General features: G+C 35.6%; 7 protein-coding genes across 12 annotated transcripts in view; 4 read left to right on the top strand and 3 right to left on the bottom strand.

Annotated features, from left to right (window-relative positions):
• Positions 1-8186: 8186 nt before the first annotated feature.
• LOC132176651 (uncharacterized) lies at positions 8187-16200 on the bottom strand. 2 transcript variants are annotated; one of them, XM_059588916.1, is made up of 8 exons: positions 15722-16200; positions 14480-14539; positions 12047-12295; positions 11811-11887; positions 9646-9722; positions 9211-9343; positions 8916-9122; positions 8187-8817 (listed from the first exon to the last, which is right to left on the bottom strand). In XM_059588916.1, exons 1-7 carry the CDS (start codon positions 16155-16157, stop codon positions 8967-8969), a joined length of 1188 nt encoding a protein of 395 aa, XP_059444899.1. In that variant the 5' UTR covers positions 16158-16200; the 3' UTR covers positions 8187-8817; positions 8916-8966. The 2 variants fall into 2 exon arrangements, with proteins under 2 accessions (XP_059444899.1, XP_059444900.1); XM_059588917.1 differs by having other exon boundaries at positions 8187-8812.
• A 3794-nt stretch (positions 16201-19994) lies between these two features.
• LOC132174650 (phosphoglycerate kinase, chloroplastic) lies at positions 19995-24017 on the top strand. Its single transcript, XM_059586287.1, has 6 exons — positions 19995-20643; positions 21446-21523; positions 21648-21908; positions 22299-22616; positions 22875-23033; positions 23526-24017. Exons 1-6 carry the CDS (start codon positions 20212-20214, stop codon positions 23733-23735), a joined length of 1458 nt encoding a protein of 485 aa, XP_059442270.1. The 5' UTR covers positions 19995-20211; the 3' UTR covers positions 23736-24017.
• A 5433-nt stretch (positions 24018-29450) lies between these two features.
• On the top strand, positions 29451-34634 carry LOC132173909 (phosphoglycerate kinase 3, cytosolic). 2 transcript variants are annotated; one of them, XM_059585582.1, is made up of 7 exons: positions 29451-29622; positions 29728-29930; positions 31851-31928; positions 32087-32347; positions 32837-33154; positions 33381-33539; positions 34085-34634. In XM_059585582.1, the coding sequence occupies exons 1-7, from the start codon at positions 29517-29519 to the stop codon at positions 34277-34279; spliced, it is 1320 nt and encodes a 439-aa protein (XP_059441565.1). In that variant the 5' UTR covers positions 29451-29516; the 3' UTR covers positions 34280-34634. The 2 variants fall into 2 exon arrangements, with proteins under 2 accessions (XP_059441565.1, XP_059441566.1); XM_059585583.1 differs by having other exon boundaries at positions 29533-29622; positions 29723-29930.
• Positions 34635-38499: 3865 nt separating this feature from the next.
• Positions 38500-39369, bottom strand: LOC132174018 (uncharacterized). The gene has a single exon (XM_059585732.1). The coding sequence runs from the start codon at positions 39367-39369 to the stop codon at positions 38500-38502; it is 870 nt and encodes a 289-aa protein (XP_059441715.1).
• A 2933-nt stretch (positions 39370-42302) lies between these two features.
• On the top strand, positions 42303-43187 carry LOC132174017 (uncharacterized). The gene is made up of 2 exons (XM_059585731.1): positions 42303-42998; positions 43029-43187. The coding sequence occupies exons 1-2, from the start codon at positions 42303-42305 to the stop codon at positions 43185-43187; spliced, it is 855 nt and encodes a 284-aa protein (XP_059441714.1).
• A 6586-nt stretch (positions 43188-49773) lies between these two features.
• LOC132175348 (uncharacterized) lies at positions 49774-51717 on the top strand. The gene has a single exon (XM_059587263.1). It carries the CDS (start codon positions 50723-50725, stop codon positions 51605-51607), a length of 885 nt encoding a protein of 294 aa, XP_059443246.1. The 5' UTR covers positions 49774-50722; the 3' UTR covers positions 51608-51717.
• Positions 51718-56529: 4812 nt separating this feature from the next.
• The window catches only part of LOC132176728 (uncharacterized), a 14670-nt gene continuing 3017 nt past the window's right edge, over positions 56530-68182 (bottom strand). For 2 of the 4 annotated variants that reach the window (XM_059589011.1, XM_059589012.1), the window contains exons 4-13: positions 66447-66580; positions 66205-66321; positions 65675-65794; positions 64550-64626; positions 62629-62807; positions 62242-62295; positions 57658-57767; positions 57235-57348; positions 57011-57136; positions 56531-56934 (exon numbers count right to left, since the gene is read on the bottom strand). In XM_059589011.1, coding sequence (XP_059444994.1) covers positions 56907-56934; positions 57011-57136; positions 57235-57348; positions 57658-57767; positions 62242-62295; positions 62629-62807; positions 64550-64626; positions 65675-65794; positions 66205-66321; positions 66447-66580 — 1059 coding nt within the window. In that variant the 3' untranslated portion in view covers positions 56531-56906. Of the gene's footprint in view, positions 56935-57010; positions 57137-57234; positions 57349-57657; positions 57768-62241; positions 62296-62628; positions 62808-64549; positions 64627-65674; positions 65795-66204; positions 66322-66446; positions 66581-68182 lie in introns of all 4 variants that reach the window. The other 2 variants (XM_059589014.1, XM_059589013.1) reach the window with 2 other exon arrangements.

Raw genomic sequence — 68182 nt, 5'->3', positions numbered from 1 at the left:
GAGAAAAAATAGAAAGAAGGATCGAAAAAGAGAGAGAACAAAATATAGAAATGGAGAAAAGAGAAACGAAGATATATATATATATATATAGAGAGAGAGAGAGAGAGAGAGAGAGAAATATAAAAGAATCAGAGAGAGAACGAAATTTAATCTCACAGGTGTGGTTTTTTGTGGCAATTTACACAATTAATTTAATCTCACAGGAAATGATTAGTGGTTTAGCTAACCCTGTGTGTATGGGATTAGTAATCCCATAGAAATAGACTATTCTCAGGAATAGAGTGTTACCAAAAAAAGGACTAGCTATACCTAGTGTTAGCTAGTCCAATCCAATAGTCTATTCCGCAAACTAAACGGGGCCTAAGACTCGATTTGTATTTGTGAATTTTTTTATGAGAAACTTCAGTTTACTCCCCTAAACTTTCAGCCGATTCGACAAACCCCCCTCAACTTTCAAATCTCTCATTTTTTACTCTTGAACTTTGATTTGTTCTGACTTTGAACCCCTTCTATTAGTTTTCAACGTTAAACTCAAACAGTTTGTATTTTTATGCTCATTATACCCTCACCCAATCCACCTGAAATTTCAAAAATGCCCAAAACTACAACACCCACCCCAGCCCAGCCCAAAATGACATGTTTTGAGCATTAAAATTATAGATTTTTTATTTAAAAACAAATAAAAGAAAAAGAAAAGGCAAAATGTTAAAAAAAATAAAATAAAAAGGAAAATCGGGGTGGCCTTAAAAAAAAAAGGTGCTGAAGTTTGGGGGGCTCAAAATGGTGTAGTTTTAACGTACGGGTATAATGGGCATAAAAAGTCAAATCGTTTGAGTTTATCGTTGAAAACTAACAAAGATGTCCAAAGTAATAGAAATTGAAAGTTAAATGGTTCAAAGTGAGAGATTTAAAAGTTGAAGGAGATTTTGTCAAATCGATTGGAAGTTTGGGGGGCAAACTGAATGATGTTTGGGAAGGTAAATTAAATTGAATATTTTTAAAATAGATAAATAAAAAAGACTTCGACGAGTCTTCTTCGTCCTTGATCATAACCTTGTAATCATTCTCAATGCTAAGAAGAAAAGCTACCTTATGGCGGTTCATCCCTGTTGGTAGTGCTCCGGTCTTCAGTAACCGTATATCATCTCGTTTCATCCTTGCATACTCATAAGCCACTTGAGTCATGTGTTCTGATATCTCTTGCTTCCTTATTAACATAAGGCGAAGGTTGTGTGCTTTAGTGTATCGGCAAAAAATCCCTTACTACAGACATGTTGCAACATTTCCATTTCACTGTTGTACATAAACTGCTACGATCCTTCGTCTCAACTGCCTTTTGGATTGAGTGTGTTGGCTTAGCATGGCTAACCTTTATGGGTGACTTATCCTAGATCATCCAGTTACGACCATTCTTCATGAGCTCAAGTTAGCGAAGGTACAAAAAATGGGCTTATAACTTGGTGTGTATGGTCTGTATTACTTTGGCCAATCACATATGAATATATCGCGTCTGCACCGATTACACATCCGTGTGTAAAGCATAATCATACGTATGTAACACAGTGACAGGTAAGCTCACTCCTCCATTCCTATATGACCTATTTTTATTGCAATCAATAAGATTGTTAGTCAGCCTGCACCTTAGCAATGAAGGCATACCATTCAAACGATCCTAACTCTATCCTATGCTCCAGTTTCTTACTATTCAAACCTACTAATATCAAAACCTATTCTTAGATCATCTTATGTGGTTCGCATAACCGAATGCTCTAATACCACATTGTGCGTTCATAAAATTGAATTGATTAATTTAATTCATCTTAAAAGAGTTATTGGCAATACTTCCAGTTCAGTTAATTGGCAACTGACTCCGGGAAATCACCTATTAACATAACATAGTAAAATAAGCGGAAAGCAACAATACATGATCTAAGACTACCATAGTCATAAATATCCAATGGTATCATCAATTACATACCCAAAACTTCCAACAATATTATAAATACTAGCCACACCTAATACTATGAGACATTCGTTTGACGTCTTCATCCTAACAAATTTTCTTACTATATACGTAGACGACCTGCTAAACCGCAATTAACTACAGATGTTTGTGACTTAGGCTCCATTTACTTCGACGTAAAATGGTTTCTAGAAAATGATTTATGCATTTTAGTGTGTTTACTTCGACATAAAATAATGGTCAACGAAAAATATTTTTCTTTTAACCGAAAATTCTTCTTTAATTTTCGGAAGATGGTTTACGGTTTTCAAAACCGTAAATCATTTTCTAACTTTGAGCATCTCATTCTCAAATCGACGGACATTGCCAAGACCCGCCTAGAACTTTGCGAGAACTTGCCCGGGACTCACCTATGACTCACTCGGCACCCCACCAAAACCTCGACGGACCTTGCCATGACCCGCCCAAAACCTCGCCGATACTTGCCCAGGACCCGCTCGGGACCCCGCCAAAACCTGCCGGGACCTACCCACGACATGCCCGAGACTTGCCCAAGACTCGCCCGAGACCCGACCGGGACAGGGCCGAGACTTGCTAGGGATCCCGTCGGGACCCGCCCAGAACTTGACTGGAAGCCCATCGGGACCCACTTGAGAATTGACTAGGACTGGACTAGGACCTTGCCCGGACTTGCTCAGGACCCGCGCAGGACTTGCCCGAGACCCCGTCGGGACTTGCCTGGGACCATGCCGGGACCTGCCCAAGACTTGATCGGGACAAGTCTCGGGCAGGTTCTGGTCAAGTAATGGGCGAGTCCCAGCAGGGTCCCAAGCAGGTCCCGACGGGGTCCTGAACAATTCCTGGGCAGGTTCTGGTCAAGTCCCGGGCGGGTCCCGAGTAGGTCCCAGCAGGGACCTTATTGGAAAAAATATATATATATATATATATTTTTTTTTTGTGCGTGTAGTAAACATCATAAAATGTTTTCGGCATAAAATATTTTCAGGGAAAATGACTTTCCTGAAAATATTTTCCGATGGGTCTTCCCAGTCAAGTCTCGAGCGGGTCCTAGGCAAGTTCCGGCGAGATTTTGGGCGGGTCTTGGCAAGGTCCGTCAATTTGAGAATGTAAAGTCAGAAAATGGGGTTTTCAACCGTAAACAATTTTTTGAAAATTAAAGAAGAATTTTCGGTTAAAATAAAAATATTTTCCGTTGACCACTGACAACATAAAATGTAAAAATCTTTTTTTGGAAACAATTTTAGGCCTAAGTAAAGTTATAAACGGAGCCTTAGCATTATTCTAAATAATATGTAAACTAAGTATTTGTTTTTGTTTTTGTTTTTGTTTTTTTAACGATGTAAACGGCAGGTGGTGACCCTTTATTTGGGTACTTTTTGTTTCCAACCACTTCCTGACGACATATACGTTTTAGTCGTTTTGTTTTTTCTCGCTGCTGGTATATAAATAAGGCGACCGCGTAGATCTGTCTCATCTCATCTCATCTCACTCACACCCATCACGCGTTCTGAGCTCTCTCTTTACGTAATTCTGATCGCTCTCTTGCCGATCACGCGTTCTCAGCTCTCTCTGTAAGTCCCACCGATCACGTTCGTTCGAAGCTTTCTCTAATTTCGATCGTGATCGCCTGAAGATGAATGAGGGGGTTATTATTTCGAAGAGACGCAAGTTCTCAGATCTCTCGAATTTCGATGGCTTCGAATACATTTCTGAATCTAAGAAGATGAATGAGGAGGTTGTGTTTGGGAAGAGGCGCAAGGGTGACAACGACACCGACGTGGGAGCCAGCGCCTCGTACACGGAACTGGTGGATCAGCTTGCCGCTATCCAGGCCAGCATGTCCGCTACTAAAAGCCCAGAAGTGCTTCTCGCCCTCAAGCGTCAACTGATGGCCATCCGCGAGCGCGTCTTGTTCTTGATCAACACCGCCCCTCACTGATCATCAATTTCCTCTACCATTTTCACGGGCTTAACGCTGTGGTTCTTTCGGGGAGGTTTTGATTTGATGATTTTTTTGCTTTCTCCGAATTTCTATGATTTTTCCTCAGATGAGTGAAACCCTAGAATTTTACCCTTCTTTTATTGATTTTTTTTTTTTCATATTTCTTGATCTTGATCCCTTTTAATGATATTTTCATGTTTAATTGATTTTTTTCTCGGATGAGTGAAACCCTAGATTTTTATGGCTTGGGTCCTTTTTTTTTTTAATTGATCTTTGTCGCTTTTCTTGATTATTTTCATGTTTAATTTCTCATATTTTCTATGATTTTTTTTCTCGAGTGAAACCCTAGATTTTTTTAGGGTTTGGGTCCTTATCTCTCTCTCTTAAATTGTTTTTTGGTTGTATTTCTTGATCCTTTTCATGTTTAATTTCTCATAATTTCTTTGATTTTTTCTCGGATGAGTGAAGAGGCACTAGAATTTTAGGGTTTGTGTTCTTTTATTTTTTTATTGATATTTGTCATCTTTAACCTCACTAGTTTTTGTGCTTCCCCTGTTTACAGTTCATCCATTCGTGTTGCTGGCCATACTGACTGAGGGCATGCCTTTGGTCTATGTCGACTTCTTTGAGAGTAACATAATTTTGTTTTGTTTTTGTGTTTTTAACTACAACTTGTTCTTCAACGGCTGGTTTACAGATGCTTTTAAAACCTTGGTTTGACGACAGTACCGACTTACCAAGACTAGCCTTTTTCCTTACTTGGTTTTCAAATACTTCTTATTTGACATGCTCATTTTGCTAGACATTGCATTTGTCATGCCTGCCATGTTCAAGCACACAAGATGATGCCAAATGTATTTCATTCTGACGTCATTATATAGGCACCACACTTCACTCCTTTAACTGGGTTTGTAATATATATCTTTTATGAGTGAAGCCCATGCCTTTGGTTAATGAGGACTTCTTAGACCATAACACAATTATGTTTTCATTCCTTACAACTTGTTTCATTAACTGGTTTACAAAGGCAATTATTTTTCCTAAATTGGTTTCAAATACTTTTTTTGAATGGTTATCATGACTATGCTTGATTTACCTTACGTTGTATTTGACATGCTCTCTACGGTCAAGTACACGACCATGACAGCTCTGTTTCATGCTGAGGCCATTATATAGGCACCAGCATGCTCTCTTCTCTAGTTTAATTGGTTTTGTTATATTTTTTTTTCCAAGAGAAGGGCTGCCTTTGGTCAGTGAGGACTTCTTAGACCATAACACAACTATACTTTCTTTCCCTACAACTTGTTTTTCTTCGGCTGGTTTACAAATGCTTTAAAGAACTTAGTTTGACTACTTCACTAGTTTACCAGAACTAGTAATTTTCATTACTTGGTTTTCAAATACTTTGTAAATGCAATTACATGGCAATTCTCATTTTCATTAATAATTTCTATTTGATGTGCTTTCTATGGTCAACAGGTCAAGTACACAAGAGGATCACAACTCTATTTCAATTTAAGGCCAATTCTAGGCACCGCCACTCCTCTTTTTGAATTGGTTTTGTTATGTTTTTTTTTCTAAGCCTTTTGGCTGTGGGATGTTGCTGTGCTTGCCCTTACTAGTTTTTGAATTGGTTTTGTTATGTTTTTTTCTAAGTTTTTTGGTTGTGGGATGCTTTGCTTTGCTTGGCTTACTAGCTTTGTGCTTTCATTTCATTCTGTCTTGTTGGTGGCCAAGCTTGACTGAGGGTGGGGGAAACCTATGTTCTTGGCTGGGAATCTATTTCTTTGTGTGTGTGTGTGAGGGGATGCCTTTGGGCAATGATGATTTCATGGATAATTATTCAATTTTTTTTTTCCGCTAAAACAGGTTTTTTTTAATCGATTGATTTACAAATGCTTAGAGCATCTATGTTGTGTCATGCTTAGGAGAATTTCTATGATTTTTTCTCAGAGTGAAACTCTTGAATATTTTAGGGTTTGGGTCCTGTTTTTTTGTTTTTTGTTTTTATTATTATTGATCTTTGTCACATTTCTTGATCCTTGTCATGTTTAATTTCTCAATAATTCTATATTTTGTCATACGTGTTGTGGGTGAGTGGGGTGTTTGTTTGCTGTTGTGCTCTGTATTTTGATTTATGATACAGTCATTTGATTTATTTTTATTTTTTTGCTGAGTTCTTGGTCGGTTATATGTAAGAGTGTTGTCAATCATATGTAAGAGTGTGTACTGTGGTTAATTTAGCGTCATAGCTGTCAAAAGGTAGATTGGCCCCCTTCCCTGCATAGACTTTTCCTTCCAAGTTTGTATCTTAGAGGTCCATAACGCAATAGGCTACGACATGGATTTATAAGCACTTTTTGTAATGTCTTTTGGAGTAGATAACATGTTTGTTTGAACACTTTCTAGGAGTATCCCTAACGCGCCCTTTGCTAAACAAGGTTGTTAGAACATCTTTTACATGCTGAATGTCATATTTTGGCAAGGTATTAATGATTTTGGGTTTGGCACAAGTGTTGTTGAGTTTGAGATTGCAGCTAGATCCCAGAGTGGGAATGGTTCTGATGACGTTGATATCGCGTGATGGTCATTCAGAAGCTGATGTAGACGAGATGATGTCCCATGATTCTCAACCCATTCTGCCTTTGTTATATTTCATGTTTAGCCTTATTTAGTTTTGTATTTTTTATGATAACTTGATCAATATGCTGTGTGTTTGCCTTAGCAGTGTGCTTTTTCATTTTGATATGTATCGACAATACTTATTGTGCAAGGAAAATCAACTTGATAAAGATAAAGTCAATTGCATTCAAATGACATGGATAAGGATGTCACAGTAGATCGACCTCATTTGAACAACTCAACGACTCCTATGGATATGCTGCAACCATTCGAAGATGCTCTTGAATAGATAACATTTGTTTCATGATGTAATTTCATCTGTAATCTGAATTGTAGAAACATCATGATTATAAATAAAGCATAACCCTCGACATATTGTTGTGAGGGAAAACACATTTACCAGTATGCTCAATGTGTGCTTTGTGTTTCAGCAGTGTACTTCATTTTGATATGTATGGATTCATACGCACTTGTGATAGTTGTTGGCTTGTTGCATAAGGGATGTATGCCATATTTTCCGTTTTGTTTTAACTTCCTGCATCATTGCTATACTTGGTAATACTTGTATTATTCAGTTTGAGATGGCATTGTAGACCAAATAGGAGCAACATTCAGCTCCTCATTTTGCTTCAATGAGGAGCTGACAATATTTGCAATAAAATCCTTAGAATGAAGAAAGATGTCTTTCATTTCCTTTTGTGTCAGACCTTAGAGGGATAATTAGTTGGTGAACTGGGTTTCTATTAAAGAGGACAATTGCTAGACTTGGTGCTTTTTTTTTTTACGTCTCTTTCACAATTTTTGAGTTGTGTAAACATGCGACGGGAAAGTTAACATCATTTGTAGTTACGTAAAAATCATTTGTAATCTTAGAGAACCCCAAAATTGAACATTTAATCTAAGGATTCATGAAAAATACTTGAAAATGGTCATCAAGGCAGAGAGAACGACACACTGCGGTAGAGAAGGCCGAGCCACCGGGAGCAAAGGGAAATCAAGCCGCTGAGAGCAGATGGAGAAGGTGGCTTCAGAGAGAAGAAGAGAAATAAGGGAGGCGGTTTTGTGTGTGCGTGAAAATGAAAGTGAAGAAGAGAAATGAAGCAATCAGGCCGCTGAGAGTAGATGGAGAAGGTGGCTTGAGAGAGAAGAGACTCTAGAGAGAAGAAGAGAAATGAGGGAGGCAGTTTTGTGTGTGTGTGAAAATGAAAGTGGAGAAGAGAAATGAAGCCTAATACCTAATTTGAAACGACGTGACATAACTGATGTCGTTTCAAGTCTTCATATTATATATATATATTAAAAAAGTGGTTAACGATTTTAAAAACACCTCTAATGCTAACCACCCCTAGATCCTCCTTCCACTGTTCGTCTAAACTACTTAAGCTGCCACACATATAAATAGCCTAATGATAACAGGAAGTAATAATGAAGTATTAACTTTTTCTCATAAAGATCACTGGAAGTATTCATATTTGTTAAAATTTTTGTTTTTTGTCTGTTCTTCTCTGTTCTTGAAGCAAGTAAACCAAAAAAATAAAATTTCCAAAACACGTTAACAAACCTTTTATTTTAAAAAAGCCAATTCCTACGTGCCAAAACAATCTAAAACTGATTCACTAGAATAGAATGGGAAACTCATAAAGAAGAATTCGAGATTATAACGTACTTGATTTTCCATAATATGCCCAAAAAGACATTATTGTAAAAGATAATGGTAAACAATAAGCAGACTTTGTAGTTAACTGACCGAGCTGACTCATTGGGCCGGAAAAGTTCGACAAGCCGAGTCAACTGACTGAGTTGCAAAGCAAAAAGAAATACAGCCAAAACAAGCAACATAGGGAAGTGGGGAAGTGAAACTATTGCCTTCCGGGCTGCCGGACCAGGTGGCGGTGGCTGGGTACCAATGTGGGTTGGACCTGAGGCTGATCAGCATAGCCGAGCCAACCAAACACTTGAACAACACCATCGAAACCCAGAGGCCGCTAAAAGACTGCATCTGTCTGAAGAGTGTTCTATCCACCACCCAAAACAGGAGACTGCATTTCTTTCTTCCTCCCAGTATAGAGACCCTTCCACTGACACATGTATCCTCGTAATAATACATGGCGCCACCCAACAAAGGCGCCGGAGGGCACTTTATCATCAGCAGACCCACCCACCTCTTGATAAAAGACATTCAGCTACCAAATGATGAGAGAAGACGAAAAAAGAAAATGAGGCCTATGTCAAACCAAGTTAGTTATACTTCAGATCCCTTATGCCTGTCCTGCCAAGTTTGAGGCAAACACCATACACACATTGAGTTGATTTATTATGAATCAGCACCAATAGAACAAACGAACAAAAAAGAAATCAAAAATTTACCTAGTGAAAATATGGGATAAAAAAGAATTGTTAAGTATAAACTTCTGCAGTTCATCCATTTGAAGACATGGCTTCCTCGATGCTCCTAATCACATTGCCAAGACCAAGACCATTTTCCAAAGCTTTAACAGCAGCTCGGTGTGCATGTCTATGCCACTTGAGCAGATTGTAAGACTGAAGAACCGACCATCTTGCTTGATTTGACATCTAAACAAGGTGACGATGGTCAAAGGACCAAAATGAGAATATTATCAATTGAAGATCATCAAACCAAGTACCCAAGTTAGAGAGTAACCTCAGCTACAGATAATGGGGGTTCCAGTAGAACACTGATACTCCTAAAGAGATTTTCATCGTTCTCTCCACCCTCTGCTTCACCATAAACAAGTGCTTCCGCCGCAATGCCTGCAAAAAGCACCATGCAGTACCTAACCATTGTATCATTCCAAGAATCAGTAATCACTTGAATGACAAGCACAACAAAATAAGATAACGAAAACAGAAAGTAACCATTTCGGGTATCGAAGTTTGAAGTGCAATGGGCTGTTTGGGTTAACATATTCATATATAAGTCCTGAATTCTACGCAAACCAGCTAAAGTATAACCAATTTAAAATTCTACTCAAACCAGCTTTAATTAGGTAAAAATAGCTTCTGCAGACAAGCAAAACATAACTAGTAAGATTTAATTAATTATTCAAGCAACCTTCCCCGTTCAAGTCATACCCACCTGTCAAAAGAAGTTCCATTGAGTCTTCCTTGAGCAAGATCATTGGCCATTTTATCATCCCAAAACTGAGTTCCTGCCTATAAAATCAGACTTCAAATGAACCCTCCTTGCTGTGAAAAGAATGCAAATCCATGATACAGCTATATTTATGCGAACATAATAAATTATCAGAATATACATACAGCCATTTGAGCTTTATTACTAAATAAGTTCTTTAAAATATTTATGTAATTTTAATTTATAAACTAAATAAATTTATTAGTGAATATTTGAGGTTCGACCCACCAGCCACCAGGTATAGGAATTGTGGGGAACTATGGTATAATTGGACCAAGGGTATTTTCTTTCGTTTGTAAAAAAATAAAAATAAAAGGTTTTAAACTAATTACTAAATACTGGAATAAAATATTCTGAAAATATCATGAAATTGAACTCAGTACGGCCTAATGTTTGAAAATATATGTCAGACACAGATTGTCCTAAATTGTTAACTAACAGCATGCAAATGGGTGTGACAATAGATATTCTGAATAAGAGCAGCATTAGTGTGGAACTCAAATAGGTACTATGTTTATAATATTCTAATCCAAAAAAGAAGTGTCAAAATATTTGCTTATTGCTTCATGCAAAAACAAAACGTTGTGCCATGAAACAATCTGGGTGATATTTGATTTTTCTTTCCTTGTTTATATTAAAACCGTTTACTTTTACTACATGAGTTTGTGAGAAATTGCATTACCTATAAATAAACGGATTCCTATTTTCTAAATTTTACTTTGAATAAGAAATAAGAACTTAATGTGTATAGAGTCTATTCTAGCCTTCTATTATGTCCCTCTTAATATAATAATTATTAAGTAAAAAGAAACAAAATTCTAGAACATGAATGGTATTTCTTATGAAAATCAAGTCTAAGAGAATAAATCCAGAGTCTAAAGCCTAAATGTCTTAACAGTAAAAGTAGAAAAACCAAGAAAGGGTGCGAGAAAGTCATTCCCATGTGTGCGTGTGAAATGCCAATGAAAAAGAATTAGAGATTGTGATCTCGGTAAAATTACCAAGAAGATGAACACAGTGAACAAAGTCCATTAAAAAATGATTTTATTTATTCAATAATACCCAATGTAAAACCGCAACAGTTGCAAGTCAAATTTAGAAAACACTATAATGTAGGGACAGCCACCAGAAGGAAATTATTTATTCAAATGCAAGGACAATTTGAGTGACCCCGCATGGACTGCAAGAAGGAAATATTAAAAGAAAAAGTCAAAAGAAAATAGCGGATTGTAGAATTTATTCAAACAAGACAACGTAATTGTCTTGCTAGTTGCACTCATACATTCATTATCTTTAAGACTTTAACCACTGGGCAGAAGCCACCCCTAATCCAACCAAGAAATATCCTGCCTATAGGATGAGAATTAATATTTATTGAACTAAGAACAGTCTGTCCTATCATTCCTATCCATCAACAGGTAAAGCACATCTAACACAATGGGTGCTTCCATAAAAAGAAGCATGCCCATCAAAGAACACAGTGAGTGAAAAACAACTTCAAGGGTGGTATGAGATATAAATTTCAAATGTGAGACAGTAAAAACAAAAAAAAATAAAACATTCAATTAAAATATGGATATTGAGGAGGTAAAAGTAGTTAAAAAAATCTCTCATGTACAGATATTCCACTGCAGGGGCCAGGCATTCCATCTAAAGCCTAAACTCACACCCTCAGCCTCCCGGGGAAACACACACCGAGAAGCGTTTCTTCGTCCCTTCAATATTTTCTCACTTTTTTGTACTTTTGAGAATGTTCTAAGGGAGGAAAACATGTTTTTGGTTATTTAGACTTACATCTCAGCAGGTATTTTTATACATTTTTTAATCTCTTGGTGGAAGTGTTTCTCATTCAGGTTTTAAAGGAAAAGATAACAATAATCATGGATACACACAAGCATAAGTATTGCATATCTCAGTGACTTGACAAGTTCAACACCCCCCTTTCTTCCTGGGGCAGGCAGGCAACCCCAAGAAAAAAAACAAAAGAAAAAGATATGAAATGGTAACATCATGCATAAACAACTAAGCATGTAATAGTGTAAATACTTCAAATCTTGATTACAGGACCAGGCGAAATGCAATATGAAGCACAGAAGAGAACAAATTACCTGCCCTTGAATGCCCATTTGCATTGCAACAATTGGGTCTAAAATCACTCCACGAATTGGGCAACCCATAAGGTAAGCTGCATTTTCACCCAGACAATCCTTGTGAGATCATACATGTAGCAATGCATAATTCTTGAGGAAACAAATGTAGTCAGAAGATTAAGTTATTGGGTATTGCTATAAGGAACTTTATATCAATTTTAAAGTACCAACTATCAGATAAAAGTAGGGTTTACCTATCAGGAGATGCCCTGCTTCATGAACTAGAATCCGGCGCCTATTTGGAGGCCAGTAACTTGAGATTTGAGCTAAACAGCAGCCACCAAGGAAAATAGAGTCTATGAAGGCAAGCCCCAATATTACTGCAAGGTTAGGCCTGATATCGATCCCTTCAGAAATAAGAAAAGATACCCCACCAAGAAAAGCAACTAAAACAGCCTGGGAGCTTCCTGAAACACCCCACTTCTTTGGAGAAAGTTTAGACACTGGATATAAAAAATAAAATAAAAATAAATAAAATAAATAAAAATAAATAAGAATAAAAAAACAGAAAGAAGAACAGATCAAGACCCATTTGAGGAAGATAGCGTTAAATGCTCATTACCCCCCAATGGTTTAACTAATTTACAAACGCCCACATAGATTTCAATTTGTATCGTAGATGGTACCTTACTTAAAGCTAAAGATGGAGATGGTCCATCCATCTTTCCATCTTCGGTCAATAAAATTGACGGAAGTACACATCAATGTCCTTCAGAACATGACACCTGTCTCATGGCTTATTGATATTATTTAAATATTAAAAACTTTGGAAAAAACTTGAAAAGATTAAAAAAAAATTAAAAATTTGAAAAAGTATAAGAAAAAGGGTGGGGTGGCTTGAACCACCCAATGATCCAAGGGTGGTTCGACCATCCCCAATACCAAAGAAATCAATGAGTTTCCTTCTCTATTTTGAAATTGATTTAGGGTTTAAATATTGGCTGATTGGGTGTTTTGGGGTTCCAATTGATTTGTGATTTTCTTAGAGGGCGGACCTAGGCAGCCACTTCCCTTGGAAGAGTGTATGGCAGACCCAGGCTCCTTTGAGGGTGGCATTCTTTGGGTGGTTGGCGGCTCTAGGCAAGATCCTCACCTTGGATAATCTTAGGAGGAAGCACATCATCGTGATAGATAGATGTTGCATGTGCGAGAGTAATAAGGAGTTTGGAGATCACCTTCTTCTCCATTGTGATGTGGCATCTACCATTTGGAGTGCTTTTTCCAGTCGTTTTGGGATGTTTTGGGTTATGCCTAGATGTGTTGTAGACTAATTCAACTATTGGTGGTCCTTTGGCAAGCCAGGAGTGCTGCAGTGTGGAAATGGTGCCGATGTGCCTCTATTTGGTGTGTATGGAAGGAAATGAACGATAGATTTTTTGAGGACAAAGAGAGGATGCTAGGAGAAATTTTATCTTTGTTCTATGAAACTTTGTATCAATGGACAACAGCGTATGTGTCTCCTTTGTTGATTAGTTATAGTTGCTTCCTTGATCGTTTTGCCCTTGCGCTAGTTTGGTGGTTCCTTTTGTATACTTCCTATGTACTTAGGGTCGCCTTACACTTTGAATGAAATTGGTTTATTACTTCTCTAAAAAAAATTGATATGTGATTTTCTAAGGGTGTTGTTTTTGGTGGTGGATGTGGCCAATTTGGGTGAAATGAGAAACATGAATTCTTGATAAAGTTAAAATCAGAGAGAGGAAGAATCAATGTTGGATGCATACAAAGAAGGCTCAGATAGACGTCCTTCTTGGCGACCGTGAACAGCGCACCTCATCCACACCTACATAGCCTACGACGCTCCTGGGCAGGCTGTTTCATTACTCAAGCACCTTACTTCGTCACATTTCACTGTGTTCTAGTGGAATGCAGAGACTTGGTTGGTTTGTATAGAGGAATGCAGAGAATTGGGTGGAGGCTTGACCACTACACCTTCCCTTTTGTCCTCAAAGCTTGTGGCAAACTTCAGTCATTTCGTCGAGGCGCTTCGATCTATGCCGTGGTGTGCACAAATGGGTTGTATGGAATGTGTGGTGCATTGCATGAGGCACGCCAGGTGTTTGATGATTTGTTCGAGAGCGTGCTACGTGATGTGGTTTTGTGGAATTCAGTTGTGGTTGCTGATGTACAAGGTGGTGATGCCAAGAATGCACTCAAAATGTTTGATAGAATGACTGATAATCGTGGAATCTGCCCGGATGCTGTTAGCATTGTGAATATTCTTCTAGCTTGTGCTTCCATGGATGCATGTTTGCAGGGTAAGGAGGTTCACAGGTTTGCATTACCATTTTTTTTTTTTTTAATGTTTTCAATTTGTTTTTTTCAATTTTTAAATAATATCAATAAGCCATGGGACATGTGTCATGCTTTGAAGGACACTGATGTAGATTTCCGTCAATTTTGTGACAGAAGATGGACGAAGAGACCATCTTCGTTTTTAACTTTAAGTGAGGTACCATTTACGACGCGAATTAAAACCGAGGTAAGCGTTTGTACAGTAGTCAAACCGGTGGGGCGGGGGGGGGGGGGTTTAACGATCATTTAACCCTTAAATTTATGTACTTCACAGTAGCAAAGAGTTCTAAAAATGTAAATAACTTCAGTCAATGAGAGAATATAAAACACACCTTCTAAACCTGTTGAAGACTTCAATACAGTCGGTGTAATCTTTCTTGGTCCCTCCAACACTGCAGAAGGTAAACACATAGAAAATAAAGTGAGGTAAGCATTTAGTTAAAGGAAAAAAAAAGTTTTAACACCTCCATCAAGGCTCAAACAATGACGTAAAAAAATTATCATTTTGTAACCAAGAACTTGCTTTAAGTAATTACAGAAACTTTATTTTATACGTAAACACAGCCCATGCATTAGTATGTAGTTGAACCCATGAGTCCAAAGACTATTGGCAAATTGGCATAAGTGCAATGGTATCACCACACAGATGAAATAAGAGAATATTAGTTTCAACTACTTGTACAACCCTTTGGAAACTCTTCCAACATAATAAAAAAGGGTGACTCTTTGAACATAAGCTGGATCCTACATAACTGTTCCTAATATGCATAATTGAATGATGAGAGGAGGACCATGAATAAGAGAAAGTTGCTAGCCAATGAAATAGAATAGAAACTTCATATAAACAGTGAAAAACAAAAGGCTGTATCCGCAATAAATAACAAAGGTAGGAGGACCAGAACCAGTAACAGTACTAGTAGTAAATATTATACTCTTCCGGTCAGATACACAGAAATAGATGATTGCAGAAAAGTAATAGCTTCCCAAACTCTTTCTGACAAGTCCACCTTTGATGACATACAAACAGGTAAGCCGTAACATTGTAGATTTCCACCTATTGTGACAGGGAAGCAGTGACACCCTAATGTTGTTTCGAAGGGTATGCTCAATGTTATTACTAACCTTACACTGGTTTCCGCTAACCCCCACCATGGGCCTTGCCTTCAAAATTAGAAGACATCACAAGTCTACTTACAAGACTAAACTGCGGGCTTTACTTCAAGATTGATTAAAGAATAGCATACTTTCACACAAGTCAATAGCCTAAGCACCCAATATTGGCAACAGATATAAAAGGTCAAAACTTTCTCACTTCAAAGCAGGAATAAAAACATCATGTAGAATTAACAAATTGGTACTAAAAATTACCAAAGATTAACACTAAAACGAAGAAGAACTTCTTGCAACAAATGTTCAACCTATTACACGAATTCACAACTGGGCTGCCATCTTATCAAGTGGATACCAAAGATATTATTAAAATGGGAAGAAAAACATTCAACTTGCAATAAATTCTCAACAAATTTTAGTAAATTTGCAATACAATACATACAAATATATATAAAAAGATTTACCAATATTCCTGCATTTCCCAAAACTGGGCAAGAAACCCCTATCCTTGAGGAACACATAAGCGCTTCCTACAAGCTTCATATCATCCGCATTCAGACACGTGTCCAGGACCTCCCAGTCCCTCTCGTACCCAGCAAGGCCCAACTCGGCGAGTCGGGACCGAGCCGACTCGGCCGAGGCAGACCCATTAACGCTCTCAATTGGGTTGTTCTCGATGGATTTCAAGAACCCGAGAGCCCCAGCGAGGTCCTTGCGCTTCACTGCCTCCTCATACTCCCGCCATTCCCGAAGGGCTGCTCTCGCTCTGGTGGAGAAGAAAAAGAAGGGCTTGGTTCTTGTATTAATGCGAGGGGGTGTTTGGAGGAAAAGAAAAGAAAGTTTGGGGGAGAGAAAGTGTGGGAAAGGTTTGGGCTTTAGAGAAGTGAGACTGAGAGCCATGAGAGACCATCGAGATTGAGCTCGCTCTTGTTATCATAATTTTTGAGCTTCATAGAACATAAAAAACAAATTTTGCCACGTCATAATTTTTGAGGTTCGTAGACTATAGCATTCTCACCCAGCTGTTTTAAATTTATCTGAATTTAACTTTGAAAATGTAATTATTTTTATTTAACTTTTAAAACTACCAAATATTAAACTCTTTAAATATTTTTCTATTTTAACTAAATATTTATTTTTAATTAATAAATATAATTTTCATGAAACTCACTTACTTTTATTTCATATGAAAGATTTACCAAAATGCCAGCCCCGGTCCCAAGTTTCAACGACCAAAATAACATTAAAAAATAAATGACTTTTGCTTTTGGTGTTTTTATATTTGGAAATGAGTTATAACAAATGTTAAATTAAACTTTTGGGTTAAATACTTTATTCACCACTAATTTCTTTATTTTTTAACTTTTAGAGTTTACTTTTTATTATAGAAGGTTTTTCTAGTTTGTCTAAAAATATAGATGATCTCTCCGTCAGAATTTTGTCCAAAATTTAACGAAATGCCACGTCAATATTGATCACAGTTTGACATCTGTCCATATAATTAATTAATTAAAAATATTAAAAAATTATATTTAATTAAATTTTAAAAAATAAAATTAGGGTGGTCATAGCCGCCTTGTGGCCACTTAGGATGGCTTGCCACCCTCTTTGGCCATAAGAAGGAATCTTCTGGTCCGGCGGGGACTCATTGGCCATGAAAACCCGACCCACCAAGCTGGTCCGAGGTGCGGCTCCGCCCACGTAGGGGAGCTCTTCGAAACCAAAGGCCTCAACGATGTCGTTGAAGTCTGAGGCTGTACTCACTGGAAAGCCCCTGAGGAATAGGCGCCTGACTTGTGGAGCAGAGAGTCAAGAAATGCTTTATGAGTCGGATATTTCGTTTTAAGTAGCAAAGAAGCCGATGGTTTTGGATCCGATTTCACGCACTTGGGCACAGAAGGCACCGACTTTTGTTCTTTTGGCGCTGGATCCGGCTTGAGGGCTTTGCGGGCCATTTCTTTAAGAACAATTCCTCGAAGCTCTTTGGCCATGGCATCGTCTTCTTGCCAAAGAAGACAATGGCATTGTTGAAGAGAAGCAACAGATCACGAAAGAACTTGCTATCACCTCGGACCAGCTTGGTGGGTCGGGTTTTCACGGCCAATGAGTCCCCGCCGAACCAGAAGATTCCTTTCCATTGGCTACACCCAACTGGCCAAGGGTGGCTCCACCCCAACTTTTTTTTTTAAATTTAATTTTTAAAAACATTTAATTAATAATAATTTTTTAATATTTTAAAATTATTTTTTAATTAATTAATTATATGGACACATGTCAAACTGTAATTAGCGTTGATGTGACATTTTACCAAATTTTGGATGGAATTCTGACGGAGAGACAATCTCCATCTTTAAGCAAATTAGATGAATCTCCGGTGATAAAAAGTAAATTATAAGGGTTAAAAAATAAAGAAGTTAAACCACGTGCGCGAATAAGGTATTTAATCCTTTAACTTTAAATAAATAGTTTGATAAATAATTTTTTTTTTTATGAATTTTGTTAAAAATTTAGAGAACAATAAAAATGAAGAACTTGATGGGAATGCTCTTAGAATTCATCATAATTTTTGAAACTAAGATATTTATGCGCAGACATCAGTAAAAAAAAAAAAACTTGGACCCAATACTAGCGAGTATAGCAGTATGAAGAATTTTTGGCTGCTTAAAAAAAAAAAAAAAATATACACTTTACCCTCAAAGTTTCATTTGATTTGCAATTTGACTTCCTATGTTTAAACATTTGCAATGTAGCCTAATATATAATTAAGCCGGAGCGGTAGAGTTGCCAATACCAAACAGGTAAATCTCAAAAGTGGGAAGAAATCACATACGTAAGTAGGCTAAGAGCCGAGAGATTTAAAGAAATATGATCATAAAACACAAACAAATCAATCATTACGATGCATTTACATTCATTCATTGCCTCATTCATACATTCTCTTTAATTGAAGCCTTGGGGAGATTATGTTTGTTGGTTTGTTTTTGTGAGTGTTGGTGAGGTTGAGTGAGCTCTTTGGTTGGTGAACGTGCTTCTTTGACTTGTTGGGGTAACCTGCGCCCTTTTCATTTGAGATTCGCTTGATTCTTGTAGCTTAGTCGTTGTAAGCTTTAATTTTGGCTAGCCTTTCCTCTTGCTTAGGTTTATTCTTGCTATTTGGAAACGTTGTTTTGCTTTAGTTAAGCTTTTCTTTTAAAAACATATTTGTTGGATTAAGCCTTTGACAATTTCTTTTGAAAACCAATTGGTGTCTAGTGAGGGAAGTCAAAGCCTTTTATGCCATTTGAAATTGCACTGTACAAGGCATGTTCTAATAGCCGTCTAAGTAAGCAGAGTAGTGCATTGTTGCACCTCAACAATCCCTCCCTCAACATGACGCTCTCGTGACTTAAACCCATGACCTTGGATATGATACTATTTGTTAGATTGAGCTTTTGACCATTTCATCTGAAAACTAATCGGTGTCCAGTGAAAAAAACTAAAACATTTTATGTCATTTGAAATCGCACATTGTAAGGCATATTATAAAAGTTGTCCAAGTGAGAGAGCAACATTATTGCACCTCAACAATGTTGTAATTGATAAAGTAAACATTGTAATTATGAAAACTTTCTAAATACATTATGTAGTTGTGAGTCTACAACCTTTGGAGAACACATACATATGGTTTTTTTTTTTATAAATAACCGCAACTGCTAGGTCAGTTAGCGGTTAACTGCAACAGGCGGTTATTGAAGGCTGGTTATAAACCGATAACCGCTTTTCATAAAGAATCAAAACACTAATAAATTTTTAGCGATAAAATTGTTGCACTATTTTAGTTGTTTTTCTTGACATTTTTATGCTTGATATTTGCTAAATTTTAATGATATTTTTTTATTTTAAATAAAAAATACGTGTTCATAATTTATTACATAAAATTTTGATTTATTTGGGAAGAATTTTAAATAATTTACATGGTATATATTTAGTGGTGCTTAGTTATTGTCTGTGACTATATTTACATCAATGATGTATAATAATAATTTAATAGTTTTTTTTTTTTGGTAGGGATGACTTCTAAATATCATTAAATTATTAAAAGTATAAAAATATCGAAACATTTGGGAGATCAAGTCCCTTATCTCCACATGAACCCACCACTATGTGACTATTTGTCAAATATAAAAAACTTGAGCAAATAATATTTGATATATTAAAAAACTCATATATATATATATATATATATATATATATATATTATAAACCGGTTATCGGGTAATTATTAACAGCTTATCTCAATACTTATAACTAGTAATCGCAACAGGCATAGGTGGTTATTTGAATATAGTTATACGGTTAGCAATTATTAACGATTAATAACCATCTTGTTTATGCACTACCACTTAGCACAAGACAACGCGAACAATTCAAATTGAGGCAGCAGAAAAATATGTAGTTGAGCGATTAAAAGTTAATTGGAAAAAAATAAGGTTTTGTTTGCTAATGTTTTTAAGGAAGTAATTTTTATATTTTGTTTTAATTTTTTTAATGTGACATAAAAGTAAAAGTATTTTGAGTATTTTATGCCGAGAGTAATTTATTAATATTTTAAAAAGTCAAAATAGAGAAAAAGAAACAAAGAAAAAAAAGTGATATCCAAAAAAGCTAAAGGAGATGAAAATGCAACAGTCAAATGAGAAAGTCCAAAAGAACCCATGCTGTATGTAGAGGATGCGTTGAAGCACAATCTCAAAAGCATCGAACATCTTCAACCTCTCCCCAACGATAAGAGAAATCCACACATTGCCCAATCATTCCCGTTCCTTCTTCACGTCCACATCTCTCTCTCTCCGCTACTCTCTCTGAGCCTGTTCCCAATCAAAACCACCCCATTTCTCACATCCCCATAGGCCCCTCACTCTACCAACACACTCTCTCCCTCGCTCTCTCTGAGCCACATCACAAACACTCAGCAATGGCCTCGGCCACCGCACCCACAACCCTCTCTTTCCTGCCCACCACCACTTCCTCTTCCACCACTCTCACCCGCTCGTCCCTCCTTCACCTCTCCCCCACCTCCTCATCCTCTTCCATCTCCCTTCGCTCCTCCAGCCTGAGCCGCCTCGGCTTCTCCGCTGTCGACCCTCTCTTCGCTCTCAGAGTGGCCTCCAAAGTGCGATCATTCAATAGTAAGGCAGTGAGAGGCGTGGTGTCCATGGCCAAGAAGAGTGTTGGGGACTTGACCTCCGCGGACTTGAAGGGGAAGAAGGTGTTTGTGAGGGCTGACTTGAATGTGCCTCTGAATGACAGCCAGGTTATCACTGATGATACAAGGATTCGGGCTGCGGTACCAACAATCAAGCATTTGATTCAGAATGGGGCTAAAGTCATTCTTTCCAGCCATTTGGTATGTGGGCTTTGGAGATTTTGAGGTTTTGGTTTCTGGGTTTTAATCATATCGTGGGTTTTGATGGTTCCTTTGTGATTGCGGGTTTATCTGTATCTTTTTTCAAGTCTTTGCTGAATTGGGTTTTGATCATGTAGTGAATTTCGATGGTTCCTTATGTTGTGGGTTTGCTAGTAAGCTTTATTTTTTTAGTCTTTGCTGAATCGGGCTTTCTTCATATATGATATATTGTATTTTGTTGGTTCTTGATAATTTTGGGTTTGTGAATAACTATGTTTTAGCCTTTGCTGGATTGGGTTTTCCAAGTAGTTAATAGAGGGTTTTTGAGATTTGAGGAATGGTTTTGTGGTTTTGGATCATAGTGAATGCTGATCATTTTTTTTTTGTTGATCGTGCGTTTATGAGCATTTCTGTGTTTTAGTTATTGCCAATATATTTTGTCTCTTTGATTAACTTTTTGGAGTCATTGGAACTTAAGTTTTTTCTTTCCTAATGGTAATTGAGAATAATGCAATGTATATTCTGTTAGTGCTCTACTTCTCTGGGGGTTTTAACACTAGACTAGAAGTTTGGTATGCAATTAATTGACGACATGTACATTAATCTCTTATTGCCGATATATTTAGATACTTTATAAATTTGACATTGTTTTCATGATTTCTCACTCAAAGGTAGATAATGTTTTCGAAGTGGTTATTTGTTGAAACAAATTGGGCCCACATTCTTATCTCTGCCACTCAAGGACTGCTTAGTTCTTATAGTTTGATGAGCTAGATTAATGTTTATTTCATTGATTTTTCAGGGACGACCAAAGGGTGTTACTCCAAAATTTAGCTTGGCACCTCTTGTACCTCGGCTGTCTGAACTACTTGGCATTCAGGTAGATCCTTGCCTTCAGGAATGTAGAAGGAAAAGAAACAAATACAAAAAGGGTTGTCACTATTTGGTGGCTTGTGACCAATATCTGGGAATTCATCTGTTATTTGTTTGTGATGACTGAACAGGTTGTGAAGGCGGATGACGTTATTGGTCCAGAGGTAGAAAAGTTGGTGGCTTCACTTCCTGACGGCAGTGTTCTTCTTCTTGAAAATGTGAGATTTTACAAGGAGGAAGAAAAGAATGACCCTGAGTTTGCAAAGAAGCTTGCCTCTTTAGCAGATCTTTATGTGAATGATGCATTTGGGACTGCACATAGAGCGCATGCATCAACTGAAGGGGTTACGAAATTCTTGAAGCCATCTGTTGCTGGTTTCCTATTGCAGAAGGTGGGGTTTTCACTTTAAAAGAAGTTTGCCACGTATGACTGATTTCATATCTTTCTTGATCCTTAATTAGCTGATGGTAGCTGATCTAGAACCCATATCTGTCAGTAACTCAGTTTGCATGAATGGACGAACGCTCAAGTAACGGTGGATATCTGGAAAGAATCAATGCTTCCTTCCTGTGCATTTTGTAATATATTTGTAGTTCTTGAAAGCTATGATTGGTTTAGATGGATTATCAATCATTTCATTAGGAGGAATCGTGGAGGCTTGTTTATCAAATATGAAAGTGCTAGAGTTTTATTTTTTTCTTCAGTCTTACATGAATTTGCGATTGACTTGTACTCACAGTATGATTAAATTATTACTTACTATTATCTTTTCTCGTTTTAGGAACTTGACTATCTTGTTGGGGCAGTATCAAGCCCAAAGAGGCCATTTGCTGCCATTGTGGGTGGCTCAAAGGTTTCATCCAAGATTGGAGTTATCGAGTCACTCCTAGAAAAGGTTGATATCCTACTTCTTGGTGGAGGAATGATCTTCACATTTTACAAGGCACAGGGTATCTCAGTGGGTTCTTCCCTGGTAGAGGAAGATAAGCTAGATCTTGCTACGACACTCATTGCGAAGGCCAAGGCAAAGGGAGTTTCTCTTTTGTTACCCACCGATGTGGTAATTGCAGACAAGTTTGCTCCTGATGCTAACAGCAAGGTTTGTTTTCTAATCTCCTCTTACAAAGTTTGTTCATCAGAATTTTATTTTATTATTATTTTTTGCACATTCTGATGACTGCAATGCTAGACTGCAAGCAAAATAAACCTCGTTAACTTTGGTTCATTGAAACTAATGTCGACTTTGATCTACACAATACTTGATGTCATTATTGATGATTATTTTTCTAATTAATGATATCTCTGACTTAATGGCATTTTGTGGGTAAGGAATAAAAGATTGCCTTTGTCATTGCAGATTGTGCCAGCTTCTGGCATCCCTGATGGCTGGATGGGATTGGATATTGGACCAGATTCCATTAAGACATTCAATGATGCTTTGGAAACTACTAAAACTGTCATCTGGAATGGACCAATGGGAGTGTTCGAGTTTGAAAAGTTTGCAGTTGGAACAGAGGTATGCAAGAATTGTTGTGTGGTATTCATTTTTATAAGTTGCAGTTCTTGTTTTTTAACATTTTTTTTTTTTTTAATTACGGTATGCATACATCAGATATTTTTTGGTTAGACATAATTTGCATATAGGGATGGTAACGGGCAGTTCGACCCCTAACTTACCATATACAGACCTACACTGTCTTTGAAACTCTGTACAAAACCCAGATCTTTATCCACTTGTCTGTGGACAAACATGGCTTAACAAAGTCCATATGGCTGAGTACCCACTTAACCAGCTCTGTTGCTTGTATGTGTAAAATTACATCAGAAACAAACAGCTACCTGAAGTGGTTTACTAGGTAGCCGTTATCCGGATCTTGGCCGATTTGAAATACCCGAGCATCTTATAGGGTTGCTTAGGGACATCTGCAGATGGTTGGCCATTGCAAGTACTACCTCTTTGTTTGTAGATGAATAGATAGTGAACTGAAGTTGTACCCTGTGCTTGCAGTCTATTGCAAAGAAGCTAGCAGATCTCAGCGGGAAGGGAGTGACAACAATCATTGGAGGTGGAGATTCTGTTGCAGCAGTAGAGAAAGTAGGGGTTGCTAGTGTGATGAGCCACATTTCAACTGGTGGTGGTGCAAGTTTGGAATTGCTGGAAGGCAAAGAGCTTCCTGGTGTTCTTGCACTTGATGAAGCCACACCTGTTGCTGTGTAAGACAAATTTTTTTTTTTTTTTTGATAAGTAATAAATGTAAGACAATTTTAATTTGATTTTTTTTCCCCATCCCTGTGTTAATGTTTTTTATTTGGAGGATGTAAACGAGAAATGAAAGTGTCCTAGGAAGATATGAGTTGCTGTAAATGTTCATTTATGTTCTCTTTGATGTAAGGTCGAATTCAGTCTCTCAGGCCCTTTTTCATATTTGCCAGAACAGGTTGTAAGATTGGGCAGGGTGAGTCATACAAACAATGTAATAAATTGGTCCTTTTCCCATTACCTGTTTTTAGCATATACTCCTTTTCAGCATTATTTCTGTACAAACTTTTCAGCAAAACTTTCTGTTGGATCGGTTGGTAGCTTAACATTTGCAAAGGCACTGATTTTGGGAAAACTTCAAAAAATCTCCTTGAACTTCTACTCGTTACTTTCAGTTAAGGGTATCGAATTCTTCCGTTAGGATTTTCTGTTAAATTTGATCAAAATTCTCAAAATACTCATCTTTTTTTTTTTTTTTTTAATAAAAAAATGTTGCAAAGATGTTTTTTTATTTTTTTTTAAAAAAAGAAAAATTCATAAATCTTTACAATTTTTTATAATTAAAAAACATGGTTATTTTGAGATTTTTGACAATATTTAAAGAAAAATCATAACATAATGGGGTAATTAAAAGAAATTGAAAGTTTAATACCCTTAATTGAGAGTTTTTGAACTTCTGAGATACTTTCAAAACGCGTAAAAGTTTAAAAGGTTTTTTTTTTTTTTAGCTGTAGGTGGGTATTTGTATCCCTATCTTTTCTTTCTCTCTCGACCAGTAGTTTCACCCTAAAACTTTCAAAGATGAGAATGATAGGAAAGATGTGGAGAGCAAAGCTGTATAATCCTTGACCACAGGAATGAGAGGCCTGCGTTGTCCTTTAGACACTAACCTTTTTCTGAAAGGGATTTTTTTTTTTTTTTTTATTTCTCACCTTTCATGTACATAATAATCAAAATCTTACTTCTTCTTCTTCTTCATCTTCTTTATCATCATCGTAGTTATGGCCATTTAGAAATCATATTCAGAAGATAGTTTGGTTTTAGAAGGCTCTCGAGTTAAACTGAAGCCATTGCAGATATATTAAATTGAAGGTGATCACCTCTCAAGCGTGACATGTTTTCACGGGCTTCTTGAGGTCAGCTCCAGCACAACTATTAAACAACTCAAACCATGTATCTACTGCATTGACCTTGAGCTTATTGGGATATATATATATATATATAAGATAATTGGATGACGTGATTTGTGTGTAAAATAATCGTTGGTAACCAAATATAAGCTGCTCATTGCATGCCTGACTGACGTTCTGTTAGTTGCCGTCAGTTGCATCATTCTTTTTCTAAAGGAACCACCAAACCTCTATTAACCTATATAACAGGGGCAGTGCACGTAACATTAAATATTGCTAATAATAATAATAATAATAATATATTATTATTATGGCGCAAACCCTCTTTAAAGACATCTAATGATAATTAGGCTTGAGAATTTTCATTGTGAAAGTCACAATCTTGCTCTAGGATTTGCTCAACCACATGTGGGATTTACTTTGAGACCATTTAAAATTGTTAATCTCATCCCTACTATTACTATTCATGTTGTGATGGGGCAAGATCAAGTTATGGCTAAGAAGTAACTCAATTGATTCGAGACCACGCCTCATAAGGCGGAGATCATTAAAAAAAAAATTATGGCTCAATCACATTTAAGAACACTTGCAATTTTTACCACACATAAAGAGTATGCGTAGGTGTCAACTGCCAAGAATTTCTTCGGTCCTCGCCCGGGACTTTTCTCATCTCGTGGTGATCATAGGATTTATGCTAGCTTGTGGTATATAAAGCAACAAAAATCGACTTCTGGAATCGATGTGGGACTAAAAAACTCTTGGGCTCTCGAGTTCAACCCAATTAATCTCCGTATGATATGGGTTGATTAAGTAGGTTAAAATGCAAGGCGCTTTTTTTTTTTTTTTTTTTTAAATAATAATTTATTTGGTTTGCAAGTTGGGTAGTAAATATGATCTGAAATTCTCTATTTAAACCAAATCAACAAAAAAATAAATAAATTCGGGTCTTTAGTCTTTACCACATAAATATCTTTCTCCCTTGGGGGCCTTGACCGAGTGATCATTAACAGCGGTAAAATAAACATAAACAGCTAGAAATGTAGTTCGAAATTTGAACAACTATGAGCCAATAAAGGGTTTCAGAGTTAAGCAACAAGAAGTCACAAATTTCAATAACCAACCACAAACTTGTATGACACTTTGGACTTGTCCATTAGTAAGCTTTATCAAACTTGAAGAAGAAGAAAAAAATATATATATATATGAAAAGGAGTTTGACTATGAACAATGAATGCAGTGGTCCTTTCATCTCATAAAGTTTTCAATGAAATAGAACGATAAGAAAGACATACATATAAGCATTTTCTTATTTTTTGTGTAGTTTATTTGACTTGAAAATTTCAATAATCTTTTTGTAATTTTTACACGAGGTGATGTAATAAAGTAAAGTGAATAAGATAATAGATTTTGTCTCAATTGTTATATAGACTTACAATTATTCATTAGAGAAAATACAAAAATACTTAAAACAAGATTCAAAGAAAATACATATGTTATATACATTACATAACTTGATTTTTTTTTTTTTTAATGATACTCGGATTCATCTCATAATTGTCTATGAATGTTTATGTCGATATCATGACTACTTGATGAAATGTGGAGGAACGGCATCTCAACAATTCGAAAATAATTGTAAGACCTTGGCTACACTAACAACAATTGCATGATTATAAAAAAAAAAAAAAACAACAATTGCATAATTACCAATGCAAATGAAAATTTGGTGACACTCCATTCCACTCAAGCTAAAAGAAAGAAAATTGTTGATGTAGAAAATTAATCGGTGACCATTCACGCCTAGTCCTTGATTTGGGATCCCTACAGCGTTACCTCTAATACTTAAGTTAACAAAGTATAAAGGGGAAAACGAAAGAGATAAATGGACATTAAGGCATAAGAGCATACTTGGATCTAGTATCCTACTGACCTTATATAGGTTAAATAGACTAATATATATATAATTCTTGGTAAAACATATGTACTTTTCGAACTTGCATTTTTTTTTTACTACGCTAAAAAAGAGAAACATTCAAACCTATTTTTTTGGGAGATATATTTCAATTCTTTTTTTTCTTTTTCTTTTTTGAATTCACCTAAATATTGCCTTTTGCATTACAAACATAAAGTTTATGGGGAAAAATGCACTTTACCCTCCAAAAGTTCCACCAAACTTGTAATTTATTCTTCAATGTTTAAAAATGGATGATGTACCCCTATAAAGTATCAAAAATTTGCAATGTGACCTATCCATTATCTATTCCCGTCTAATTTTAGCACATGCAGTGCACATACAATTTTTTGTCTCTACTTTCCAAAATTGCCCCATATTTTTTGATGAAATATCAAAAACACCCCCAATTAAAAAAACCAAAATAAAAAAATGGGGTGGCTTTGGCCATTTGGGGGATGGTTTGGCCTGATTGGGGGTGGCAAGCCAGCCCACGGCCCATGGAAGTGGTTAGGCCACCCCCCAAGGGGCCAAATGGCCAAAGGGGGGTGGCCGCACCTTTTTTTTTTTTTTTTTTTTTTAATATAAGGGCAATTAGGTCTTTTCAATAATTTCCGTTATCTCTAACAAAAATTATTGACGGATGTGTCACATTGCGAATTTTTGATATTTTGTTGGGGTACATTGTCAATTTTTAAACATTAGAGACCAAATTGCAAATGTGGTGAGACTTTGGGAGTAAAATGTATTTTTCCTAAGTTTCTAACTTTATAATCTCACTGTTATAGTAGCACCAAAAGTTTTTCAACCAAAGCTTGGACCATTTCTTGATTTTATACCCATAACCACCCGTAATAGGATTCTCTTCATTCAGTTTACTCATCAATTTTAACAATCAGTTCCTTTCCATTTCAAACGAAACGGAGAAGATCCTTCTCCTAACCACCCATCCATATTAGGGCGCGCACACACCTACCAACACATCTAATAAACTCTATGAAATGACAATGCCTTTAAGAACAAATATATAAGATTTGTTTGAAAGATTTACCTATTAGGGTTTTGAATTGCAAAGAGCCCCCAAAAAAGTTTCCCATTTTTGTCCTCTCTTTTCCCATCACTTTCTCTCTCTCCTAGGTCCTTTTTTGATTTATTTATTTTTTAAGCTTTGGCCGACCAAATGGTCGCTAGGATTCTCTAAGAACCTGTTTGAGATTACGCCCTAGAAATAGAGCTTTTAAGTCAAAAATAACTTTTTTGACCCTTAAAAGCGCTTTTAATTTTTTTTACTAAACGAATATATATATTTTTTTCAAACGAACTTTTTGAGTATTAAAATGACTTTTAAACCCCTCAAACGCAATCTTAAACATGCTATAAATGTGTCTTAAATAACCTTCCATTTGCTTATGGAAGTTTTGGATTCATTCGAACTACATTTTGTTTGACCCTGGTAAATCGGTCTTGCATCGATAGATCGATCCCACCTTCCAATAATAACTAACTACCTACCAATAAAATAGTGACATTTAAGCAAACATAGGAGAGGGATATTACACTAAAACCTTCTAATTTGAGGCTCATAATTTATCTATTTTTTTTTTTTTTTTTCATTAGAAGAACCGTTAACCATCTGGCCTTGATCTCTCAAAAGGAGGAGAAATGGAGTTGGTCCCTAATATCCAAAGGTAAAAGATTTGTATTTTCAATGCTAAGTTGTTGACGTATTGCCATTGCTTTTTCTTTTAAAACAAATGACATGACAAATACAAAATTTCTACATATGTTACTAACTAAAAAATAAGAAAAGATTGAAGGCTTTTCTTTGTTTTATTTATTTATTTTTTTATTTTTCCGCTAGAAGATTGAATGCTTTTATGTCGTTTTCTAAAAGGTAAGAATCAAATTATGGCAAATATGGTAGTAAGTTTTAGTGGTTTTCCAAACAAGTCATTCTATAACATTTTTGGTCAATTCCCTAACATATGCCATAATCAGTATCAAGTCAATTACTCTTAAACCACCATCTTTAAGAGCTCTCCAGCTCTTGAGAATTTTGGTAAAGAAGACCAAGAGTGAAAGGGTGGTTTGACTATGCAAAGTCTTTGGTTGAAGAGTCATGTTACATATTATTCGTTCAACCATTTCTTTTGCAAATTTATTGGTAGATTTATGGGATCCACATATAAGTACTACAAATCCAATGATGAATTCACCTATACGGAGATGAGCAAAATAATATAAAATAATTTTTATAATTTCTCTTCGATAAAAGGAGCTTGGATGATAATTTACACATTTTCTTAAAGATTAATGCTATATTTTAAATCTATTTTATCACACTCCTTTCACACGGTTACGGTGGTATGAGCTGAATGAAAGAATGTAAACAATTTTATTTTTTTAAGTCACCATTCAACTCATGCCACGTAGGCCTTTATTAGGTAAATGGGGTAAAATGGGCGTGGAGAATTTTTATTTTTTTATTTTTGAAAAAGTGAAGAATTACATTTATTCCGTACTTAAAGAAAAGTAGAAAGCAAGAAAGCCCAAGCCCAAATCCTCCCAAAACCAGTGACTGCCGATGATTCGCCCGAACACCGTTTAGTCTCGGCCCCCACCCCGTATTACCCGGGCCAAGAATTCCCCGGATGGCATATGCTTGCTGATCACGCTCATAATCCCCATATATTCTTCTCGAGCCTCCTGTCTTTACTTGATCTTTGTAACGCTCTCAAACATTTCATTTTGTCTTTTGATCTTGGTAAGTCCTAGACCCACGAATCTAAAAGGCCACCAAACTTTTTTACGAGTTTAATTCTGATCTGGGTGTTGACGGTTTTTGTTTATTGTGTGCGTTTAAGGGAAGAGACTGATATGGCGACCAAGAGGAGCGTGAGTACACTGAAGGAAGCTGATTTGAAAGGGAAGAAGGTGTTCGTGAGGGTCGATCTAAACGTGCCTTTGGATGACAACTTCAACATCACCGATGACACTAGAATCCGTGCCGCTGTGCCCACCATCAAGTACTTGCAGGGTCATGGAGCCAAAGTCATCCTCTCCAGCCACCTCGTATGCCATTCTTCCTCTCATTTTCACTCTTCTAAGTACTGGGTCTTTTTCGTTTTGGAGATTTGAGTTCTGGGTTTGTCTTAGTCTCTTTGGTTTCGCGTGGGATTTGTTTGTGTGGATTTGTGTTTTGTCAACTGCACTTCTCGTTTTCTGGCTGTAGGGATTTTTGTTTTGTCGCTTGTTTCTTTTGGATGGGTTTCATCCAGATCTATATGGATCGCATTGATTGTGATCCATTTGGGTCTCAGTTTAATCTAATATTGACTAGTCTGAAAAAATTTGTTTTGTTTTGTTTTTTTTTTCTTTTTTCGTGGGCTTGTTTCTATTATATTTTTGCATTTTTGATGTAAAAGAGAAAAGTTCTTTAGATGAACCATTTGTTCGAGGGACGATTTTTATGGGTTGATATTTTTTATTTTTCATTTTCTTCTATTATTGTTTCGTACCGTGTATATCAAGGTTGATATATTTTGGTTTCTATTTCGTGTTAAAGCTATTTATGCTACTTACTGTATCTAGATCTGAAAAGTTAGCTCTTTCTTACCCTTGATTTCTGCTTGTGATGAGTAATCGGGTAATTACGACTAATGATGATTTCTATGATTGCTGTTTTATGTTCCTTCTTAAATAAGAGGGGTTATACTCGTGTTTTTTATTTTTTTATTTTTATTTTTTATAAATGTTAACTGATTATGATTTGTATTTTGACATCTCTCTTGCTTGTTTTTATTGTTGCTCTCCTGAGCCTGTGTGAGTTTACATGATTCACCTTGAAATACTGTATTCTGTTTCAAATATCATTCGAAGTCAATAATTTGTCGTACAATGATGCCATTGCTGTGATTGATTGTTCAGAAATGCTTGTTTCTGATCCCTTTCTTTATTTGGCTCTATTTTTCTGCTATATATATTTTTTTAAAAGAGAAAATTTGAGGCTTTAACTGTCATGAGTGTCGCATGAGGGCCCTTGGATTTTCTTGAAAATCGAGATGTTGGGGATGAGAGCTACTATTCTATAAGTGGTCCCTGTTTGTTGTAATGCAATCTTCATTGTTGGTCTCTATCATTGTTTTGCTATTTTCTGCTATGGCCTTATCTAGTTCTCATCTGTTTGTTGTTTTATGGGGTCATTGGTTTGTTGTTTTGGTTGAAGTTTTGACTTTTACCTTTTTCTTTACTGCCATGGCTTAGTTTTTGAAGTTCCGGTTGCTCATCTTGATGGGTTAATGATTTCATGAAATGGTCACCGGTAGTACACCAAAGTTGTAAAAATCTTCTTTCATTTCTTTTTTCATGTTGGTGGGAGTTATTAAATTAACCTTACATGATAATGTAGGATATCAGAACTATGAAAGGAAATTAATTGAGCTACTTTTAGTGTCCTGTTTACTGAAGACAAAGAGTAGGGGCAAATCTTAGCGCTTGGCACTAGCTAACTGTAGTAGAGTAAATTGAGATTGTTGATATCTTATTGTGGATCATGGCTGGTACTCAAGCAAATATCGGAAGGAGGGGACATCAATTAATTTTCTCTTGAAGATTGAGATAATTGATGCCCCTTTTGGTTATTTTCCCATTCATAAAAAAATATTAAGTTTCTTCTGTTCTAGTATTTGTTTAGCCTGCTAATGATAGTTTGCTGGAGTGAGTAGAATTGAAGTGTTGAAGTATGACAGTGAAAAATGTAGTGTTGCAAAGTATGCAGTGGGGTCTGGGAATAATCTAGGTCTGAACCTTTGTTCTCTTAGTTTCTATTATTCTTTTCCCTTTTTTTTTTTTTTTTGGTATCGTAGATTTTAATTATACAACTGGACTAATAAGTCATTGTGTGGATTTCTGCCTATTTTAATTTTTAATTTTTTTGTATCTTTGCAACTGGCAACTCATGAATTTGTTTGAACTTGGATTGTGGTTTTACAGGGCCGCCCAAAGGGTGTCACACCTAAGTACAGCTTGAAGCCTCTTGTTCCCAGACTGTCTGAACTTCTTGGAGCCGAGGTTTGTAACTCTTTTATATATAACTGTGTGTTGCATGTGTATGTGTTTAACTAAAATCTAAAAGCCAGTGCTTCATTTCTCACAAAGATATTTACTGCCAAGGCTTTCTTTCTCAATATTTCTTCGTTTCTCTCTTTTCTTTTTTATTTTATTTTTAGGTTAAGATGGCAAATGACTGTGTTGGTGAGGAGGTCGAGAAGTTGGTGGCTGGACTTCCAGAAGGTGGTGTTTTGCTCCTCGAGAATGTGAGGTTCCATAAGGAGGAAGAAAAGAACGACCCTGAATTTGCAAAGAAGCTAGCTTCTCTCGCAGATGTCTATGTGAATGATGCTTTTGGCACTGCCCACAGGGCCCATGCTTCCACAGAGGGAGTGGCTAAGTACTTAAAACCATCTGTTGCTGGATTCCTTATGCAGAAGGTATGTTGGTCATAACTTTCAAGGGAGTGATCAACTCGTTTATAATCTCAGCAGTTAATGGTGGGAAGCTTAACTAAGCTGAAACTTGAGTTTACTGCTGGGATTATTGGTGCACAGATTGATAAAACTTTTAATTGGCTATTAAGCTTTGTTTGGCTATCCTGGCTATTGGAATTGCCCATGTTTAAGTATGAGCCAGCCTTGTTTGAACTGAGCTTGCCCAACTTAACTGACCTGGGACATAAATGATGAAACAAATAATGAGCTAAAATTGGACCTTTTTTTTTACTTGAAGTGCACAAGTCTTGAGATAGTGGTCACTCAAATGGGCCTGCTTCATTGTTAATTGGATAATCTCATAACCACTGATGAGTAGTTGAAAATAACTGTTGTGTGAATTGCATCCTAATTGGTTATGGAAAACTTGTAGGTATTTTTTCTTTTGGTTGCATTGTTGATTTGTATCCATTACTTGTTCTGTGGTTTCAGGAACTTGACTATCTTGTTGGTGCCATAGCAAATCCCAAGAGGCCATTTGCTGCTATTGTTGGCGGTTCAAAGGTGTCATCCAAGATTGGAGTGATAGAATCCTTGTTGGAGAAGGTTAATCTTCTTTTGCTGGGCGGAGGGATGATCTTTACCTTTTACAAGGCTCTAGGTTATTCAGTTGGAACATCCCTTGTGGAGGAAGACAAGTTGGATCTTGCAAAATCGCTAATGGAGAAGGCCAAGTCAAAAGGGGTGTCTCTACTTCTTCCGACTGATGTGGTTATTGCTGACAAATTTGCTCCTGATGCTAATAGCAAGGTTAAGAGCCATTTATTTTATAAATTTTGATTCTGTCCCTTAAGGTGGAGTGTGAAATGCTTCCTAATTAGGGGAACATAATGGAGACACCAATATATTTGTTTTTTCCTTTTCATTTAGTTGACAATAACTTTTACACTGTTGCTGACACCATTTCCTATTGATTGCGAGTCTCCAAGGATTTGAATTTGCATGAGAGGTCCTAAAATCTTTTATGTATTTGCAGGTTGTTCCAGCATCTGCTATTCCAGATGGTTGGATGGGATTGGATATTGGACCTGATTCTATCAAGACATTCAGTGTAGCTCTGGATGATACCAAAACAGTAATCTGGAATGGACCTATGGGTGTGTTTGAGTTTGAGAAATTTGCAGCGGGAACTGAGGTATGGATAACATCGCATTTGCGCTGAGCTTTTATATCTATACTACAATATCATTCCTTTCTCCAACTGCATTTTTAGAAGTCTACCCAATCAACAAAGAACTCTCTTAATTGAACCATTCATGGGTTGACCATCCAAGTTTTTGGTTTTCTTCTGTTGCCTTTAGTTTGGAGGTGGTCATTTGCCCCAGAGATGCAGTAAATGACCATGGGCATAAATCTTTTGAACTGGCTTATCATCAAGTTGACTTCTTTGGATGTGAGGGACTTGTTTCCGATTCGATCTTTCCTTTGTAATGATGTTCTTTTTCTACATCACACCCCCCCTCCCCCCAAAATAAAAACCATTAGCGTTTAATGTCCTTGCAACTAACTGCCTTTGAATGTGTTTTTAAAGATCTTCTTAAATGAGAATTTCATTTTCTGTAGTAAATTGAGCACTTCAAATGTGGGAAATGGGAATGTTTTGCCAGACTAGACCTTCAGATAGACAATGTTGTTAGGTTAGGCTTCTGAGAAGTGAGGGCTATTGTTTTCTGTTTGCAGGCAATAGCGAAGAAGCTGGCTGAGCTAAGTGGCAAGGGGGTGACAACTATCATTGGAGGAGGTGACTCTGTTGCAGCCGTGGAGAAGGCTGGGCTAGCTGACAAGATGAGCCATATCTCTACTGGAGGTGGTGCCAGCTTGGAGCTTCTTGAGGGGAAATCACTCCCTGGTGTCCTTGCTCTTGACGATGCTTAAGTCATTAATCAAGTTGTGCTTATTTTCCTTGTGCACTTTTTGCTGCTGTTATAGGGTTGGTTTTCAACCAGAGTGGATCAGATCAGAATTGATCCGAGTCTTGTAGAGGCTAATAGCCTAATATAGGGTAGATTTAAATAATTGGGGCATCTTTTAGGCGTCATTAGTGATGCGTTTTGGATTGAATCCTTTTCAGAACAATGTTTTGATGATATGAATGCATGAATTTGCCCCCTAAAAACATCATCCCCCAATCCCAACTCAAGAATCAGGATTCAGGAGTTTAGAAAAACAATCAACTGGTGAATGAGATTGCATATAATGTTAAATTAAATGTCTGCATGATTATGTATGATTTCTTTTGGTCTCTTTGCAAATTAACCAAATGCCAGAAGAATGCATGTATTACAAACATTTAAGGAACATGTGGACTTTCTGATCAAGCTTTTTGCACATTCTGACCGTTGAAGAAGAAGAAAATTTACAAGGTGGCTAAGAGAGCTAGCAAATGAGATTGATGAAGACGGACCTCAAGTGAGTTGAAGAAGAAGAAAATTTACAAGGTGGCTAAGAGAGCTAGCAAATGAGATTGATGAAGACGGACCTCAAGTGAGTGGTAAACGCATTTGGCAAAGGCAAGGCAAAGACAATTCATCTCACTTTTTCATTTTTTTTAACATTTTCTTACTTTGTACACCACATCAATAACTTTTTATTACTATTCAAATAAAAAAATACTACAAAACAAATTTTTTTTTTTTTTTTTTCATATTAAACATACCTACTTTTTCACTTTTAAAAAAAAAACTCTTTATCGAACCGAAACAAAATTGTTTATCAAACGAACTGGAATCTGTTAAGATACTATTTTGGGTAGGGTTAGGTTGGAGACCTTCTTATCCTTTTCCGGTCAAGGAGTCGGTTCCTTTAAAAGGAGGGGCAAAATTGTAATTTTAATATATATATATTTTTGACAATCTTGTCCCTCCTTTTAAAGGAAGATGGATGACAAAGGGGATGAAGAATTGTATTTAAGACTAAAACGAAGGGTTCAAGTTCTTCCTATCTAGGGCAAATGGGAAAAGAGTGAGAGAAACAGAGATAGATGCACAATTCAAATACAAATCCTTGTGTTCCTAAAGGTCAAGCAGATGTACATCCAAACTTCTTCAAAGAGCATTTTCATTTAATTCTCCCTTTTCCCTTTACCTGTATTTAAAAAAAAAAAAAAATCTTCGAAGAGCATTCTAATTTGTAAATAAATAAATAAATAAAATGCTATACAACAAAGGTTATGAAATAGCTTTGGCTAAAGGCCATGATTGAATTTTTCAAAATATGAATTAATCTCCTTCTCATCATGTTAAAACACATGGCATTATAAGAATTTATATTTTGTAAGCCTAGCATTTCTCATTATATTTACTTTTCGTGCAATAGAGCTCCCATGGAGCCATTGACAACGAGAGCAGTTTACAAACATAGCATTGATATCTATACATGTCTCCAAACAGACTCCATATCTGCTTTTGCATCCTGACTTCCATATTTGCACTCGCATGAAGCTTCATTATTTCAAGAGAAATTTGCTCAATTAATTGATCAAATTGCTCCAGTGCTAGGCGTGATCTGCGCATGCCACTTCTCCATGTTCTTCCATAATGCAGGAAAATTATTAATGCTGATTGATTAGTAAACATGCACGATTTGCACATGCATGTTCTCTGGAAATGGAAGCAAATTATCAACACAATCATGCAAATCCCTGAGTCATAATAATAATAATAATAATATAGTATTTTAACACAATCCCATCTATGAAATCATATAGTTATTCAGAATCACATTATTTTCAACAACTGATAATAATGTGATGCCTTCTAGCTATCTGCTGTTCGTGCAAACTTTTTTATTTTCTTTCAATCAATGAATAAATAATTCATTCAATTACTCATTTTTCATCAGTGATGAACATGTGGTCAAGCTCATCATTCTGTCAAAACTTTTATTTTTGTCATTGCTTAAATGCTTAGCCTTCAATTTCTGTGTTATTGTCTGTATGAGCATATATGTAATAGAAGCACTTTCTCTCTTATGGGATTGTTTGTTTAGGCTGTATCTTTATCATGACAAAATTTGCAGTTTCTGAAAGGCCTCCATTTTCTGCCTTTTGTTGCTCCTTCGTCCTGGTTTACACCATACATAATTCAAGGGAAAATTTCACATAAATCCACATAACTTTTACTCATTAATTTTGACATTACTCTCAAAAGTTTAAAAACTCTCAGTTAAGATTTTCAAACTTTCAATTTCTTTCAATTATCTCATTCCTTTAGGATTTTCCGTTAAATTTTGTTAAAATTTCCAAAATACCTATGTTATTTTTTTTTATAAAAAGTAAAAAAATTGCAAATATGTATTTTTTTTTTATAAAAAAAATAAACGCTCAAATCTTTACATTTTTTTTAATAAAAAAATACAGGGGTATTTTGAAAATTTTGACAAGATTTAATGAAAAGTTCTAACGAAATAGGGTAATTGAAAGAAATTGAAAGTTTGATACTCTTAATTAAGAGTTTTTGAACTTCAAAGTACTTTCAAAACATTTGAAAGTACAAGGAGTTTTATGAAGTTTCTCCTAAATTCAATTATAGTCTGTCAAATTGTGAAGAGTGTTGTGCTAGACGGAGCATGGCAGAAGATGCATACATGAGCCCAGGAACATTGCTTAGAGCATTCACAATGGAAGAGTTAAATGTTACTCTTATCTAAAATGACTCTTCAAATCCGTAAAAAACCCATATATTGGATTAGCCAAAAAATAAAAAATAAAAAAATGCAAAATAGATATTTGATTGGAAGAGCAAAAAAGAGAGCTAAATATAGCAACACTTTTCAAGATAGTCATTTTATTTTTTATTGTTTCTCTCACATGTTTTTTCATTTTCCCAAATCTTTTCCCACTTTTCAAGGGGTGATTGGTTGTTTTTGGTTTTTTTTCTTCTTCATGGAAATGGTTTTTTGAATTAAAATTAATAAAAAATTTAAAACAAAATATTATTTTAATAGAATATATCAATATATAGATAGAAATATAGCTAATCAGATGTAGATGCATTTAACAATTTATTAGCTAAACTAGATAAAAGTGAGTTTTGAGGAGCCATTTTACATAAAAATTTGGCTCATCCATTGTGCATGCTATAAGGAATATATATTAGTAAAAAAGCTTAACAAATCAGGCTGGCTAGTGGCTACCATGTGAATCTCCTTTTGCGACAATTGGAATCTTGACAGATATGAATTTGGATTGCTGCATCAGGCTTGACTCAGAAAAAAAAAAAAAAAAAACAGAGTTAACATTTTGGTTTGCACCAGAAGTTGTCCTCATTATTCAAATGGTTCATTTTTTTTGGGTTAAGTTCTTTCATCCTGCTGAGCTCAGCTTTAATGTGTACAATAGAATTAACTTGAAGCCATGGATTTTCAAACTTTCCGCGCATTTAAGATTCCATTAATATAATATCATTCATCTCATATTTTTTAACCTTTGACAAGTTTGGACGTTTTACGTGTTAGGCTAGGCTATGTGGAACCTGGTTTGTATCTAATCCGGTCCGACGTTGGAAGCCCTACGGTTTAAATGAAATTTTTGGATGCTTGGTGTTTTGATCCAGTTGGAAGCCATATTTATAGTCTCTTCTGACTGGAGTTTTGTAGAATGTATTATTGACGCTCCTGTACTGTTTCTTTCAAAAATAGTAAAATCTTGCTGAAACTTTGTGGATGTTGCGGGCTCTGTATTTTGTAATTGCTTGTTTATGCATTCTTTTTATTTTTCGCATCTCACCGGTTCTAGGAAATATGATAGATTTCCTAAGATGATGCACGGCATATATCTCTTTTTTATTTCTCAAAATTTATTTATTTTTTTCATTGCTGATTTCTACATGGTACCCAATACTTGGAGAATCAGAAAATGCTATATATTGCAGATAAAAAATAAATTCCAAGGAAGATAGTAAAAAAAAAGTAATGTGCAAAGATGATTTCTGTAAAAGAGTATATTTAGTTTGGGAGAAGAGGCAGATACACATATATCTCATCCATGTACAAGTGTTCAACTAATCTTTTCCTTCATTTTTTTTTTTTTTTTCTTTCCCTATGCTCAATTAACAACAAAAATGGATGCCCATGATACTAAATCACGGTCATTCTGGCTAGTTGTTGAAGATGTTGAGAAGGCAAACTCTGGTTTTGATTAAGCGCCTGAAAAGGCACTCAAGTCCTTCTTCAAGATCTTGAACAACTGGCTCCAATTTTGCCAGCAAGTTGTGGACATTCTCAATCTGCATGGTGTAGTCAGATTTGCTTCTTTTCTGACCAATAATGGAGTACAATGCAGCATCCACCTTCTCTACTTCAGAACCATCTGCTTCTTCATTCTCACATGCCACTCTTTTGGGGTTGATCACCAACTTGGAGACCAACGACCAGTTGCTTGATTTTGATCGAACAACCTTTGAGCCGGCTATGTAGGACAACAAGGATTCAAACACATTGATGGTGGCTGCTTCTGCTTCTTTCAATGCTGTAACTATGGCTGGAGTCTCATGGTTTTTGACGCCACGCTTCCTTTCCGCGCCCTTCAGGGCCTTCTGGGCTGCGTTTTTGACAACCTTTCTAGACATCAAATATTTCCTGACCTCCCTCTCAAGCCCCATGTCGCCTGCTGGTCTTCTGCGGATAATCGATTGAAGTTCACGAATGCATTCTTTTGTATGTATCAAGGCATCCTTGGCTGCGCTACAAATGTCGAGGAGCCTGAGAGATCCATCCAAGAGCTCTTCTTGGACAATGGCTTGCTGAGTTAGGGGCAACTGAAGCAACTTTTCGACACACTCATGCAAATCCTGAAGGCAGCTTAGTTTGCTGCTTAATGATGATGTTGATGATGAAGAGGTAGTGTCAGAAGCACCTAATCGACACAAATGCTCGTTGCATTGTAGAATAAGAGGGTGTGGTCTGGAAGGCAAGCTATTGGAGCGAGCATGATGGTTGGAATTTTGGTTTAGAGGAGAAGAAGCCATTTTTTTTTTCAGCTAAGAAAAAGAGAAGGCCTTGGAGTTGTTGAATATGTTTCAATGGAGTCTTGCAATTTGCCTTCGCTTCCCTTGGAGTGTACTGAATATATATCAGAGGGTGTGGGAGACAAGAGGAATCACATTAACTTCAAATCTCAATGAGTAGCACATGATTTGGATTTGGATTTGTGCAATGTCTCCCCACCAGCAGCTCCCCAACCTATCACCAACTATATTTTAACTTCTGAAATCACCTCAGTGTCTTCACTCTACAGGTAATACGACACGACACAAAACATTTTCTGAAACATAAAATATGCAACACACGAGGGGCGTTGACTCTATCTCTTCCAATACAAGAAAGGCATCAAGCATTCTATCTATAGCTCAACCTGCATTTCTGGGAGATAAGATGGCTGTATTATGCAAAATTAATAACTGTGCAACATGTTACCTTAATTACAATCTGGTGTCCCATATTCATCAACCATTCACTTTTCCATAATAATCTCATAATTTCTTGTTCTTCCTTTCATGTTAAGTGTTTAAGGTAATTGTCTGCATTTGTTTGGAATACTCTGAGGGATGAAAGGGGTTGGAACACAATATTGGTGATTGCAAAGTAAAGATTTCCTTGCAAGGGCATTCCCTTTCAGACAGAGCTACACCAGCCCCAAAAATGTAAGCATGTCTCTCCCAATAATTTTTGCAAGTTCTGATCTATCTATAATTGTATTCTAAGACTAAATTACACAACAAAATCATACCACCAAGTGGCACTGTGATCTTGTCTCCCCCCATAAGCTCATTTCTTGGCTTCATATATACCTTCATTTAGGCCTTCTAACAACCATTATAATTCATTGAGATTATAAATAATTGCATATATTAAGGAGCAGGTTTCAGTTCCATTCGTGCACAACATGTTATCTGCATTGTTTTATAAAATCAAAGTCATGTTACTCCATGTGTGCCTTTCTAACTTGGAACCAGATCCATTTGTAATGGTTATTGTTGTCAGTTTGGGTCAGGGAGACACTGAGCAGACATTGGCAGGCACAATAGTTGGATCCAAATCAAAGTCATGTTGGCACTCGTTAGGAGCTGATGAAGAGATTCCACACATCTCTCACACAATTAATATATATTGAGCAAAGTTGAGGGAAGGCAGACAAATTTTTAGACTTAGGTACAACAATGCCAAGGTCTTTCTTGATAAAATGGCTTCTTTGTTGGATATGTTGTGGAATTAAGAGGGAAAATATGAAGGCCAAATAAAATTGGGACTTGAAGGCTCACGATATTTTCAGAACGTATTTTGTCCCTATTTTATCAGGATATAACGAAGCCTAAATGTTACTCTAGAATAACACTTTCTGGAGTAACAAGAAAACACCCTTTGCAGGGAATAACACAAAAGTGCACCTCATAGCGCCCAAAGCCAATTGTCCATTCTCGTGTCGCGTGATGCGGTGGCTAGCTCTCTTCTTCATCACTCAATTTATTGTTAAGTGAGGAGGCCAGATTCCTTATAAACTACTTGAGCTCTTTGTATCTGGTTAATGTGGGACAAAAATGTTCTCCCTACACTACTTGAGTTCTTTCAGGAGCTTAGACGAGTGTGACCTCACTAGCATTCAAGATTTTGAATGACTAGAGTGCTTGCTCATGTGTTCAATTGAAAACAGAGAGTCCCTTCTGAACATCCTCAACCACACCTCTAATGATCATAATAAATTGTCCCCGGCATCGTCTTAAAATACGTGTAGACTTCTATGTTTAACTCAGCATTCTTTATGAACAAGTCAATGCTGTTCTGAATAGTTTCTTTCCTTTGCTTAGGAATTTATTCTAGTGCAAAGGGCTAGGCAATTGATTGCAGCAAGCAAGTCAAAATATTTCTGATTTAATTGCCTCCAGAAGATAAACCTTGAATAACAAGTACAGAAGTACTAATAAAGTCCACATCAGGGAAAGCGAAAACAGAAGTATAGGGGGAAGCAAATACAATAATGGTCAAACTATTGTATCCAGAAAGTAACAGATTTTGACTTGTGATCTTAGATTTTCCAAATATATATGAATTGTTCCAACTGCCAAGGTTTATGGCTTGGAAAAAGAAAAGAAATAAACCATTGAAGTTCTCCTCTACTATTATTCTCTATTTAAATTTTGAAGGGAAGCTGCATATTTTGTGACAGAGAGAAGCAGACAAGAAAGAAAATAATGAATCTAAGGTTGGATTAAGTATTTACAATCTTCCGTTTTAGCATGCATATCACAAGAACTGTTAATTTTAACTCATCATCCGGAGAATCATGCAATACTTTACGGATGCAACTCAAAAATATGTGTAAAATTAAAATAACAATAGTTAGTAGAAACAAAAGTTCTGGATGATTCGAATAATAAGAATATGGAAAGGATTAACACAAGCAAATAACAATAGTAGAAAATATGGAAGGATGCTTCATATGGGGAAGGTTTATCAGAGATATAATATATGAGCATGATCATCATTAGTCATTTATTCAAGTGTACAGGGTGTTGTTGCCCCCTTGTCTCGCGGGAGGGCAAGCAGGCCACACTGGATAGAGGAGCTGCATGTTGCTTTTGTTGTAGCAGAAGAGGAAGACTTAAAATAATTGCATACATATCTTGTAGATCATCCAGATACTCCTCTTGTATGTTTATAAACTTAAAATAATTGGATAATGAGTTGGGAGGCTGGCAAGAGGGAGACAATGCATAAACAGCACAGAGAGATTGTTTAGATCAAATCGAAATCATGTTACTTCTCTTTGATATTTGATATTGAGATTCCTTCATTGCCCCCTCACCCCCATAATATATATTGAGGAGACTCCAACCAAAGGAAGGGAAATTGCTACACAGATTGTACATTCAACTGCAAGACCTCTTTCCTGTTTGAGAAAAACATGGCTGCCTCTCCAGTCAACCGAAAATCCGGTCACCATGCTCGCTCTAACAGCTTGCCGACTAGAACACACCCACTCATTTCAGAATTCAATGAGCAACTGAGCAGATTGAGAGATTCTGAAGCAACCTCCTCATCATCTACCTCAATATGCCAGAAATTAAATGGCCTTCAAGATTTGCATGATTGTGTTGATAAGTTGCTCCTGTCGTCACAGTTCACACAAGCCTTAGCCCATGAGCAGCAAGAGAAATGGGTTAATGAGCTGTTGGATGGATCTCTCAGGCTCTTGGAAGTATGCGGTATTGCAAAAGAAGCCTTGCAGCAAACAAAGGAATGCACAGATGAATTTCAATCAACTCTGCGCAGAAGACGGGGCAGTAAAACAGACCTTGCCAGGGAAGTTGAAAGATACTTGAGCTCTAGGATGGTGGTCAAAAAGGCAATGCAGAAGGCCTTAAAGGGAATGCAAAATAAGTTCAATTACAAGAACAATGAATATGTGGGCATGGTTAGCATGTTAAAAGAGGTAGAAGCAGGAACTCTAATGGTATTCGAATCCCTCTTGACGTTTATCGGTGGATCAAAGTTGCAATCAAAGTTAAGCAGCTGGTTTTTGGTTTCCAAGCTGGTGCACCCCAAAAGAGCATGTGAAGGTGATGAAGAAACATATGCAAATGAATTTGAGAAGGTAGATGTGGCGTTGAGATCTCTTGTTATCAGTCAGAAGACAAGCAAGTCTGATCACACCGTGCCTGTGGAGAATGTGCAGAACTGTATGGGGAAGTTGGAGTCAAGCATTCTAGATCTTCAAGAAATGCTTGAATGCCTGTCTAGGCATCTGGTCAAAACCAGAGTTTCCCTTCTCAACACCTTCAACCACTAGCCCAAAAATGGTCGTAGTCAGCCTTTATTTTTTAAAAATCTGTAAATTATTACAAAATCACAGAGTTTCCCATTTCATACTTGTACATGAATGAGACACATATTTTTTTATTGTGATTCTCAATCAAGTCACTATCTTTACCCAATGAATGTTATCTTGTCTTGCTACTTAATTCTCTTCCTTGAGCATTGGTTACTACTGCAAGATTTTCATTAATTCTGGAGTTTTGGAATCAAAATATTATGTACCATTTACAATTTCCAATTTCTGGTCCAGTCATTCTGAGATATCCAAATTGAAATTTTATGCCTTAAGACTGTTTTAGCAGTCCAATCCATGGGTTCTAAGTTCTGATTTACACATGAGGCTGCATATTTAGTAAAGTAAAATGTAAACACATTTAAGAAATCTAATCTAATCTAATATAATATATAATAGGAGAGTTTTAGACAGGAGAGTCTAAGAGTTTGACACGTGGCATTCTATTTATCTGACAAATCATTATATTAAATGAAACTGTGCGTTTGAATTTTTTAAAGTTTTAAGTAGAATAGGCTAATATTATGACATGTGTCATTTCATTTAAAATTAAAACACACGTGTTTTTTTCAAACTACCCTCTTTCTCAATCTCAACTACCATCAAACATTATTTATCCCCACGTTATCTAATATCTAATATAATCTAATATCAAATCTCTAATATCATATATAATCTAATCTTCTATATATAATAGGGGAGTTTTTAGTAGAAGGGCATAAAATTGCAACATGTGGCGTTTTAAAATGTTACCAAGTGTCATTTTAAGTTAAAAACAATCAAAAGTTGTCATGTTTCACACTTTCACTCAAACACTGTTTCCCCTTCCATTAAACTTGATAAACTAACCGTCTTTACATTTTAAAACATCACATACGACAACAAAGAAAAGAAAATCATCTTCGTCAACAAGGTTCTCTTCTCTTTCTTTTTCTTTTTGTGCTTCTTGAGAAAAAAAAAATGTTCGTTTAATTTGCACAATTTTTTTTCTCTCCAAACGTTTTTCAGTTTGTTTCTAGATCGTCCTCCTGTTCAAAATATTTCAAAAATCAGATTTCATTACGTTTGTACAATTTTTGTTCTCTCCAAATGGTTTTCTCCTCCTCTTCAAAATATTTCAAAAATCAGATTTAATTACGTTAGTACATTTTTGGTTCTCTCCAAGTGTTTTTTAGTTTGTTTTGATTTCAATATTTTGTTTCACTTTCACTCAAACATGGCTTCCCCTTCCATTAAAGGTGATAAACTAACTGTCTTTACAGTTTAAAACATCACAGACTACAACAAACAAATATAAAATTATCTTCGTCAACAAGGTTTTCTTATCTTTCTTTTTCTTTTTGTGCTTCTTGAGAAAAAAAGGGTTCCATTTAATTTGTACAATTTTTTTCTCTCCAAAATTTTTTCAGTTTGTTTCTAGATCGTCTTACTGTTCCAAATATTTCAAAAATCAAATTTAATTAGGTTTGTACAATTTTTGTTCTCTCCAAATGTTTTTCTTCTCCTGCTCAAAATATTTCAAAAATTAGATTTAATTACGTTTGTAAAATTTTTGTTCTTTCCAAATGTTTTTCAGTTTGTTTTGATTTCAATATTTTGTTTTTAGATCGTCCTCCTGTTCAAACTATTTCAAAATTTAGATTTGATTCTGTTTGTACAATTTTTTTACACTTCAAATGTTTTTAAGTTTGTTTTGATTTCAATTTTTTTTCAATTTTTTTTATAAAAAAATGTATAAACACTTACTAACAATAAATCATATTTGCAATTGCAATTCATTTAACTACAAATATTTACACAAACTGTTCAAAAACAATGTCACTGAAACTATAGTAATATTTGTCTTGATTTTTTTTCTTCAAATTATCCTAATTTATCATGTTTGTAAATATAGAATACAGGTGATTGCTTTTTATTTCTTTTGGAAATAATTTACAATAGGCCTAGAGGTATAGCTATTATTTTTCTTGAATTTTTATTTAATACCTTTATTTTGTTTTGTAGCATTAATTGCTTAATGTTGTTAGTGTACATTTTTCTCTATAGATTTCCTTGCTATATAAATATTACAATTAATAAAATGAATTGTTATATAATTATATTATTTAGTTGAAATATGATTCAAAACAATGTCACTGAAACTATTGTTATATTTATCTTAACTTTTTTACCAAAAAAAAAAAAAAATCCTATCTATCATGTTTGTAATTAAATGCAAGTGATTTCTTCTTTCTTTCTTTTTTTCATTATTCTTCTTAATTTTTATTTAGGTTCTTTACTTTTTTTTTCTAGCATTAATTTCTAACAATACATTTTGTTTGTATTGCACTCTTTAGTTAAAATAATTAACATGGCAGATCTATAATTGATATGCTTTTAAGGTTGTTTTAAAATGCATTCCTATTTTTCATTTTTGGTTAAATTGAAATTAAGATTGATGCCAATTTTTCACTTTTAAGTACAAAAACATAGCATTATGATATAATAACTTAAATTGTTCTTATCCAAATTGTAGATTATCTATTATGTTTGACACATATATGCTTTTGTGTGAATATATAATTTGTAAACACATGTCGCAGGTTGTAGAGTTTTCTATTGGTGTTTTTGATAAGAGATAAGACGATTTTTTAGTTTACAATATTGTACATTGATAGTTTTTTTCCTATGTTTAATGCACATTGTTTAAGTGCTTAATTGATTGTTATTATTGGCTTTAAAGCTTTTATTGGAGCAAAAAAAAAGTATATAACGAAGACAACTCTTTTCTATTATATTAGTATTCTTCATTTTCTGTTTGACTTTATATTTTGTGTTCCTGTTCTTATCTTTTCGATTTTTGTCTTTATCTTCTATTCTAATTTGTATATTTTGTTTAATTCTAATTGCTTAATTTTCCCTTTTTGTAAATTTTATAATGAATTAAGGGAAATAATGGTGAGAGAGTTTTCTATTGTTGTTTTTTATACGAAGTATGACGATTTTTTAGTTTACGCTGTTGTTCATTATATATATAAATATTTTTGATCAAGGACATTGCGTAGGAAAAAATAAAGCATAGAATAAAGAATTGATCGACGACATTGGCCTTTAGAGTTTTTATAATAGATTATGATTTTTACCTTCAAAATTTTTATGAGGTTATATCAAATTAATTTTTGGGTAGCCTAATAGTTAATATAAGAAATATGATGTGTGTGATAATGTGTTATTTTGATAGTCAGGAATATTTACAAGACTCATTTAGGTACTTATAAGATTGTTACAATTAGGCTTTTATGGTGGGTATGAGGAATGCTAAGCTTACAAACACATTTTATAAAAAATATTTTTACAAACTGATATGGTACCAAAAAAAACTAAAAATATATAAAAATAAAAGGTTTTTTTGAATGATTATATAGTCAAAAAAATATTTATAGTTCCTTTTGTTTTATACTACATCTATAAGTACAACTATTTAATACGTTTCAATTTATAAGGATTACACTTTATAAAATTCTAAATTTAATGATAACCATGATTTAATGAACGTTTTTATTTATTTATTTATTTTGAATAGCCAATTAGTTAATTCAATGAGGAGAAGGAAATTAGTTAGTGTAATTTCTCAAACTTCTCTCTTTGAATGTATTTTAAATACATTTATTTTGAGAATGCAATTATGCAAGGATAAGACCTAAGGGCATGAAAAAATGACTTGAGCATTTGTGTTGTTGTAAAATGTAAATGGTCTCTCAATGATTTTCTTTTTCTTTTAAAGCTTTATAGAAGGGTTTTTTTTTTAAAAAAAAAACTTTTTTTTTCTTCTGTCATTTATACATCAATTAATTGTTATTATTATTATTATTGTTATTATTTTCTGTCCTGTCATTTTTAAAAACATACAACCCGTGCATTGCACGGGGTACAAGCTCGTTTACATAACATTTAAGATCTTAACTATCATGATTCTTGGAATAAATTGATAAAAGAACAGACCATTATCCATAGCAACTAAACCTTCTTTAATTTTCTATGTGAAAGCCTAAAGACCAGAAAATAGTTTCTTTCACTTGACCCTCTTAAGATACACCTTACTGATGAACGTTGTGTATATTTATAGGATAGAGAGATGTACTGGTTCCTTATTCACCATTAACTCCACTTCTCATCAAAGTAGGAATTAAATGTAATGTCCCCAAAACTGGCATTGACCATTCTAGTAGGGTTATTGGCAATTCCTCCGATTGAGTTAATTGGTAACCAACTGAAGGGATTGCCCGTCTCGCATACTCAAAATAAATGTAATGGAAGGTGAAATTGACAAATCTGAGATATCTATAATCGTAAAATATGCATATATTTACATCGATCATAGATTGAGAGCTACTAATCAAAATATAGCTATTCTAATCAAACATGGTATAAAGACTCCATACTTCTTTCCTTTAAAAGTCCTTTCAACAATTAACATGACAAGTCGCAAATACTGCGTAAGTCTAGGACTTAGTAAGTAAATCTCCTAGTCGAATATGGAATGATCTCGGGTTTATATGCAGTAATAGACATGTATTTGTTTTGGTAAGCAATTGAGGTGTTGCCTCTGTAATTACATCATAAAAGTATGGGCTTGGTTCATGAGATGTATAGGTGTAATTCTAGCGACAATCACCTATAAGTTTTTTTGCAAAAAACTAATGCTTTAATAAGTCATAACTATCATACATAGTTTACTCAAGATATTACCCTTTCTCAGCAAGGTTGGTGCTATCCCAAAGAACCTGTAATACAATACCGGTGTTCCAGATATTGCACATTACTGTCCATAACACTAACATCCCGATCGCATCCGACCTCGGGTGGCTAACGCTACTAATGATGCACGTCCTGTAGTAATCTGCAATCAAACATGGTTGCCCTGCTCACGAAATAACCATTGGATCTAAGGCTCATATAACACACATATTTGACCATAGAATCAAGTATAGATAGTAAACCCATGATCATTATACCGCATGTACCAGTGTACCATGTCATACAATGCATCTTATTAATGGTCTTCTCAAATAACAAACTAGCTTAAGGTCACAAAAACCTTAATTTCACTCATTCTGAACATTGTTCAAATGTTCTAGCTTATGGCAGAATGTTCAAGCTGGAGGGCAAACGCTTAGTCATAATGCAAAGAACGTTTGGTTATGTAATACCCTATAAATAAAATTAGGGTTAAGTACACTCTAATTATGATTTAAGGATGCTACGGTTGGTTCTCATTTGGTAAAGTATAAGACCTTAGACTTTTTAAAGATTTTACTGTTGCACCAAGTGTAAGACTTTAGACTTTTTAAAGATTTTATTGTTGCACCGAACGTTCAATAGAGGTACCGAATATTCGATGCTCGCAGTACTGAAGAATCAACTCATCCTTATTCTTAGCCCTTTTTGTAGATACAAGTAAACAAATGGAAATGATTAGGATAATGAGTATGTGATCAATTATGGTGTGAACGTTAAGGAATAATTCCTAAAGGACATGAAAGCATTGGAAACACCGTCTTAAGAAGAAAATATTAAATTTTCGAATCCCAAAAAGATACTCAAAAATATTGGAATGGATACCATGGCGTTTGTCTCGAAAATAGCTTTCTAGAATGGGTCGCAAGCGCAAAATGCCATGTGATCAATTATGCATGTTTTACTAAACATTGGGCACTCGGTCAAACTGCTGAAAAATTCAACTACGAACATTCGTTGATTCTAGCCGAATATTCACTGGGGATTGCCGAACATTCACTAGTGGACCACCGAACGTTTGGTGACGGTATGTCAAGAAAGTACAAATAAGATGCTCAAGCATATGTCTAAAAGTATATTGAATGTCCGACGGGGGACCACCGACCATCGAACATTCATTGACCAAGTTTTGGATCACTGGATAATAACCAAACGTTCGACCTGCTGTGTAATAGTACACCAAATGTTCAACCTTATGTACCAGGCGTTTGATAACCTACTGGACTGTCATAGCAGCGCTAATAGCTTTTCTAGCCCTATTGAGAATGAGAACACTCAATTATCCATAATACTGAAATATATGAATACCATACAAGACTGGAAAACCAGATGATATTAATTCCGAAAACATAAAAACTAAATAGAATGATTCTTTTAAACGTACACCAAAACATCGATGTGGCACGACCAGGAAGAACCACATGGATCCCAACCCTCCGCAGCGTGACCCGAAATCCGAATAGAAGAAAGAAAAATCCAAGAGTAGGGAAGGAAGCGATCCATCGAGGATGTCGGGTTGCGAGCGGCTGCAGCGGGCGCTGGAGGAGTGCCAGAGGAGGGTCCCGGCGGGTCCGGGGCGCAAGGCTGCGTGCAAACACCTGAACCGGGGCCTGGCGCAGTGCCTGGTCTCGGAGGCCTGCCCGGAGGAGTTGGAGGCGGTGCGCGCCCTCTGTGCTAGTGGTGGCACCGCGCTCAAGCGGAACCAGTGCCAGCAGGCCCAGCTCTCCCTCTCCCTCTGCCTCTCCTCCCTTCAACAACAACAGCCATGACACGCACGCAATTTCCCTTCCTTCTGCTTCTTGGTGATCGACATTGATATTTCAGGTCATGTATGTAATTTGCTGTTAACTTCTTCGTAGTCAATTTTGCTGTTTGCGAGATATTTTAAATGGGAATTATAATAAAAACATCAACGAGGTTTCATGCTTCGGATTCTGCATTTGCTGGGATAAAGATTGTGTATAATTTGGAACAAGGGAACCATGAAAAGGTTGACTACTCTACTGGTTTTACTTTTTCTTGTTGGAGAATTATTATTTTGATGCTGCAAAAATGTTTCTGACTTATTTTGATGGTACAACTGCCAAGGTTTATGTCTTGGAAAAAGAAAAAAAGAAAAAAGAAAAAGAAAAGAAATAAACCATTGAAGTTTTCCTCTACTATTCTCTACAACAGATCTGGGTGATTCTAATAATAAGAATATGGACAGCATTAACACAAGTAAATAACAATAGTAGAAAATATGGAAGGATGCTTCATATGGGGAAGGTTTATCAGAGATATAATATATGAGCATGATCATCGTTAGTAATTTATTGATGCGTACAGGGTGTTGTTGCCCTATTGTCTCCCGGAGAGGCAAGCAGGCCAAACTGGATAGAGGAGCTGTTGCTTATGCTGTAGTAGAAGAGGGAGACTTCAAATAATTGCATTTATATATTGTAGATCATCCAGATACTCCTCTTGTATGTTTAGAAACTTAAAATAGTTGGATAATGAGTTGGGAAGCTGGCAAGAGGGGGACAATGTATAAACAATACAGATAGATTGTTTAGATCAAATCAAAATCATGTTACTTCTCTTTGATATTTGATATTGAGATTCCTTCATGTCCCCCTCACCCCCATCATATATATTGAGCAGACTCCAACTGAAGGAAGGAAAATTGCTACACAGATTGTACATTCAACTGCAAGACCTCTTTCCTATTTGAGTAAAAGATGGCTGCTACTTCAGTAAACCGAAATTCTTGTCACCATGCTCGCTCTAACAGCTTGCCGACTAGAACACACCCGCTCATTTCAGAATTCAATGAGCAACTGAGCAGATTGAGAGATTCTGAAGCAACCTCCTCATCTTCTACCTCAATATGCCAGAAATTAAATGGCCTTCAAGATTTGCATGATTGTGTTGATAAGTTGCTCCTGTCGTCGCAGTTCACACAAGCCTTAGCCCATGAGGAGGAAGAGAAATGGGTTAATGAGCTGTTGGATGGATCTCTCAGGCTCTTGGAAGTATGTGGTACTGCAAAAGAAGCATTGCAGCAAACAAAGGAATGCACGCATGAATTTCAATCAACTCTGCGCAGAAGATGGGGCAGTAAAACAGACCTTGCCAGGGAAGTTGAAAGATACTTGAGCTCTAGGATGGTGGTCAAAAAGGCAATGCAGAAAGCCTTAAAGGGAATGCAAAATAAGTTCAATTACAAGAACAATGAATATGTGGGCATGGTTAGCATGTTAAAATCGGTAGAAGCAGAAACTCTAATGGTCTTTGAATCCCTCTTGACGTTTATAGGTGGATCAAAGTTGCAATCCAAGTTAAGCAGCTGGTTTTTGGTTTCCAAGCTGGTGCACCCCAAAAGAGCATGTGAAGGTGATGAAGAAACATATGCAAATGAATTTGAGAAAGTAGATGCGGCATTGAGATTTCTTGTTATCAATCAAAAGACAAGCAAGTCTGATCACACGGTGCATGTGGAGAATGTGCAGAACTGTATGGGGAAGTTGGAGTCAAGCATTCTAGATCTTCAAGAAATACTTGATTGCCTGTCTAGGCATCTGGTCAAAACCAGAGTTTCCCTTCTCAACACCTTCAACCACTAGCCCAAAAATGGTCGTAGTCAGCCTTTGTTTTTGTAAAAATCTGTAAATTATTACAAAGTCACAGAGTTTCCCATTTCATACTTGTACATGAATGAGACACATATTTTTTTATTGTGATTCTCAGTCAATTCACTATCTTTACCAAATGAACGATATCTTGTCTTTCTACTTAATTCTCTTCTAAAGCATTGGTTACTATTTACTACTGCAAGATTTTAATTAATTCTCACATAATATTATGTACCATTTTAATTCTCCAACTTCTGGTCCAGTCATTCTGAGAGATCCAAACCGAAATTTTATGCCTTAAGAATGTTTTAGCAGTCCAACCCATGGGTTATAAGTTCTGATTCACACAATATTGGTGATTGCAAAGTGAAGGGGAAAATGGTGAAAGACTTTTATGGCTGGTAAAGATTTCCTTGCAAGGGCATTCCTTTTCATAACAGTCAAGGAGCGAGTTTGGTTTTAGAATGGCAGAATCGAAATATAGTTTCAGAAAATTTACAAAAACGAGTTATAGCAAGTGAAAATGCAGTGCGGCCCCAAAAATGTAAGCATGTCTCTTCCAATAATTTTTGCAACTACTGATCTATCTATAATTGTATTCTAGAACTAAATTACACAACAAAATCATACCACCAAGTGTCACAATGATCTTGTCTCCCATAAGCTCATTTCTTGGCTTCATATATAGCTTCATTTAGGCATAGCCGTTTATTAATCATTAGGCCTTCTAACTACCACTATAATTTATTAGGAAGTTTAATATGCCCTTCTTGAGATGATAAAGAATTACATATATTAAGGAGCAGGTGTCAGTTCCATTCGTGCATAACATGTTATATGCATTGTTTAATAAAATAAAATTCATGTTACTTCATGTGTGCATTACTAACTTGGAACCAGATCCATATGTAGTGGTTATTGTTTTGCCAGTTTGGGTCAGGGAGACACCGAGTAGACATTGGCAGGCACAACAGTTGGATCCAAATCAAAGTCATGTTAGCACTCGTTAGGAGTTGATGAAGAGATCCACATATCTCCCTCACGGCTAATATATATTGAGCTAAGTTGAGGGAAGGCAGCCAAATTTTTAGACTTACTTACAATCAATGCCAAGGTCTTTCTTGAGAAAATGGCTTCTTTGTTGGATATGTTAAGGAATTAAGAGGGAAAATATGAAGGCAAAATAAAATTGGGACTTCAAGGCTCGATTGCAAATGATATCTTTAGAACGTATTTTGTCAAGATATAATGAAGCCTAAATGTTACTCTAGAATAGCACTTTCTAGAATAACAAGAAAACACTCTTGTAAAGAGAATAACACAAAAGTGCGCCTCATAGCGCCCTAAGCCAATTGTTCATGCTCGTGTCTCGTAATGTGGGTAGCTAGCTCTTTACTTCATCACTAAGGTTATTGTTAAGTGAGCAAGCGAGATTCCTTATAAACTAAATGTTACTCTAGAATAGCACTTTCTAGAGTAACAAGAAAACACCCTTGTGGAGAGAAACACAAAAGTGTGCCTCATAGGGCTCAAAACCAATTGTCCATGCTCATGTCACGTAATGCGGCCGGCTAACTCTCTGCTTCATCACTCAATTTATTGTTAAGTAAGGAGGCGAGATTCCTTAAAAGCTACTTGAGTTCTTTGTATCTAGTTAATGTGGGACAAAATTTTTCTCCCTACACTACTTGAATTCTTTCAGGCGCTTAGACGAGTGTGACCTCACTAGAGAAGTCTTGCTTGTAGATTATAGAGTGCACTGAGGAACATAAATCAGACACTGAAGAAGAGGTGATGAATTTGGACTCCCAAATAAGGTTGGGAACAAAATCTAGGAAGAAGAAGGCAATTGGAAAGTCCTTGAAATAATTGAAGATTACCTGCGCCTTCTCTCCTATAGACCACAACATTATAGCACCTTGACAAAGTTGGCAATAGTTACTCCTGTTGTGTTTGAATATGTTAGAGTATTAACTAAATGATTAATTTGAGATAAGTAATGATTTAACATGGTATTAGAGCAGAAATCTTGAGTTCGAACTTGACTCTATTGTTTACCTTCCATTTCAATTAAATAATTTACCAGTTGGACCTTACTTGTTGAGGGAGAATTTAAACCTGCATGTGAGGGGAGTGTTAGAACATTAATTAAATGATTACATTCAAAAAAAATTAAGAGCTTAAGCTTTTGAGATAAGTAGTGATTTAATAGAATCCTTGTTGACCTTTTAGTTGAGCAAAGGTGCAATTAGTCAAATGTATGAGATTTTGATTCCAAACTAGTGCACTTCAATGTGTAGCATGTAGGAAAGAACCTGCAGAATTAAGTGAATTCATAACATTGGATGCTGCACTTTATGCCGGTCCAAAGACAAGTAAGATGGGTGTTGAGAATGAACTCAGTGTGTTAGAGAAAATGGAGTGTAGCATTCAAGATTTTGAAGGTTGTCTAGAGTGCCTGATTATGTGTTCAATTGAAACCAGAGTGTCCCTTCTGAACATCCTCAACCACACCTCTAATGAACATAATAAATTGTCCCCCGCATATTCATAATTAAATACATGTAGACTTCTATATTTAACTCAGCATTCTTTATTTTGAATAGTTTCTTTCCTATGCTTAGGAATTTATTTTAGTGCACTAGTGTAAGCTTGTATAGACAAAGTACTCCTACAAGGGCTAGGCAATTGATTGCAGCAAGCATGTCAAAATGTTTCTGACTTAATTGCAACCAAAAGATAAACCTTGAATAACAATTACTAATAAAGTCCACAACAGGGAAAGAGAAAACAGAAATATTGGAGAAGCAAATACAATAATGATCAAACTATTGTGTCCAGAAAGTGACAGATTTTGACTTGTGATCTCAGATTTTCCAAATACATATGAATAATTCCAGTCATGACTGGGATACAAAATACCATTATACAACTGCCAAGGTTTATGTCTTGGAGAAAGAAAAAAAAAACAAAAGAAGAAAAGAAAGGAAATAAGCCATTGAAGTTTTCCTCTACTATTCTCTACTTAAATTTTGAAGGGAAGCTGCATATTTTGTGACAAAGAGAGAAACATACAAGAAAGATAATAATGAATTTAAGGTTGGATTAAGTATTTATTATCTTCCATTTCAGCATGCTTATAACAAGAAGTGTTAATTTTAACTCATCATCCAGAGGATCATGCAATGCTTTATCGATGCAACTAAAAAATATGGGTAAAATTAAAATAAGCATAGTTAGTAGAAACAGAACTTCTGGATGATTCTAATAATAAGAATATGGACACGATTAACACAAGTATAGAACAATAGTAGAAAATATGGAAGGATGCTTCATATGGGGAAGGTTATCAGAGATTTAATATATAAGTATGACCAGCATTAGAAATTTATTGAAGTGTACAGGGTGTTGTTGCCCCCCTTTTCTCCCGGAAAGGCAAGCAGGCCAAACTGGATATAGGAGCTGTTGCTTATGTTGTAGCAGAAGAGGGAGAATTAAAATAATTGAATATATATCTTGTAGATCATCCAGATACTCCTCCTGTATGTTTAGGAACTTAAAATAGTTTTGATAATGAGTTGGGATGCTGGCAAGAGGGGGACAATGTATAAACAATACAGAGAGATGGTTTAGATCAAATCATAATCATGTTACTTCTCTTTGATATTTGATATTGAGATTCCTTCATGTCACTCTCACCCCCATAATATATATTGAGCAGACTCCAACCAAAGGAAGGGAAATTGCTACACAGATTGTACATTCAACTGCAAGACCTCTTTCCTGTTTGAGAAGAACATGGCTGCCTCTCCAGTCAACCGAAAATCCAGTCACCATGCTCGCTCTAACAGCTTGCCGACTAGAACACACCCGCTCATTTCAGAATTCAATGAGCAACTGAGCAGATTGAGAGATTCTGAAGCAACCTCCTTATCATCTACCTTAATGTGCCAGAAATTAAATGGCCTTCAAGATTTGCATGATTGTGTTGATAAGTTGCTTCTGTTGTCGGGTTGATGAGGAGGTTGACGGGTGAGGGAGTGAGGAATGAAGGATGAAGGGTGGAGGAAGTGGGTATTTATATGGGGAGGAGGCGTGCAATATGCTGAAAATTGTGGATAATGGGTTAAAATTGCTTTTCAGACTGGCATCGAACGTTCAGTACTATATTCGAACGTTCGGTGTACTTACGCAACGATTTTAGGGTTGTAGGTCGAACGTGAAAAATGAGTAAGGTCCAAAGTTTACCTTAATGGAGATTGAACAATGCCAAAATCACCTCATTCTCTCTCTAGGATTGGGGTTGCTGAGGTCCATGGGATGAATAAGGTCTTGAAGGGGCGTGAATGGTGTATTTATAAGAGTGGGTGGAGTGGATAAGACTGAATGATGCAGCCAAGTTTCACCAAAAATAAAAGAAAATTCCTATCATTAACTCTTCTCTTCCGCGGTCGCCCGAGAACTATAGGAGTTTTGGCCCTGTCTTGGTCAAAAACTCACTTATTGTTGGTAACTAGGCCACCAATGAGAAGGTTGAAACTCACATATCGTCTGTAAATGGGCCACTAATACTTTCAGTCTTTCATGATATTGTAATTTAAGAGAGTATGTTTGATATTTTTAATGAAATCTTGACTTCACTAAAATTTTAAAAAATAAATAAAACCTCTTTCATATTTAGAAATTACTCAAGCCTTTCCTCCTATTTTTGATATAGACGAACCAATTTACATCGCTATTTTTTTAATTTATTTTTTAAAATTCTATTATTCTCTCAAAATCCTAATTCTTTGTCAAAAGTCTTAGAAGATTCTAATAAAAATCAGACATATCACCTTCAAAATGTGATCCTATTGCACATTCGGGGAGAGTGTTATTATCAAATTAGAACAGAAATCTTATTTGAACAATATATCTCTAAATTAATAGAGGCTCAAGTTTGAGTAGAACACATTTTCCATTCAAAACCGAATCCATCGACAGTCCTATTCACATTGAAGAGATCTATGTATGAAAAATTAGACCAAAGAGTGACTGCAGTTCGCCATATGGCAAATGAAACATGAACATCACTATCAAGTAAAATGGTTAAAATTTAAAAAGTATCCAATCAAAAGAGGTTTTTTGTTTTTCTTTCCCCCTGTACTTCTCCCAGAAAAAAAGCTGCCAGAGATATTCACTTCCATCTTATTTGGCTTTTGTACAATGATTTCAGTCAATATAATCTGATGCAACTTGAGGGACAGACCCCAGTAGATCTTGTGAAATATGTAAGGTGAAGTTTGGCAGCTTACAAGATGGTGCAGCCCCCTTCCTCCCTATGTGGAAAAGAAGGATTCAGAGTCATTAGACACAACATTTCTGATTTTAATTTAGAAGTGAGATCATGCATACCTCTTTGTGTCTTCATAGTTGCCAAATGCTTGCTCAAATTTAAGCCTAAGTGGGCCTGTTTCCTGAAGATTCACATTCTTTGGCCCTGCAATATAAGCCTGAACAACAAACTGAGGAGTTCTTTCCCTGAAATCATTGAATAAAACATGAGTTGGTCAGGAAATACTAATGCAGACAAATATCCCACAAAGCCAAATAAAACCTTTTGAGGTGAACAAACCTACCTCCCTTCATATTCTGATAACCATACCAAATAGGCCGCACCGAAGTACATGGACACAAATGGCTTGGTTACATCATCAACAGAGTCAATTCTATAAGCCCTGTAGCCTAACTCCCTGTACACAAGGAGAAGGTCAAGAAAGTTTCAGCATTGGCATAAAATACAAGTGGGGTTGTTTCAATCAACACTTTGCAATAATGTAAACTAGTTACTACAATTCTTTAAAGCATTTGAAACGAGTTTTTTGTTCCTTGTGACAATCGCAAGAAGGTTAAAATCAAATTAGTTCATAGGGTGCCAAAGACAGCCAAAGTGACATTTTTATTAAGATTAACCAAAAGGACAAAAGCACAAATGGGTGTTAATTCTTGTGTGTTCCTCTATACGACCTAGGAATTCAGTTTTGGTCATGTTAATCACATACGTGTAAAGCCAGAAAGCTGCTGAATAGTCAATTCCCATTATTCCAGGACGTGGTCCAACTCCATTGACGAAACGCAGGCTAACAACCTCTGCAAGGGCACAAAGAACTGTCTGTACACACAAAAAGAATTCTCATGAAAAACAAATTACAAAATATAAAAGTACAATATGAATAAGCGAATGGAAGACATAAAAATCAATGCAGATAAAAATGTCCAGGAAACTAAGATAAGGCAATCAAAATGCAAATAGGGTTAACAATCTTCTTGGGTTCCCATAACTCTGGTAAATCTCCAAATTTAATTCACACTGCTTCCCTATTAGCATATATCTTTCATTTCATTTATAGCTTCTCCACATGTTTCCAAGCATAGATTCTCAGAAAAACCAATGACCTCAACTTAGCAACTCTTAGGTCAAACCTGAAGGGAAAAAATCACAGATCTAACAGATACTTTGTAACAGCACCATTGATTGAAAGAAAAAAAAACAGGGAAGCAAGGAAAAGAAAATCTGTAACTTTACAGTTTTTTGTCTCAACCTCCATGTTACTGCCAGAGGATAACCCTTCAAGATTTACTAATGTCAACAAGATCATTCAAAAACACTCTAGCAACACATTATAATGTGATCAAGAAATCACCGCAGAATACAGGGAATAAGAGTAATGCTTGATTTATAAGAAATATTATATGCTAAACTATATATATGAACAGAAAAATTGAAGTGCAAGCTCGAAAGACAAAGTCAATAAACAATTTGAGTAAGTATAAGGATGAAATAATATGAATAAAATTTGTTACAGAAAAATACATTTTAGCCCCCCTAAACAACCACCACTATTCATTTGCACCACCAAACTTCAAAAAGTGGCATTTTGGTACCTCAAAATACCACTCCATTACGAAAAGGCCACCCCGTTAGGAAAAATCATTAAAATGGATGGAAAGTGGTCACATGGGCATCACATGACCACATTGGTGTCTTAATTCCTCAAAAAAACCCTTACGAATCATTAAAAACTAAACTTAAAAAAAGAAAAAAGAAAAAAAAGTACACTACCTTTTTTTTAAAGAAATAAAAATAAAAATAAAAGGTGGTGGAACCATTCGAAGAGGGGTGGTTCAGCCACTCCATATGAAAAAGGGGGCAACTATGGGGGTTGTTTGGCCACCCCCAAAATCCAACAAAGGGTGGCCGAATAGTTTGTGGAGGTGGTTCGGCTACTCCTTGTATTTCTTTGCTAGTTGTTTTTTATAATTTTATTTTATTTTTTTCAATTTTTTATGTTTTAATAATTATAAGAGTAATTTGTTTCCTGGGGTAATTACCATATATATATATATATATGATAAGTAAAAAACAAAAATATAATAATCAGATAATTACCATATTTTATAGTAAAAGTTGGGGTATTTTGGGAAGAAAGATACTAAAGCGGTCACGTGATGCGCATGTGAACACTTTTCCATCCATTTTAAACAGTTCTTGCTAATAGAGTTGTTTTTTTATAACGGAGTGAAAGTTTAAGGCACCCAAATGCCATTTTTTGAAGTTTGGTAGTGCATGTGAAAAAGTTGTGGTAGTTCAAGGAGCCAAAGTGTATTTTCCCAAATTATTAAATTGTCCAACACAAAATGCAAACATTCCTGTGATATTCTCTTAATCTCTTTTTATTATAATACTTAAAAAACCCAATAGTAACAAGGCAACAATTTGATGAACCTAAATTGCATCATGTCACACCTCATATGGACTAGACACGACCCTAACCTGCTAATAGTGGCAATATTTAAGGGGAAAAAGGGGGAAGAGGTCATGGACCTGAATTCTAAATAGCAACGTGGTGCATACAGGTCTGTGTTGCAGATTACCATTGAGAAGAAGTTTGAAATGATAGAGGTGATTAGGGATTCTGGAACTGATTAGGGTTTGTTTGAGTAGCTGCTTAACAAATGGAGGCAGATGCAGGGGAAGAATATTGACAGTGTGTGGAAGTGTGTTTGGTCTATGGTTCACACATGGTGTTAGTAGGTAGCGTTTATGGATTCGTCCAGATCATATTGGTAGTGACAGCTCAGCTTAATGGTCAGCTTCATCCATATCTCATGGGCCAGGCTCCATTTATCACAGGGCTAGCTTTTATTTCACTGGGTCAGTAGTAATAATCAGTTAGCTACTGTTAAATATGTTGTTTTATGTGAGAATTGATTCGTCTATAAAATAGCAAAGTGAACTTGTATTAGAGCATCTTTTGGAGAGTTAATGCAAATTGCAATTGGAGGTTCTGACTACCTCAAATAGTCAGCTTAATCATTCTTGTTCAAGTTTCTTTCCTTTTCACTTATTTTCTTTCTTTCCAACCACAACCATTTCAGCGCAAATACTATCATAAAAATACAACTACAACACACAACCTAAAGAGCTCTGTTCACAACTGTTAGAAGAATGTATTAGGGTTTAAGGGTAATTTAGTCAATGTAGTATTTCTTTAAGCTTATATAATAATATGTTTGAGGTTGGCTACTTAAGATTGAACGAGCTTCCTCTTTCTCTCAACATGATATCAGAGCCAAAGGTCATAAGTTCTGTGTCTGCAAGTTAAGAAAGACATTGTATGGTCTCACGCAATCACCACGGGCATGGTTTAAAAAATTCTCTGAAGCAGTATTGAAGTTTGGTCTACAGAGATGTCAGACAGATCATTCAATATTTCACTTACATACTAGTGCAGGTTATACCCTTCTTGTGGTATATGTAGATGATATCATTATTACTGGAGATGATTTAGGAGGCATTGCCCGATTAAAACAATTTCTACAAGAACAATTTCTTACAAAGGATTTGGGCAAACTTCGCTATTTTCTAGGTATTGAAGATCTCAAACATGTATCAACTTATCTCAGAGAAAGTATGCACTTGATTTATTAGAAGAGACAAGTCTTTTGGGTTCTCGACCAGCTGATGTTCCGATAGATCCAAATAATAAATTACTGAAGGATGAAGGTGAATTATTTGAAGATCCTAGCAAGTACTATCATCTAGTTGGGAAATTGAACTATCTTACTATCACCACGCCAGATATTTTATAAGCAGTTAGTGTTGTTAGTTAGTTCTTGGAGGCTCCTCATATTTCACAATGGGAAGCTGTTACTCACAAGATTTGGTATTTGAAGAAACAACCTGTTCTAGGAATATTGTATAGACCGAATGGACATCTTAAGGTAGAAGGTTTTACTGATGCAGATTGGGTAGGTTCTCTTTCAAATAGACGGTCTACTATAGGATATTGCACATTCTTCGGAAGTAATCTTGTAGCTTGGAAGTGTAAGAAACATACAATAGTGTGTTGAAGCAAATTACAGGGAAATGGCTCATACGGTTACTGAGTTGACATGGTTACAACATTTTCTTCAGGAGATTGGTTTCTTAGCTCCTATTCTATCTTGTTATTTTGTGATAACCAGGCTGCTTTACATATTGCATTCTAACCCAATTTTTCATGAAAGGACTAGACATATTGAGGTCGATTATCATATCGTCTGAGACAAAATACTCAGAGGAGATATATCTACAACATTCGCGAAGTCTGAAGACCAGTTAACAGATATGTTTACAAAATATTTATGTCGTAACCAGTTAGAATTTATTTGTTCCAAACTGGGTTTATATGATATATATGCCCTAGCTTGTGGGGGAATGTTAGAAGAATATATTAGGGTTTGGGGGTAGTTTAGTCATTGTCGTATTTCTTTAAACTTATAAAATAATATGTTTGAGGTTGGCAACGTAAGCTTGAATGAACCTCCTCTTTCACTCTAACATTCTTCATGCAAACCTCTCAACAACAACAAGCTGAAAATTTGAAACTATTTTGCATAAGACCCAACATGACAAGGATTTGAGATGTCCCTATCGCGCTAACACTAAAAATCCTTTAGAAATAAAAATATATAAAAAGGAGACGTGATTGGGAGTACGCGGCGTGCATAGCACGCCGTGAAGGAAATTTTTTTTTTTTTAATATTTTAATACAAAAAAAAAAAAAAAAAATTTGCACTGGCGTGCATAGCACGCCGTGTGCTATCTTGTTTTACCCTATAAAAAGAGGTCATGGAAATGACTTGGACACACCAATCTAGTGTCTTTCATGCAGGCCTGCATATGTTCAGCTTTTGATGTGTATGCAGGCCTGCATATGTTCAGCTTTTGATGTGTAAACTAAATGTTATTAAAAATTTAAATTGCAGTCTCAGGCTTGGCAATCTTGTTTTAGAAGACAATTTCAAGCTAAAATATATAGTCAAGATAACTTTGAAAGTATGTCAGAGACATGCTTGAGTATGATAATTACATGTTAGTATCTTACATGTTTGAAACAGCTATTCTCCCCTCTGAGAGTAAAGCAGAATAAGTGAATCACTAAAATGTATAATCCAAAGAAATTTTTTTATTAAGAGGCCGAAATATAGACAAGTAATAGTAAAAACAACAAGAACAACAACAATGAAGAGATTAAATTCAGATAACACCATATCATTCACAAAAAAAAAAAAAAAAAAATCTAGTTAAAGTGGATACTCACAGGTTTAACTGCTTTTGTGCTGAAGTGTCTTGACAAAATGATTTCTGCAACTGCCTGCAAGAATATTTTGAATGATGCCTTTATCGTTATCTACTATCTTATCTTAATATTAACTAAAAACTAAATCAGTATTTCCACATTTTAGCAATACATAATAACTATCTCAAATCAAATAAACTTTATACATAAAGTCACAATCATTTTATATCCCATGCACATCATGAAAAGTAGAAATCTAAAAATGAAAATGTGTTGACTTGTAATTGAAATGTTAGTGCATCAAAACAGAATGTGGTAGGTTAAAATATGACGAAATAAAGCACTAATATGCATTATTGACGTAGTACCTAACAAACTTATGGAATCTTCGCCCTAATGGATTTATACCTTCAGTTCCACCCGGGAAAGATAGGGTCTCTTCTTGTCATCATGGGAAAAGCGCACTTGTCCCCGTCTCTCTCCAGATTTAGTCCACTCTTTAAGGACCTCAGGATGATTCCACAATTCTTCCATGTCTTCTGGAGAAGCTCTGGAGTCCCAATATGAGTAAAGAACACCTGCTTTCTCTTTATAGACACAAAACAAAATCATTTATTACAGTAACATTAATAAAATGAAGGAAAAATGCTCTAGAGGTCCTTGATGTATTACTTTTTATCAAATCACTCCCTAAGGTTTAAAATATTATCAATTTACTTCCCAAGTCATACCCAATCAGAAGACAACACGTCTTCTTTAACAACAAATTTAAAAATAATAAAGAAGAATATAAAAACAAAAACAAAAACAAAATTTGAAATTATAAATATAAATATTTGAATTTTTTTTTTTTGGGGTGTTTGGACCACCCCAAATTGGCTGGAGGGAGTAGCCAAACTACCTCCAAGCTTTTGGGGGTGATTTGGCCACCCCCTATTCAGCCAAAGGAGGTGGCTGAAACCACCCCCAGGACCACCCAATTTTTTTTTTTTAATATATATTTATATTTATAATTTCAAATTTTGTTTTTGTTTTTATATTTTTGTTTATTATTTTTATATTTTTTATTTAAGAAGACACGTGTCAACTTTTGATTGAGTATGACAAGGCAACACCGTTAGAAATCTAATAGAAGGTGAACAAAAGAATCTATTTGATAACGGTTCTAACCTTAGGGAATAAATTTTATAAAATGTAAACCTTATGTAGCGATTTGATAAAAAGTGATGCCTCATGAACCTTTGGGGCATTTTTCCCTAAAAAGAATTAACAATAAAATTTCCCAAATGTGATGGAGCAAATCTGCATGATTTGAAGTTGAAAAAAATTTAAGGAGAAATGAAGAAGCATTATATATGAGATCAAACTGAACGACTTTAAATGTGTGTTGGTCCATCCAGATCAACTGCATTCTTCACGTTCTCACAAATATTACTTTTACAGAATTCTAATGCATATGAGCACAATTTGTATTGGAGAAGTCATCTAGCATGCTCCAGTTTAGAAATAGCATTTTTCTTTTTTTAACTTTATTTGCAGCAAATAATTAAGTAAAGAAGAAAAAACAAGCACACTGTACCAAGTCTAGCAACGTACTATGCTTCTCAATTATTGTACAAGATGAGAGAAATTTCTTTTTGATTATTATGTACTCCCAGTAAAATCAGTAAATTGCAAAGTTTATAAAATGACAATGGAAGTAGAAGGAAATCTAACTCTATATACATGAAAGTATAAAGAATTGTAGCTAAAGCTTACACAGGGACAAGTAGAATGGACATTCATTTAAGACAAGTATATACTTTATAGAATATATTTTATTCTTACACATCATGAATGATTAAATGGTCGTCTACAAACATATTGTTATGTTATTACTAATAATATTATAAGCAATGGGAGCCAGTAAGCTCTACCTCCAATGGCACCTCATCCCCCATTAAGAATGAGGTACAAGGTGAAGTTGTCATTTCAAGACCCACTAGGTGTGTCAGTAACTTACAATAAAAAAAAAAAAAAAGAAGGAACGAAACTTTGCTTCACCTTCTGTCTAATGTGCTTATGACTGAAATTTAGATTATAAGAATGAATTACTAAAATAGTCATGTGTTAAGAATTTCAATGATAATAACAAGGTCAAATAATCCATTAGAACTGGAACTAAGCAGGATACCGTGATGTTGTTTGAAGTAAGTTTTGACAAATTGGCAGTGGATTGTGTGATATCACCCAAATGATGCACTCTAACAATTTCAGCTAATAGTACATAATCCTAATACACAACATAAATTTTGTGCATGAAACCCCAAGTAACTGGAGAAGGGACAACCTGAGGTTTGCATAGCAGGTGGAGGAGATGTAGCACAAACCAAAGCATCATTCAATCGACCTTCATCAAATAATTTTCTGCAAAGCAATGATACAGCGGCAATCAATTTCAGACAATTGCATAGATTATGAAGTTATTCTTATAACGCATCAGCCTTGCATCTCATAAGCAAAAGATCCCACTTTCAACTTACATATGTAACAATTACAACATAATTTTCATATTAGTATTATTGCAGTGACTTACAGTTGCATGCTTTACTGGCAATAAGATAAAATACACTCAAACGAAAAAAGAATAACAATAGGATAAATAATAGCAAATAAATATGGCTATTCCAGGTTATTGGACAAACGTATGATGTACAAACACTAAAATATATGTATGTACGTATGAATGGACTGGCATGCACGCATATATGTTTGTGGATTATGAAACTATAGACTCAGAGCCATAGACTGTTAGGAGTTCTAGTTTCAGTATTCTCAGGCCAAATCTTTACATGCCGAAAAAGAATCTCTCTTCTTCTTGATGATGGTGAAAATTAATCAAAGAGAACTCTATATAAAACACATACAGGGCTTGAATGAAAATTGGGATTGTAAGATCAAACACAAGCAAAATGTTGGCAAATTTTGACAATATTTTTTCTTTTTTAATTTATCCAAAAGCAAACAGTGGCAACCCATGTTCTGGCTAGTTTCTCATCACCCCTGCACAAGGGGAAAAGATCTATTCTGATAAAGAAAATAGATATATTCACAGCATCATGTAATATGTGAATTTACATTTTTTCCATGTTAATCAAAATTAATGTTACAAATAAATAAATAAAAGTATATGAAGAAGATATAACGAAGCTTTTATCCACTTATTGAAAGAACAGAAAGAAAGGATGTATTCAAACATATCCACCAATGATACTTCATTACTTGTTCATCAAAAAAACCACATCCTTAGGCAGTTGTGCACACAACATGTTTTCCATTGCATCTCTTCAATGTGTTCTAAGTACTTTTTTTTATATAAGTAAAATGTTCAAGTAATGAGGTGTTCTAAGTACTTTTTTTAGGAGCTAGATGTTAAGTAAATTCCAAATCATCATCATGTAGAACAAACAACCACCTGGATGGCAAACTTTCTTTGACTGAAAGATAACGTTTCCAATATGGCAAAGTTGATTTATGAGTTGCCTTTTTTGGACCACCTGTATATGCCCTAACTACGAACTCTTCACTTCTTTCTCTGCAGATACAATAGAATTAATGTCAGCACAAACTCAGTATGGTAATCATGTCAAATCTCGGTGTTAAATGTTGTTTGTAGACAAATGGATACATTGGGAGCGAGAAGAAAAGTTTAGAATATTAATTAAATTATTAAATTTAATAGTTCTTATTAGTTTAAGTTTTGGGGGGCAACTCATGTTTTAACATGGTTTCAGAGCAAAAGTCCTTAGTTCGAGTCCTAACTCTATAGTTTATCCCATATTTCAATTAAAATATTCCACGTGTTGTCTGGTTCTACATGTGAAGTGAAGCATTAAAATATTAATTAAATTATCGTTTCCTATCAACTTAAGCTTTTGGAATGACTAATAATTTAACTAAACACATGCATTGGTGGATCACCCATATCTATATTTGGTAACTTACTTTTGGTCAAAATTTGATAACCAATTAATGTAAGCAGCACCAAGATATATGCTCACAAAAGGCCAGTACAGAAGATCTGGATTCCCTTCCACTTCGTATGACCTGTAACCCAACTCACTGCAAGCAAGTTGCGGGGTTTCATTCCACCAAAGCATTATTAGAAGCATATAAACAAAAACAATTACTCTCATCCTTTATTAGCAGTTGCATGTGAGATAAGGATCAGGACATGCAGTTGGTACCTGACCAGCCACTCAGCCGTTTCTGGTGACAGTTGCATGATCCCAACAGTAGTCTCCTTAGTTTTTTGGTTACACGACGTAGCAAGGGGCTGTCTGTCACTTTCAAGTTCAGCAATAGTACATATCATGTCCTGCTGCAAGAAAAGATGCCAAAATTGGAAAAGTCAAAATAGAAACACTTCTCAGTTAACCAAAAAGGTTGATGATTTCACAAAAAGGTCTTTTGATTATTCAATGAAAAACAAATTCATGCAAGAGTTACACTTCACTATAAAATCATAAATGGAATCTACAGAAACAAAAAATTTTAAGGTTTTGACTTCTATTTCTGTTAATGTCACTTCCATGCAGCGTCTAAGGCTTTTGCAATCTCCTTTAATGACATTTTGTATGGAAACCAAGAAAAACCCAAAATTAGTCTTGGTAATCATGATTAGAGATATACTATCAAATTAAAAAGGACACAAACTTTGTTTGTGTGTTCTAAATTTTAGAGTCAAGAAACAAGTTGAAAAATCCAGATGTAGAAAATTTGAGCCTAGGTTTACAATAAACAAGTCCATTCTTTAGTCTATTATATGTTCCGCCCGCAACAAAACAAGTCAAACAATGCTCCTTGGAAGACCAGATGCAGGCCACAGGGGCCAAGTGTAGTCAAGCTAATTGACACACTTTGACTGGAAAATACATTCCCACTTTTAGTCGCATGGACACTCAAAACTTTTAAACTTCCTGTGTTGAAGTCATATGAGATGTGCATGCATATGTATTAGACATGCCAATCGTTGAAAAGGTACAAAAACCTGGCTCCAACTAAATAGAATCTTATCATCTTTTCTCCAGGTCAGTGTTTGGTTCTTATTACAAACTTTATGTTCATAAATCCACAGATCTAGAAATTCGTTTCAGACAATTGAATCTTCTCAAACTGTTTCTTTCTAAAAATCAAAAATATTTTCCCAAAATAACAAATGCCAATAAGAACAAAATGTTTTGAACATATAACAGATCTTGAAGTACAATTTCGGCATCCCCTGAGCAAATCCACCCACATTAAGATTACTCATTAATGGTTGACCCAGTTTGATGGATTCAGTGATTTTCCTTCAATAGATCAAAGCTGAAAGATTGCTTCCCAAATGATCAGGAAGAGGCCACAAAATGCTCTGCTGCAGAACACATGTTCATCATCTTAGTTATGCATGTGAAAGATGCATCAGATTGGCTCCAACCTAAAATTTGTTACCTTCACAGTATCAGGATCCTTATTTTCATTTGAATATTTAGGGTGAAAATGAGACCACTAATGACAGATGAGGATAGCTCTATTTTGTCATTTGTATTGGCTCTATATTATATGCCATGTTCACTATTCTATCAATATTAGAAGTCTGCCACTTCCCCTATCCATATTCCGCAAGCAAGAAGAAAAGGAGTGAGACCCTAATGCCTTGTCTGTATGGCCAGTACCTCAATATTCCAAGGAAAATATCCTCCAGAAAACAAAATGTTCTAAGGTACTGAAACCACGGGCAGAGAAAAACCACATATATAGAAGACACATTTTTCATTGATTTTACTGCCCTAAGACAGCGATAGACATAGATTACGAAAAGCAAAGGCTCTCTAACAAAGTTGATTCCTTTTGCAAATTCTATCAAACATGCCACTTCAAAAGGAATATGGATTAGTATTCATGTGTAGCCAAGATCTCGTGACCACTGACAAAAGACCAA

Source organism: Corylus avellana, chromosome ca3, assembly GCF_901000735.1.
Source record: "Corylus avellana chromosome ca3, CavTom2PMs-1.0".
NCBI lineage: Eukaryota > Viridiplantae > Streptophyta > Magnoliopsida > Fagales > Betulaceae > Corylus > Corylus avellana.
Note: the sequence above shows the minus strand (reverse complement) of the source record. Positions and strands in the feature narration are given on the sequence as shown.

What these genes read in the sequence shown, in the direction of transcription:
- LOC132176651 (XM_059588916.1), bottom strand. Translation starts at nt 16,157, where the DNA reads ATGGCTCTCAGTCTCACTTCTCTAAAGCCCAAACCTTTCCCACACTTT. An exon ending in AGCAGGGCATCTCCTGATAG is followed by an intron (nt 11,888 to 12,046) that starts GTAAACCCTACT and finishes GTGAAAATGCAG; the next exon opens with CTTACCTTATGGGTTGCCCA. An exon ending in AAATGGGCATTCAAGGGCAG is followed by an intron (nt 9,723 to 11,810) that starts GTAATTTGTTCT and finishes CTGATTTTATAG; the next exon opens with GCAGGAACTCAGTTTTGGGA.
- LOC132174650 (XM_059586287.1), top strand. Translation starts at nt 20,212, where the DNA reads ATGGCCTCGGCCACCGCACCCACAACCCTCTCTTTCCTGCCCACCACC. An exon ending in CTGAACTACTTGGCATTCAG is followed by an intron (nt 21,524 to 21,647) that starts GTAGATCCTTGC and finishes ATGACTGAACAG; the next exon opens with GTTGTGAAGGCGGATGACGT. An exon ending in CTGGTTTCCTATTGCAGAAG is followed by an intron (nt 21,909 to 22,298) that starts GTGGGGTTTTCA and finishes TTCTCGTTTTAG; the next exon opens with GAACTTGACTATCTTGTTGG.
- LOC132173909 (XM_059585582.1), top strand. Translation starts at nt 29,517, where the DNA reads ATGCTTGCTGATCACGCTCATAATCCCCATATATTCTTCTCGAGCCTC. An exon ending in TCATCCTCTCCAGCCACCTC is followed by an intron (nt 29,931 to 31,850) that starts GTATGCCATTCT and finishes GTGGTTTTACAG; the next exon opens with GGCCGCCCAAAGGGTGTCAC. An exon ending in CTCCTGATGCTAATAGCAAG is followed by an intron (nt 33,155 to 33,380) that starts GTTAAGAGCCAT and finishes ATGTATTTGCAG; the next exon opens with GTTGTTCCAGCATCTGCTAT.
- LOC132174018 (XM_059585732.1), bottom strand. Translation starts at nt 39,369, where the DNA reads ATGGCTTCTTCTCCTCTAAACCAAAATTCCAACCATCATGCTCGCTCC.
- LOC132174017 (XM_059585731.1), top strand. Translation starts at nt 42,303, where the DNA reads ATGGCTGCCTCTCCAGTCAACCGAAAATCCGGTCACCATGCTCGCTCT. An exon ending in ATGAATTTGAGAAGGTAGAT is followed by an intron (nt 42,999 to 43,028) that starts GTGGCGTTGAGA and finishes GTTATCAGTCAG; the next exon opens with AAGACAAGCAAGTCTGATCA.
- LOC132175348 (XM_059587263.1), top strand. Translation starts at nt 50,723, where the DNA reads ATGGCTGCTACTTCAGTAAACCGAAATTCTTGTCACCATGCTCGCTCT.